The 72089-nt window shown below is 30.9% G+C and overlaps 2 protein-coding genes across 2 annotated transcripts; both read right to left on the bottom strand.

The window, feature by feature from the left end:
• Positions 1-43436: 43436 nt before the first annotated feature.
• On the bottom strand, positions 43437-46245 carry LOC134699537 (uncharacterized). The gene is made up of 4 exons (XM_063561132.1): positions 46074-46245; positions 45138-45329; positions 44837-44920; positions 43437-43898 (listed from the first exon to the last, which is right to left on the bottom strand). The coding sequence occupies exons 2-4, from the start codon at positions 45162-45164 to the stop codon at positions 43437-43439; spliced, it is 573 nt and encodes a 190-aa protein (XP_063417202.1). The 5' UTR covers positions 45165-45329; positions 46074-46245.
• On the bottom strand, positions 46068-63529 carry LOC134699536 (uncharacterized). Its single transcript, XM_063561131.1, has 17 exons — positions 63395-63529; positions 59469-59699; positions 58888-58962; positions 57851-57961; positions 57451-57567; positions 56361-56515; positions 55446-55491; positions 54143-54373; positions 53405-53479; positions 52560-52664; positions 51813-51980; positions 51116-51199; positions 50192-50346; positions 48710-48755; positions 47675-47911; positions 46886-46960; positions 46068-46202 (listed from the first exon to the last, which is right to left on the bottom strand). Exons 1-17 carry the CDS (start codon positions 63464-63466, stop codon positions 46068-46070), a joined length of 2118 nt encoding a protein of 705 aa, XP_063417201.1. The 5' UTR covers positions 63467-63529.
• Positions 63530-72089: the final 8560 nt, after the last annotated feature.

Below are 72089 nucleotides of genomic sequence, written 5' to 3'. Positions count from 1 at the left end.
TTGTAGGTCTTAACATTTTAAGCGGTGACATTGTCAGTTTATTTTCGACTTGAGAGTGCAATTTCCCTTTGATATCGTTCGACTCAGTTTAAACGCAAAGATACATTAAAAACTTAAAACTCGTTAAAAGACACCAATACGATTTTAATTCAAAACACAGAATAAACAATAAAGGAATAGTAAAATTAAGATAAAACATCTTTTAATGTTTGCGGAAATAACAAACATAAAAGAATGCGTAATACAAATGCATTTGGAAAATACGCCTTCATAATTTGCAACAAACAATTAATGCAATTAAAACATTGTAAAACCAAAACACATTTCAACCAGCAAAGATATACACGATGGCTTGAAACTTAAACGAAGCTAGAGCAATGTTGAACGGTGTATCTAGACGGGAAAACAGTACTATGTGTTGCCTTGATACGCGGGTCAGCATGATTTATCAATCATAATTGTTAAAAATGAATCTAACAAGTCAAGGATGATATTCGAATTAGAGAATAATGTTTTGACAGACACTAATATCCTAGATGAATTCGATAATAAACCTTTTCACGCAGCAACAAAAAGATATCCGATTGATCGGGTTGTATTTGCGTTTATTTCTTGATGAATACAAGACTTGTTCACCAACAAAGTTATCAACGTTAATTTTGGTCATTGTGACGTCGGTAACATGTCCTGGACAAAGTTATAAAGCCTGGTCAATATATGACGTCATTAATCCACGAGCAGATTGATACATTTGAACGACCAATAAGTAGCATCATTATCATTATTATCAATATTTTTCCAATTTTTATTTACTTATCATTCCTATCTTATTTCAGACTGTAACAGTTTTACTGGCAAATCAAGAATATTCTGTCATTTTGTCGATCGAGAAATCTAAAAAGACGAATCTGTTTCACAAGATACTTAAATGCATAAAGTCAATACTTCTATCCGCCTGGAGAAGGTACAATATTAAAGATTGTCGGTTGTTCACCACTGCATCACCTGTTATATGTATAGATTATCGGGTTTTCTACACATTGATATCGTAAAATATCAGCCGCGAACCAAAATTGGCGAGTGAGCGCAGTGAATGAGCTAAAAAGGTTTAAATTGTGTCGAGCGGCTGATACTTTACGATATCTATACGTAGAAAACCCGATTATCTTTTTATCGTTCTATAACTGGTTTTTCCTTTCTCACTAAGACAGTTTCACGCTGGACGAAATCAAGCTTGAAAACTTCTTCTTTTGCATTGTGACGTCGCTGATAACTTCTCCGCTCACTTTGTGACGTCACTTAAAATGCCTGGTCTCGTTTTGAAGTCTTGATACGAGAATTACGGAGCGACAAAGAAAGGTGATATAGGCGTTTGGAAGGACGATAAGTTAAAGTATATGTCATTATGTGCAAGAAAGTAAAATCGATCAAATTAGATAAATCATGTAAAGATTTGTTCTAACAATATTTGTTTTTACTTTTTTAATTTTAGACAATTTCTACTCAATATTTCACTCTTACACTGTATGTTACTTTAGAATCGTCATACAAAATGAAACAATAATGTTTGTCTGTTTATGATATGATTTGGGTAAACTGAAAAAAAAATGCATGTATTTGACAATTCATGTAAAGGTGAACAGAGAAACACCAGAGAGACATTCACAGCTAAAAACGAAAAAAGACCATTAGACAAATAAAAATACTAAAATAACAACACGGAAAAACTAAGGACCGATCATCACGAACCTTACAAAAAATTTGGTTAATCAGCCTCATTACATGTTAGAATATCACGTTCGTGAAAAGGGGACTGGATTGAAGGTTTCAATATTTTTATAAAATATTCAAAAATGCTTTTTTTATTTCATTTTTCTTAGATCAAAGGTTGCAAGTACATCCATTGGAAGTATACTGGTATGTAAAGTTATTCAAACTGGGCGTACAAGTTGGGTTTTTTTTGCGTACGATTGTGTCTTGAAATTATCTTCCACAATCACAAGCGTTTGATTATGGTAGTCTTGAATGGAAACTTTGACCTTAACGTCACATGCTAAAACAGACCAATATTAGATCGTTTTATATGAATTACTAAGTCATGTTGAGTTTCCTTTCTCTTTTTAGACTAATCAAATGCAGTTACTTTAGTATCATTCAGACAATTCGCATGCAGTAGCAAAAATTAACCAAACTATAGTAAACGTAACTAAACATTTTTTTTACAGATTCTTAGTGTCGGAGTGCTTGTATTGGCTATCAATATTCGTTACGATTTAGTCTTTGGAAACAGATACATACAGGATCTCTTATCTCAAATACACATTGAAAACATTTCCTTACAAGCATCAATCAACTTTTTTTCCATTGTCACTGTGACGTTCTCTGCGATTAACATACTAGCCAGCATATATTCTACTATGATTATAGTGATGGTGTGTGAAAAATGGAGATACCGTTTAACGATTTTAGTAAGTAATAAATTATTTGGTATTATAAAAAGGGAGATGAGGAAGCAAAAATCCATCGACTTTAAGTTTATTAAACGGTTCTTAAATAAGTGTCGTACTCATGGAAATAGTATGACTTGTTGATATTTTTGAAACCTCTTCATGTTCGGTTGTGTTGTTTCTTTGACCTTTTCCGAGACATATAACTGCGGTCATTTAATTGAACAAATATCAAAATATACAACTTGATGAAAAATAAAATATTAAGCAGTTGCTTTAGAATTTATAGCGTCAAGTTAATAAGCGAAACGTTTATGTTTATTAAAATCAGATCTCGTCTTGGTCAAGATTGGACATTTTGATTGTCACCAGAGCTCTAGGATTCTATTAAATTTTACAAAAAACATTATTTCATAGCACTTCAATCAATATACTATTTGTATACATCAAATGTTGTAGAGTTTATGTTTGTGGTGTGCTCTCGTTATTGCAAGCATTATCCAGTTAGGCTTAATGGCAAAAGTAACGGCAGATGTGAGTAACATATTTCTTTTTTAGTTCTATTTTACTCAAGTCATAAGAAATATATTCGCATTAGTCAATTTCGATGTCAATAATTGACCGTTTGTTTTTTCATCCTTCTTTTAAGTATATAAATCTGATCAATTAAATTAAAATAAACTCATCATAGATACCAGGGGGGAATGGGATAAACGCCAGACGTACGTGTCGTCTATGAAAGACTCATCAGTGACGCTAGAATTTAAAATAGTTGAAAAGGCCAAATAAAGGACGAAGTTGAAGAGCGTTGAGACTCCCGTAAAATTTTGCCTAATACAGCTGAGGTTATCTATAGTTCCTGAGGTAGAAAAGCCTTAGTATTTAAAAATTCCAAAGTTTTGTTAACAGTTAATTTATAATTATGACCATATCACTGATAATTCATGTCAGCACAGAAGTGCTGACTACTGGGCTAGTGATACTCTCGGGGAATTACAACTCCAACAGAAGTGGTATCGACCTAGAGGTTTTAAATAAACTCATCATAGATACCAGGTTAACATTTTGTATTTACGCCAATTGCGTGTTTCTGCTCAATGTTATCAATAGGACTATTGATATCCTTTTTGAATGATAGTTTACTATGCTAAAAATATCTGTTTACCGATTATGTCTTTATTATTGGTGCAATGTATCAGCTTACTATCTGCTAATACACATCATAAGAAAACTAAAGTTTGGCTCTGACGTATAAACCACTATTTAGAAAGGATGGTATGTCTTTTAAATCAAAACCCAAAGAGGCAACTACCAATAGATACAACGATGGTAGGAAAATAAAGAAAGTACAACAGGACTCAATCGACCAAAAACATGCAAGCTCACGAATAATTATATTGAAAACACATATGATAATTATAAAAAGTGTACAGTGATTGCATATATAGTTATAAGTGATTTTAGCTTCTTAAATATTTTCAATCTTATGTTACGTCATTGGTAGTCTCTGTTAAATATTTTAAGAAGAAGAGCATGACATTTGATTTAGACTTTGACGGCGATTCCAAAGTTCTGGAATTTAACGTGCTGGTCTTTATGGAATGAAAATATATAAGTAGATGTATAAATATATCTAAATTAGATTAATAAAAAAGAGTATATTCTTCCTTCAAAAAATGAGTCGAAAATTACCAAAGGTTTAAGTATGTTAACATAGAAGTGAAAAATGTAGTGACTATGAATAACAATGGAATTAAAAAAAAACAACAATAAAATGGAACACACAACCCATCCAAAACCTGAGATGATTACAGGTACTTGTGAAAGAAAGCACATCCTACTTCCCATGTAGTTCTGTGATAAGTCAAATTTGTTATATTACCCTAGAGAATAAGACGATCGGAATATGGATTTCGAACATATTAAAAAGGGTATTGATTTTCAGTGTTTGTTTATCTTTTTCTGCATTACAGATAAACCCAAAACTAGAAGAAAAGTTACAATATGAAATCAAACGCTATCAGTATTCAAATGCATCAGCACAATATGCTTCCTTTTATTCTAAAAACTGGAATACACTTTTTATAAAGGTATCTTTATTTATTACTTTTATATTTAATGCATTTACAATACATAGATATGTTATACTTAATTAGACTAGAATAACAAAATTGAACTGAAACGGTCTCCTCTATTTGAACAGCTCTTGAAAAAATCGAGCATAAATATATTTGGTCATGTTAAGTATTTGAGTCAATAATAGTTATCAAAGGTACCAGGATTATAATTTAGTACGCTAGAAGTGCGTTTCGTCTACAAAAGACTCATCAGTGACGCTCATATCAAAATAGTTATAAAACCAAACAAGTACAAAGTTCTAGAGTAAACCAGGACATTTGTTTCAGTGCTGTTCAATCAATACGCTTCAGTCAAACAAGTGTTTAATGCATACGCTTCAGTCAACTAACTGTTCATTCAATACGCTTCCGTCAAATAAGTGTTTAATGCATACGCTTCAGTCAACTAACTGTTCACTCAATATGCTTCAGTCAAATAAGATCTGTTCAGCCTGTGTCAGACATTTTGGAAGTTTGGTGTTGCCATGTACGAAGTAACTTAAAACTTAAAACTTATGTAAGCTTAACATATGTATGTGACCTAACTTTTTAAGGTTCAGACTTTTTAAATGATGTTTCAATCAAACTCTCTGTAGTACAGTAAGGATCAATTAGGCATTTCTCAAGCAAGTAAATAAACAGCTTCTAATCTGGAAACACAATGCGGTCCTTTTAAGCAATATTATGTTCCAGAGCGAATTTGTCTTTAAAAACCCTATCTACCGTTTTATGAATATTTCAAACATGCATCTTATTTTATATCAATGCATGGTAAATACGGATAACGTATTTGTATTTTCATTCAAACTGTATACCTTATTTATCATATTTTTACTTGATTTGACAGTTCATTTACCATTAAAAGCGATACATACTACATTTTTTAACCAAATTTATACTTTAACAATCATTCTATTGAACTGGATCATGCGTTAATCGCGTTCACCATTTCAGGTTAATTTGATTATATTATAATCATCACATAAGCTACACCTTTTATCGGACTTCATATTTTCTGAACTGACTATTCTTATCCATAAATCTGCTTAACTTGATACTATTTTTATACTTTAGGCAAAATGCTGTGGTGTAGGAGCCCCAAACGATGTTTCCTTTTATGGATCAATCTGGTATTCTAGTTCATCAAACCAGCATATACCAGTACAGTGTTGTAAATCACAAACTATACTGTATCCATACGCCAATCAAACTGACGAAAATTGTACCCACTTCCGGCTCCCCGATTCATACCATAACCAGGTATGTCAATTTTAAAAAGTTTAAAACCACATCTTGAAAGACTTGTCAAAGGCCGTATTCACACCAAAAGCCGTGTACATTAAACATGTTTACAATAAGTTAAATGTAATGGACACAGGTTTCCCTTTATATTTGTTCATATCTATACACCTTTTTTAATTACCTGAACATAAGATTTGTTCACACTTGTAAACTATATGTCATTTAAATGTTCATTTCGTAGAACTGAATTCAAAGTTTTCGGACAATTTTCTAGCAGTAAAGGAACGACCATTTGACTTCAAACAAGGGCATGGAAATATTTCGATCCCCAATTTGATAAAAAAAATCTGGTCATACAGATGATAAAAAAAATTATTCTGAATCCAGAGTTTCCCTATACATTATAGTGTTAAATATTGAAAAAAAAGTAGTTGATCACTAGCATAAAAAAACCGGATTAAAAACATACGCGCGAAAAAAAATCTAACTCAGATAAAAAAAATAACCCTCCCCCTTTTATTAAGGTAAGTGGTTGCTACTTTATGAAAGCCATTTTTATAACTTGTAGTAGTTTTAATTTACTACAGATGTCTCGATTACGCATTAGAAAACGTTAGCTGAAGCCGCGTTCTTACAGCCGAAAAAAAGGACTGAGATATTAGGGATCACTACATTTTTATCTTTTCTGTTTGCTTCAAATGGTATTTCTTTTCCAAGGAGTATTTGGTAAAATAATAGGGTAACGGTTTTTTTAAGTGTTATTTAACAGATCTGAGATACTAGACAAACATATTATTTACCTCACTTATTTTTAGTCATGCATTTATGCGTGAATCGTTGTTTGAGTAAAGACCAGTGGCGAATATTTTTGTGTAAGTCCAGTTGGGAAGACCTTTTCAAACAAATAAGGCAGAAACTATTTATTTTTTTATTTTTTTTTTGGAAAGGGCGGGGGGCATGGACTATAGATTTTTTTCGGGACAAATTTTAGTCACAAGTCGAAATCAATTTTAGCATTATATATGGCGGCAGCTAGCTAGCTGACACCCTCCTCTCCCCTCGAAAATCAATTGGTTGCTGCCTTATGGGTTCGGCAATGATGCTGCCTTGAGTCTTGATAAGGGCTTATTAAAGTAAGAAAGAAAACTCTGACAACAATTTATGTCAGGAACTATACTAATAATTATCAAAAATAGTTTCCTCCTTAAATATATACATGGTGAAACTAATGTCCCAAATGTCTTGTTTTGTGTACACTTAACCTTCACAAGGCCTACATTGACTATCGACTGTGTGTAGATAAAACATGATTTAACCTACATGTAAACATTGAGTTTTATCAATGGGAATGCAATTGTGTTTAGTTTACGTGTGAGTTACACTAACACAACACCGAATTTAGGTCAATATGAACACGGCCCAATTAATTACTTTTAACTATATTTACAACATTACAATATTAAGATGTATTTAACATAGACATAAATGTATATGATACTGATGTTGTTATTTATTATAAGTCCATTAATAAAAAGTGGTTTTGATAAAGGTGTTTTGCATTTTAAACCATGGTGTGAATATACAATGTTGCACAAACTAAAAACATTATTTTAAATCGAACTCATAGATAATAAATGGCATCTTACTCAGCTATTTTTATGATCTTAGTAACAAAAGTTCAAAGACTTGGTGTCACCTTTTACTATATTGTTTTGAATAGGAATTGCGGCTTTTTAGTTCAAATGTCAATAGTCTACTTGAATATCATTTTATCTGTTTAGGCTTGGTGCATGCATGTACATCCAAAAGTACGAACCAAGCATAAACAGATATGACACTACTTTTGTTAGGGTAGCGTCCCTTTAGGTATTGTGCACGATTTATAATCGTGACGTTACGTTACCATTAGTTACATTCATTATCATCGATGATTATTACAAAGATGTGATAAAAATTGAAAAAAATGTAAAAAATTAAAGGATCAATTTGAAATTTAATCTTATTCACTTTTTTGCTACAGGGATGTGATGTTGCCATCGAAAATCAATTACAAAAGTACAGCATACCTTTCATGGTGTTTACCTCAATCATCATAGTGGCAGAGGTATATTGTGTTTTGTTTTCATGATTCTTTTTCTCGACAATAAAATCGTTTGAAATAAGTAATAAGTAGAAACTAAAAACTGTTTAATAAATAATATGACACAATGATTAGAGTTGAATATGTTTTATCAGAGTACAATTTGCTAAACCAGCTATGTGACTTTTATATACTTGTAGTATGAGTATTTGATATACGAATTAAAGTCCAATTATTGGTTATCTGTACAAATTAAACTCCAAACCAAACGCATAATAATATTTCCAGTTCTTACTAAGAAAAAAAACTGTAACAAAAATCGATAAGCACCCTTACATATGACAAACCATATCCAACATTAATTACAGGAGCACGTTTTACATACACATTATGGGTTAATGTATTAATATTGTCAAATAAGAATCACCCGTTGTTTTCCTCTCAAACCATGAAAGTACGCCAAATGAAGACTTAACTCATTTTAAAAAATATCTAAAACCAATTATCAAAAACATCACAGAATGACAAAGGAAATACACAGTCAATATTAAATTTATATCTACCATTATTATCTTTAAATACCAAATCTTCTTTTTTATTCAGATTTGTTTCATCGTACAAAATGCGCAAAGTTTAATTTCGTCAAGGAAAATATCTAGTGTAGAACAACAATTCGTTGGTACTGATCGTACAGTAGAAAAAAGCTGTTCAACGACCTCAAAATTCGACAGAAAGCATTCGAACGAAAATGTAAGATACACAGAACAAACAACAAATATTAAAACAGAAACATCCGTTATCAGAATTGAGAGTTTGAACATGGCAAACATTAGCAGTGAGGAGAAAGTTTTAAATTCCATAGCTTTTAAACCAACGGTTACTTTGGGCAATGAAACAGATAAAAATCATGAAAATATGCCAGAACACGATAAGAAGATAATTGGTGATAACAGTGAGACAACAGATGTTGATTCGGGATATGAGAAAAATGATCAGGAAGGCATCAAAATGACATCTTTGGAAGAAAACTCAAATGTATTAAGTGAGGAACAAATTTCAGAAAAGAACAAGGTCACAGAAAGAAACGATGACACTTCAACAAGTCTAGATGTAGATAATTGATTAACATAACATTTTAGAATCTTTGTATAAATCAAAAAAAAGTTACATTTCATGTGTTGGCGCCATTTTCTGTAAGGTAATAATTGTCTCTGATACTGTTTTACTTCTCCAGGTATTCTCTTTTATTTGCTGTATGTCATGAATCTTTTTTTTTTGTTGCACAACTCTTTGGTTATTTCAGTCCTTCAGGCTCTTCAAAAACTTTGTACTTGTTTGATTTAATAACTATTTTGATCTGGGCGTCACTGGTGAGTCTTATGAAGACGAAACGCGCGGCACGTGTAATAAATTAAAGGTCTGGTCCCTTTGATAACTATTAATCGTTCCGTGTATGTTCACTTGATTGTATGGATATGCCTTTTGATTAAGTTTTGCCATTTTCATTGCTTTTTCATAGTGTGTCCTTCTATTTTTTTTATCTTAAAATATTGTTTCAGTTTGGATGAAGCTTAATGCCTGTTAACACTATCAAACCCATTGCGGTTTTTCTTTTAGATGTACTAAGTCAGGAATTTGATGTTCAGTGGTTGTCGTTTAGCTGTTTGGTTCATAAGTGATTCTCGTTTTTCGTTTTTGTATGTACATTTGACATTTGGTTTTCCTGTTTGAATGGATTTACACTAGTTGGACCTTTTATAGCTTGCAGTTTTGATGTGAGATAAGGCTTCATGTAGAAGACCGTAATTTGATCTATAATGGTTTACTTTTACAAATAGTGACTTGTAAGGGATAGTTTCCGCGTTGGCACCATACCACGTCTTTTTTTATATTTATGATCTATGATCTATGAGGTACAAATTTTGTAATGTTTTATATTAGATCGGAACTATTCTTTTAGTTTGTATAGTTGTATTTGAATATAAAGCTTGCATTATCTTTTAACTTTTCACTATCTGCTATATAGAGAATACACTCACTGTGATAAATCCGAAGCTTGGTGACTATATTGACTTTATTTAAACCGTCGAAGTTTAATGTGTCTCATATCAAGACTTAAAACTTAAAATTGACAACAGGAGCCGCAGGAGGAAAGACTTAACGACAAGACAGATGATGTCAGCCCCCCATTTGTAGACTATCTATTTTTATGTCAGAGATTTTGTCAGATATGTCTTATCTGTTGTAACCGCAATACTTTTCTCTGATTCCCGAAAGTAACATAAAGGATGAGACTTATGTCTTGGTTTGTACTTATATGAACATTATGGCAAGTGTATAACATGTTTATATTTAAATATTGTGTTTTGTAACAGTTGTCGTTTGTCTGTTTTCTTAATTTGTGTGTGGTTTATTATATGCTTATTTGTTTAATGTAGATTTGGTACATGTATCTATCGCCTCTCTTTTATCAACAATGCAAAAAAGAATACTTTCCGAGAAAGTCTCAAAGTAGATTTATACTGAATAGGAATTAAGAATGGTATTTTATTGTTTTTTTTCTCTCGATATTAGCCTAAAAGTAGGTAAAATACAAAAAAAATGGGAAGAATATCGAAATTGGGTACTTTTAAATGGCCCTAGCAAAAACATTGTGCACCACTATATTATTTTGTTCTTCACCTATCATTGTTTAAGTCATATTAACCAAATTATCAGGTTAAAAAAAGATTTATTTTTAAGAAATGTGTGTCTCCTCAGAGGTATACAACCTTGAAGCTTATTTATCAATATAATTATAAAGGAACATATTATCAAACATGACATATAACAACACATCTTCTTATGTCTATATAACAATATATCAATAAGCAACAAGCTCTTTTATATTTTTTTACAAGTCTGTTGTTTCAGTAGCATCTTTGGTATGTGTATCCGACTCTGTGCTATAATATTTAGCAAATGTGTCTACTTCCTCACCATCATTTGTACCATATATTTTGTCAACTTGTTTACTGTCACCGTTGACTTTCTCTTTGTCTTTAAATTCTATCGATTTGATAGGTTGTAACTCATTTGTATTTACAGATTGTTCCTGGATAATTGTAGTTTCTTTCTTTTGAATTTCATTTGATTCTCTTGTCTTCGACTTGTTCGTCTGTGATATTTTGCCTGATTTACTCTTTTTCTTTTTCTTTTTTCTAGATTTGAGAGCTTCATTCTCCATGGATGGTTCCAATATATGTTTCTCAATTTCGATTTTTATTTCCTTTGCGTTGTCAACATATTTAAAGTCCAAGTGTACTTTTTTGGAATCTTTCATTAATCTCAAACCATCGTATACAATGATAATCACGCAGCACATCTGAAATCAGGATACTAATATTTCAAAACTGAGACACTGAGGTGAACATTTATTTTAAATAACTTGTTTATGAATCAGAAAAAATAGTACACAATACATTCATAAAATATGTTTTAAATCAACTTGTTACTTCTAAAAAAAAAATCTTCATAATCAAAGTGTGACTTACTTACAAAAATGTAAGATAGAATACCTGAATATTCTGAAATGTTCATTATACGTAACAGCAACTGTAAAATACAAAATGTCAAAAGACGAATATGCATACCATAATGTACAACACACGGAAATTGTTCTCTTGGTACACAATAACAAGATTTTTCGTAGGATCATGCGGTCCATATTTTAAAGCATGTTTACCTCGCATAAGTTACTGAATTTACCTCAATTCAACAGTATTGTCATATGCACCTCTAAATTGATATCTATGTATACTAGTATATATGAGTTTAAGAAGTGCATTGCAATTTCATCATTTTATTCGGTTGTATTTTCTGACTTAATGCATATTATAGCATCAAACTGTCAACTTGATCTGAAAAATATATGATAAGTCGGAATACAAATAAATTATTCTTTTTGAGATAATTTTTATTTTTGAAGTATTTGCGTGTTTGAAACTCATATTTTACTGTTTTTCATACGTCAACTTTAACAGATAAGAGTCTTAATATAGAATGTTCAGGACTTCATTGTTAATTCCTGTGTCATTTTGGTCTCTTGTCTCATTGGCAATCATACCACACCTTTTTTCATATTAAATAATAATGCATTTGAAATGTCCGAATTTAGCAGACTTGATTATGTATATGTATAACCCTTTACGACTATGACTTTGTATACTAACATTTGAAAAGGAGAAGCTGGTAAAAAATGATAATGACTATAATACTTTTTAAGGAGTCAGTCGTTGAGTTAATTTATCACCTTTTAACTCCATTATTACATAAATATAAAACATTACTATTTTCGTTTTCTTTCAATGTATTTTTTTTCACATAATAATACATACCTCGCTTAAAATGTTTATAGCCATGAATACAAAGAAGATCATGCTATACGTCTCTAATCGTTTTTCAACTGCATCATCACACGACTAAAAACAAAATTCCCGTACACATTATCCATGTTATCGCAATATCATTAAAGTATGTGTATTACATGTACAATACTTCGTGTAAAAAACTAAACAAACATTTGGCTAAACATTACTAATACTCAGATTCAAACAGTTTTAACGTTAAATCAAATACAAGAACCTAAAAACCCACAACATACTGCAAAATCAATCTCAACTCCGGATATAAACCTTAATTGTTTCAAATGATTTCATAAACACTAAATAACAGAAAACCAAGGAAACACATCATGTTCATGTTGTGTCTTTGATGGGAATATTTCATTATTCTGTAAATTGATTATCATTGTAAATATAACCGATTTGATAACTTTGAAAATTTGAGACTGTCAACAAAGTAAGAGGATTAGCGCTATAAAACCAGGTTTAATCCACCATTGTCTACATTGAAAATGAATATACCAAGTCAGGGGTATGAAATTTCGTGTCCATTCGTTTTTTATGTGTTTTGTCAATTGATTTTGCCATGTGATTAACAACTTTCCGGTTATATTTTCCTCTGAGTTTTTTTTTTTCGCTTTTTTTGTATTTTTTGAAAGTACAATTAACAAATATGAAATAAAGACATTCCAATTGAATGTTTAAGGATGCATCCTAAGAAAAATATTAATAACTTATTAATTTAACTTTCATAAACGTAACGTTCTAACCTGTGAGTGAAAGTACCCGTCTAGTAAATAATCTGTGCAATTACTATCATATCTGTCCGCATAAGGGTAGACATCTGTCTGAGATTTACAACACTGTACTGGTATTACATTACTCGATCTTCTACCAGATAAGTACCAGTTGGTATAGCCAAATGACGAGGTTATCGTTGAGCCTACTCCACAACATTCTGCCTACAAGTCCAAAGTTCAAAAAGCAAATCATTGAAATTCCTTTATTAAATTTCATATTTCCGTACATTTCTAAACGCTTTTAGAGTCAAAATTGGTGTTTGCAATAAGTTTGAAGAAGTTCGTAGGCTTGCATATAAATGTAACTAGAAGCGTTTGAAAGCTTCTCACAAAATGCGGTAAATAAACATCCCTTATGTATGTCCCTTACAATGTAACCTTGAATTACTGCAGGTTTTTTTTATACATGGTTAGGCATGTATCTGACAATTTCTTTATGGTGTTTCATATCAAGGCTATGAAAAGTTGATTGAAAAGGAAAAATTTAGGAAGCGATCAATCAAATTGGAAAATTGAAAGAAAAAAAAATTATAATCTAATTGTTGGTTTTTTTTCCATTGTTTTTTATAAACAAAAATTCCACAAGTCGTACCTTCACAAACAGCGTGTTCCATGCGAGTGATAATGACCAATCATATGTTGCTGAGTGATGAGAGTAGTAATAACCACCATTATCACTATCAAGTATTGTTCTTAGTTTATTTTCCAACTCTGAAGAAATCTACAAGCAAATTAATGTATAACATTAATAAGAAATAGCTACAAGCAAATTAGCTTGGAATTGTCGTTTGAAGACTATTTTTTTGGAAATTCGTTGATTTTTTGCATTCTGGTTTTTTTCAGCTTTGTTAACACCATGAATGCTGGTGTCCGACTGCTTGTGTTCGATTTTTTGTTAACATTATTATAATTATAAATGTTGTTTAACACTTTTTTCCAGTCTGTTGCTCAGTATTGTATGGCCCCTGTTTCTATTGAAAAAGTAAAAGTTTTAGAAAAAAAAACATTGGTTTTGGGTGAATAGTTTAAGTATGCCCAAATATGTGATCAACAATTTTTTTATACAATGAAGATGTGCTCCATATATGTGTACATGTTTTGCATGATTTGAAATTCTTGATAACGTATATGTTATCATGAAATATTTTAAAAGTTTCTTGCTGTTTTGCATTTTTCGGCAATCAGTGTTTGAAAAGGGTGAAATGGCGCTTGTAATGTGGCAATTGACAAATCAGGGTAACATCCAATTTCAAATATTATACAATTGAAATGAAACTAAGATCATTATTTCCTCTGTGTTCGAAGATCATAACAGTTGTGTGTTTGGTTGTTCTGTGTAGGTCCTATTGATTTTCACAGTTAAAAGTTATCTCTGAGTTTGTTCCATTTATTTTCGGAATAAACAAGAAAAAAGTTTTAATTTTGTAACAGTTTAGTATAGAATATCATTGAAATACAATACTTTTTAAATTTGCCTTTCGTTTCATGTAGAACGGCGAAACACTTCATTTCATACTTAATGCACATGTTCAGTTAAATTAAATATTCCAAAATAGAGTACATATAATCAAGTTGGTAAATAGTCGTTTTGACATGATATTATTATATTTAAACATATTACTTGTCAAATTTAATTTGCTTTGTTAAAATAACATAATGAACATACAATAAAATAAATGTACATAAGCATCTTTTAATAAATGATTAATATAATTAGTGAACTTACTCCTCCAAAGAATTTGCCCCACAGTCCGGTTTGTACTATATTCGCAAGTAACACAAAACACAACAATCCAGCAGCCTTCAAAATATTTAGAGGTAATAGACTAAAAATGAAAGGGCGGAACTTAAAGGTTCAATGTAAAAAAATCCATACTTAATATTTTTGACTACGTCAGAAAAATGTTTTAGGATTGGATAAACTTAGCCGTATTTGGCTCAACGTTTTGGAATTTGGGTCCTCAATGTTCTTCGAATTTGTACTTGTTTAGCATTATAACTTTTTTATCAGAGCGTCACTGACGAGTCTTATGACGACAAAACGCGCGTCTGGCGTATTACATCATATCCCTGGTACCTTTGATAACTAATTTCAAAGTCAATAAAACCATCATTAAGGCGGAAGGGCCAAATAACCGCCATTGTAAATATATGTGCTAGATGTGCTAATACTTATACAGTTATACAGCTGCGTACAATATATCATTGACAAACAACTAGTCGTTTATAATCACACATTAAAACATTGTCGACGTCGTTGCTTACACCGGAAATATCATGGTTTCGTCAAGCCGAGATTGAAAGACTTGTTATTTTAAAACCGTATATGAAGGGATCGCTAAACCTAATAATATCACACAAAAGAACTGCATGAACACAAACATATTTTTTGTGTATATGTTTTATGGTTTGAGCAAATGTTCGGTTAAGTGCTATTAATTGCTAGTCTTTGTTTGATAATTTACCAGCCGATAACACAAATTTGTCAAAAAATTAAGGAACGCATACAGTTTCCTATAAAAGTTATAGTACATTTTTTCTGTTATGTTCCCATAAGACAGATAAACGACCGCTTATAAAGTCGAGGGATTAAGTATCGGAGACGATAACATTGTAACATATTATAGCTTTCTTGAATGAAAGTTCGTAAATAAATTCTTACCATAAAATGCAGGACGGATTTCCATTTTGGTGAAATCATAAAAATTATGGATATTATGCCGACTAATATAGATACAGATGAAAAGGTGACAGTCACAATAGAAAATATGTTGATGGCTCTTGAGAAGGTATGATTGGTAACGTTTATCCTGGCGAATATGTCTTGTATATCCGAGTTTCCAAATACTTTGTCGTATCTTATGTTGATCGCTAGACAAAGCAGCATTAGGTTGCATATCTGTGAAATTCAACAATGTGTTATTAACTGTCAAGTACACTTGAAAGCAACTAAAAATGATATTACCAGCCCATTAGCCAGTACTTTGGTACTGGCATAAAAATACGGATTTATTATGTGTTATTAAAATTTGCTGTTTCAAAATGTTTTATATTTTTTTATAAATTAAGGAATGTATCTCCCTCATGCAACAAGTAAAATCACAAAAATACTGAACTCAAAGGAAAATCAATTTGGAAAGTCCATAATCACATGGCAAAATCAAATAACAAAACGCATCAAAACGAATGGACAAGAACTGTCATATTCCTGACTTGGTACAGGTATTTTCAAATGTAGAAAATGGTGGACTAAATCTGGTTCTATATAATAGTGCTAACCCTCTCACTTTAATAACAGTCTCATCAAATTCCGTTATATTTACATGATTCGTTAAATAAAAAGTCACAATTAATAATATAGTCAAATTATGGGTACATCAGTCATCATCGTATACAATTTTATAAGGAACAATTTAACAGAACACAAAAACATCTACTATCTACGAACACATTGATTGATTTGAGTGTCTAACGTCAGAAAATTTTTATACGTCACATAAATTTGTCGTTCAATGTGCTTACAAACAATTTCAAAATTTACATAGGTAATATATAAGCACACAGGTTTAAGAAATCAAAAGTATGTAAGGAAAAATAAGAGAAATAGAACGAGATTCAAACTAGTCCAAAAGTTAAAAATAGATATTATGACATCCAAAAATAGTTAATTCCACTACGCTCTGATTCCTTTCACGGATTTGGCTATTCATTTTTGATCTTTTGGATTTGAGTGCATCACCTTTTATATAAGCTTTGGATTTTAAATATTTGAACGAGCATCACTGAAGAGACATATATTGCCGAAATGCACATCTAGTGCAGGACAATTGGTACCGTAAATGTTATTATCAATCATAGATGTCTTATATTGTGATCAAATTTTATAACTTGCACTGTAATATATTGTCTAAAATGTGCTATACTTTATATGTTGTATATGTAACTCTTTTCTCCTACATCTTAAACAGGTGTAAACAAATAATAAGTCATACAGCTCAATGAGACAAAAAAAAAGATAAGCATTAGAAAAAATATGTTCACACAACGTGATTAAATACAATATACTCACGAAAACAATTCCAAATGCTATAAAGCAAACAAAGGATATTTTAGACCTAAAATGTAAGAACAATACTCATTATACTAAACGTTTATATTTATAAACATTACTATACGTGTATAGATTTATGCTGTGATAAATTATGTGATCAAACACTCCGTACTTTGTCTTTTTTTTCCTTTTTTTTATAAAATGACTAAGCTGGAGAGTAGACTCATTCGCACTCATACCAAATCTTCTCATTTATACTTTTATCATTCTCTTTAAAATGTGTATATAGATCTATATACACTTTCCTTATCTTTTAAAGGTGATCTATAATCGGTCATCTGTGTGTCTATTTCAATCAAAAATCTGTTTCTTTTAAATGATTGTATTTTAGCACACATCAACACATAACACGTAGTTCAATTAATTTCTTCTAATATATATTTTAAGTCAGATCATATTATTCTCAAGAATAAAATATACATCATGTCATAACTTATTTCAGCGTGTTCATTCTTTCTATTATCAAGTTGAGAATTAAAAAAATTTTTTTTTTAGGAGTAATGGGGATATCATGCAAATGTAAATTTTATGAAATTAAAAATGCAATTTTCAATTAATGTCTTAGCTTGCAAGTAGTTATTGTTTCCAGAAGGTTATCTTTTGTCAAACTGCAACACTGATTCATAACTATTACACGACGAGTGCCACATGTGGAGCATGATTTACTTACCCTTCCGGAGCACCAGATATCACCCCTAGTTTTTGGTTGGGTTTGTAAAACTTATTCTGTAGTTGTCTGTGTTTGATCACGTGTAATATTGTTTTTCTGTTTGTCTTTTTTTATTTTTAGTCATGGCGTTGTCAGTTTATTTTCGATTTATGAGTTTGACTGTCCCTCTGGTATCTTTCGTATCTCTTTTACATAAATTACGACAATACCATACAAGTGATCGTGTACTTCAGACACTATTAACTTAACGAAGCATTACAATATTAAACCAATAAAAAATAATAGTTGTGATCTATTAAAAAGACGCTACAACACACCTAATTACATATATAATCAGAAATGGTAATGTTGATATTTCGTTATATCACCTTGCGATAGGTTTTTTTCAACATGTCAGAAACAAATCTAAAAAAAAAGAACCAAGTTTTATCTTGTCCTCTTTTTAAAGAGACAATAAACAATGATAGATGATGTAGACTATTAGATGTAGATATTGTATCTCGAATATAAATATAATGTATTTATAGACATTGTTCAATACCTTCTCCAGATACTTAAAAAGATAGATTTTATTCCTTTGAAAACTGTTCTGAATATTACAGACTTTGTATACATTTCTTCTCCCGTTGAGTTGTCGGTTGTTTTCGTTGTAATTATGTCTGAATATTCCTTGTTTGCAAACAGGATTCCAATAACCTAAGACAAATAAAAAGATTTCGTCAAACTATTCATAAAATGTACACAATTAAAGCACAGGACACATTTTTTTCTGGGTCAATTTTTAAATGTTAACATGTGAAAATAATTGATGGTCAATCGTGTGAGTAAAGATTTGTGACAATCATAATTAGTTGTTTCTCATTATTATCTAAAACGTATTATTACATGTATAACTAGTATGAAAATATAAAGGCATTATGTATTAAAAGAAATCTATCTAAATGCATTGAATGATAAACATAAGAGCAAAAGAATAATAAATTACCTGATGGATATATATAAATTAACAAAAGCAATATCCTTGTTCGATTTGAAGATGTTTTTGAAAATCATTTCTATTTATGTTTTTTTTTCATACGTTAAAATGTACTTAGAATCTATCATTTTATATCATATGAGAGGACAACAAAATAATCTATACAAGTTATTACACTTTTATCTCGTTTACCTCTAAAACAATTTGAAGTAATACAATCGCAAGAAACCACCCAACAAACATCTTAGTCTTGAACATGATCACGTCTGCACATGTCTGAAAGAGAAGTAGTAAGTATGTTTAAAACGTAGTTTTATTATCGCTAAGTGTTAGATGTAATTGTTGTTATTTTATAAGCTCGTATACATGAATGGGCTTTTTTAATTGATACCTCTATGTCCATATCCTCAGTTCCTTTTGAACTGTACATTCTACAGGCTTTGCAATTGATCAAGCATTTGTCTCCAAATGTTATACTGTGGATTCATTAATATTCGTTGGATACCAATTTTCGTGGATTTCGTGGGTATATGACAACCACGAATTTAAATGTTCAACGAAACGTAAATTTTCTATATGCTTTGTATGCAAATATTGGCATAACCACAAAATCAAATATCCACGAAAATGCAATTTTTCGTCCATCCACGAAAATTGATACCAACGAAAATAAATGAATCCACAGTATCTAATTGATAAGGTACTGTCCATTTTTAGCCTGAACATTAACCTATAAGCTCGCCGCAAGTGTCGAGCATTAGCTTTATCTAATAAGTTGAGCACTCATAATCAGTTATCATTTTCATGAGTAAATCTGGTGTCAGCTTTACATTTGGTCAAAGTTTAGGTTACAAAATTGCGTGACGCACTCACTGGATTTCAGCAGCAAGATTTCTGGTTGTTTTTTTTTTATCTTATTTATTTGTGCAAAAAAGTTCAATCTTCAGCCACAACACACATTATTTATATTTATTTTCGTTGTAATTAAAAGATGAAACACGTTAATTGATATTTAATATATTGATAGTATAGAACTATTATAGGTGTTCACCTATGATAAATATTTAATTGTCGAAACAGTTTCGTATGTTATGCATGTTTGCTTACGGTTATCATGATGATACAATATATTCATAATTATTTATGTAACATTTCTAATACATGTCCGTAAGTGTTTGTAAATGTCTTCAGCAAATTAACTTATAATAATGTATTGGTCCTAGCCATAGAGCTGATAAGTATGCATTTTCCCGGTTTATTTGTTTCTCATCCTTTTTCAAAATAAACTCATCATAGATACCAGGACTAAATTATGTTTAAGCGCCAGACGCGCTTTTCGCCTACAAAAGACTCATTAGTGACGCTCGAATCCAAAAAAGTTTTAAAAGGCCAAATAAAGTACGAAGTTGAAGAGCATTGAGGACCAAAATTCTTAAAAGTTTTGCCCAAAACAGCTAAGGTTATATATGTCTGAGGGTAAAAAACTTAGTATTTCAAAATTCTAGATTTTGTAAACAGTTAATTTATGAATATAACCATATCAATGATAGTTCAACCGACATACTTTTTGCATTGATGTTAGCTGTTTCATAAGTATGGTTTTGATAGAAGTCTTATATTTATGCTCATATAGACAATTATATAACTGTTTTCATTTTAGTTTGACAGGCTTACTAGTATTGAATATAATCACTTATTTGCACTTTACTATTAAAGTTGAAGCTAAAAAATTTAAAAGTAGATTCAGTACTAATTGCTGAAAAGGGTTCGTTAATTGTGTTCAAGTTGAAAACCTTGTAACAAACCAGTTGAAAAAAACATACAAGCTCTTTGAAATGAGCGTAAATGTTAAAAATAGTTTGGAAAAAATAAAAGATTTTTTAGTTGAGCGTTATTGTTTAAAACATAGACAAACGTCTCGGTAAAACATGTGAAATCCACTACTTAATGTTTAATGAAATGAATATAGCAGTTTCAGCTCCACACGTGTCACCCGTCATGTTGCCTATGTTATAACAAATCAGGTACATTCTCTCATTCGGTAAGTCACATTTATTTGAAACTTACGTCTGTTTTGTATCCGCCACATCCACCAAAATAATCAAATAACCCATAGTAGGAATTTGTATTTGGATCTTCGTTGTCCAGTATTCTGGGATGAGCGTTCTTACAACAAAACTTTATTCCCTGAGTCGTATGTGTTTCAGAATAATAATTGACACCACAGCACTGCAGCTGAAATTATCAAAAACAATTATAATTAATAATAACAACAATTTAATGCTCTTATGATTACTTTAACATTCTTGATACTTAACAACATATATCATTTCATTTTATTTTCTCGCCAAATGTGTTCAAATAGGTATTTGATTGAGTTTTTATTGATTTTTAGAATCTTTAAATGTATTTGCAATTTTTTTATGATGTTATCTTTAAAATGACATAGAAATCGTTCTTATGCAAATGACTATCACTACAGCTTATTTCGGGTTAAAAAAATTAAATATACAAGTCTGAAATTGTTTGAAAATTAAGCAGATACAACATGTACAAGAATCCTTCACCTCAGACGAAATTTCAACTTTTATTTCGTAGTTGAATGTTCAAAAATCAACCAACTATTTTACTTGTACATTTATTCATGCACTTGCTGAAGTTCCATTTCTATTTGACGCAGCTCATGTTTTGTCCCCGGGTTTCTTTTCCCTTTCTTTATCTTATTTGTTCAAACCATAATGTTATTAAACATGTTGACCTTTCTTTATTTTGCAATTTTCAGCTTAATATTCATGTACCATCAGAAGTTAACATTTCTTTCACATGGTATGTATGATACTTTATAAAAAAAGTTTGTAATCTTAGCCATGCTTATGTGCAAGTATGTCTTACAGTCATTATCATGTTGTTCCAATGTCCAGTAATTCTGTTTCCATTGCCTCCATAAAAATAACCTAATTGTTGTAACCATAGCTGAAATTTCATACCATTGTTGATCTAAAATAAAAGTTAAGTTTGATTTGAACGACATATGAATCACATTACTGTTTTCCGTTTGGGTTACCGCTAGTCAATATAGAAAGAATGTTAATCATATTAATTTGACCAATCATCAATCCCATAGATAATATATTTTTTGTTAATGAATAAATAACTCAATGAATGCAATATCTATTAAGACATTTATAAAAATCATTTTGCTGTTATTTATATCGTAAAATAAATTGATTTATCTGATAATAATGCAATGTTGACACTTCTGGGTTTTAGCTACAACCGAAATGTAGAGATACGATGGTCGTGTTGATAATCAACACACAATTCATACATGCTTATGATCAACTAAAATGCCAAGCAAAATACTTTTACTGCTTCGATAAAAAAAGACCTACTTAAATCTTAAATAATCAGTAAACATACACGAACAAAGTTTGAATTAACTCGGCAAATATTGTAAATCTCAGGTAAACTATTATTTAATTAATATTTTGAGCAATAACAAACAGAAAGTGTCGTACAGCCGCCAACTTTGACCCAACATGTTGAGTCCACCGTTCATGATAAAAAGTGTTTCAAGCTAAAGAAGAGACATTTCAAAAAGTTAAATTAAAATTAAATTGTCGGGTTTTTTTCATTTGGAGATTGAAATAAACACCAAAGATAAGCCAACAGAATTCGGATTTGTGAAAAATGATCAAAGATGACCTTAAACAGATATATCTATTCATTTAAGTAGATATAGGAAGATGTGGTGTGAGTGCCAATGAGACAACTCTCCATCCAAATAACAATTTAAAAAGTAAATCATTATATGTTAAAGTACGGCCTTCAACACGGAGCCTTGGCTCACACCGAACAACAAGCTATAAAGGGCCCCAAAATTACTAGTGTAAAACCATTCAAACGGGAAAACCAACGGTCTAATCTATATAAACAAAACGAGAAACGAGAAACACGTATATATTACATAAACAAACGACAGCTACTGTACATCAGATTCGTGACTCAGGACAGGTGCAAACATTTGCAGCGGGATTAAACGTTTTAATGGATCCAAACCTTCTCCCTTTTTCTGAAACAATAGCATAACATCACAATATAGAAAAACATACGATAAAATATCAATTGGCAGACTTAACTCAATCAAAAAACGTAGGTTTATTTTGGTCGTGTTTTGATAGCTGAAAGTGCTTGTCGTTTGAATATCTAACTTAGATGCAATCAGATATAGAGTTAGTGCGTTGGTCTTTATATTATTTATAATAATCCTTTTTCAAAGTGTGCATTAAATTGTTTACAAGTTATTGAGAAACTCAGTTTTCAACTCTTTGGATATATATCGGTTTGACATACTTTTTTCCATTGATTCGTTACTACATCTTCTGGCGTCCAAATATTTTGCTATGAGCATTACTGATTTGGACGTATACAATTAATAAAGAATGATTTTCTATTTTTTACAAATTTTATGAATGTCAAAAACATCTTGTTCTAAGAAAGCAGGGTTTGACTATCCAAATTTTCAATATTTTTTTGTTTAGAGTGTGGGGGGATTGGTTTTCAATTGATAGTAAAAACTTTGTTTTACTGAACAATGAATGAAAATTGTTTAAATTTGACATAATATGCTCACCTCTGCAATGAAAACTATCCATAAAACAACAGTAATAAGTCTTGGTATATGCAAAGCAAAGGACAGAACAGAGCTCTGAAAGTGAATTATTGTGATTATTTCAAATAAGTAAATATCCTAATATTAATGTATAATAAAGAAAAGATAGATTTTTACGTAAATGCAGAGGATTTACATTATTATGGTTGTATAAGGAGATAAATCCTTGCGAGTGGATCTCCAGCATTAAACTTTTATCAGAATAGAACATACACCATTATAAAACTTGCACGACAATATCAAGTTCGATTAAAGACAGATGTTGATAAAAACATTAAACTAAGTCTAAGAAACACATTGAACGAATTACTTCGTGTTTATGTGCAAAAGACGAAATTCTGTTTAGTTTATCTATTCTTTTATTTTTTTTCTCGCTGAAACGCAAACAAAAAGTACAGATTGTTGTGTATGCCTTATTTTATTCCGACCATGTTACCATTTACAAACGAGGTTTTGAACTGTTTAAACTTTTTTTCGTCGATTCTATTTAAATCAAAATTCAAGTTATAATATACAAAGCATGTAATGTTTGTATACTTGACATTTTTTATCACCTTTTTTGGATTTTTAGCATTTCATTAATTTTTTTAATATTTGTAAATGGTAGATGAAAATGTATTCCCTTTAATTAAAACAATCTTTACCGGTCTTTTGTAGGTATATTCATGTGTTTATCAAAGTTATATACCGTAATAAGAAAGCGCTTCGATTTTCTCCAAGATCCAACTAAACCAAGAACTGCCACCAATAAAGTACATATTCCAATAACAACTGATGCTGCAGCTAGACCCACCAGTATATCATAGAAATAGTAATGGTAAAACTGAATCTTGTAAAATATATGTCTGAGTGAGCCATCAGTAATGAATACGTCTCCTATTAAAGTTAACCCGAGGACAAGAAGTCCTAGACCTGATACCTAAAACAAATTTACTATGTTGTGATATAATTGACTGAGTTTATTAATTAACTTGAATTTTTCATTTCATTTATCTCCGTAATCATGCATTGCAGTTTAAATTGTGTATACTTATGTGTTATCTATGAATAATTAATTCTAATCTGAATGTGTTCCTGTCTTAATAATTATCTCAATAAACAATTTTAATTTTGTAATGAACATATTTGCCAAGTAAAATATACAGTTTGTACTACAAATGTTTTAATTCTAAACACATAGAAACATGAATTCAAAATACACATTTGTAACATGATAAATATTCTATGAGTCTTGAAGATTGTGGTTACGTAGTTTGTTGCTTATTAACATAATTATATATAATGTCAATCACTACAACTACTTACCAATGAGCTTATTTTTAGCATGACCGACGCAAATATAATTTTCGACCTATAAAGAGAGATAGTTAACATAATAATAAACGTTAAACTGAAATTAATTGTCATCTTATTTTTATATACAAAACACAAATATTCAAAGTCGTATTTCGTACAATGATTGTCAGCTTAAAAAATAAAAATATTTTTCCAACATTTCAGCATGTTTATTGTTTTCATGAATAAGAAATAAAACTAGAATTACCATTGCAAGCAATAGCGGATGTCAACCTTCCTCCATTGCCACTAAGTGGCAGCCATTTCAAAGGAATTTTACAGTCAATGCAGATCTACGAATTGCGATATAGCTTTCTGTAAATTTTCAGTACATTTAGAGCTTCGTTAAAAGTTTCATATTTCTGCTGTTTCTATGGCAACGGCAGCCATTTTGAAAATTCCAAAGTCAAAAGTCTCATCTTTACATGCCAGTTAACAATAAGAGTAAGTTTCATTAAGTTTGGAGCATTTTGAAAATATTTGACATTTTTGCAGTTTCAATGGCAACGGTGGCCATTTTGAAACTTCCAACTTCAAAAGTCTCATGCAGACTTGACAGTCAACAATCGTATTTAGTTTCATCAATTTTGGAGCATTTTGAAATTTTTGACATTTTGGCTGGTTCGTATGGTAACAGAGACCATTCCAAAATTTTAATGACAGATGCGGCTTTGGTACATGGAAGGGAACATAATATCAAAGTTTCAATGGATTTGACCTACCATTTTAAGAAAGTAAATGCCACTTTCAGGTTTTTGAAGCATTTTGACCATTTTTGCATTGTTTCCATGGTAACAGCAGACATTTTTGAAATTCCAACGCCAAATTGCTCATCTATCAATGTTGCTCATCGTTACTGAGAAGTTTTATAAAATTTGGAGTATTTTGATATTTTGGAAATTTTGGTGTAGTTTCCATGGCAACATAGTAGTTCCAATGATTGCAAAAATCAGCCAAAACCAGGATATGCCTGGCACCTACATTGTATTAAAATATAATGATTCTAAGTTTAAACATGTCCAAATAATTCACCAAAACCAAAAACTGGAATTTTTCACATTTGTTCCGTTTCCATGGAAACGGCAGCCATTTTTAATGGTCTTAAGACCAACAATTACTTAAAATTTTGTGTTCCCTATTATACTTAACTATCATTAAGATGGGTTCCATTGGCTCCGAGAAAACTGCCGGACAAAAATAGGTGGAAGTATAATAATAATAACTCGATTTGTTATTGCTAGCAATAACGGATGGCACCCTCGTTCCCCCATTACCAGGCCAGCGGCAGCCATTTTGAAAATTCCAAAGTCAAAGAGTGCATCAACACATGCAAGTCATTATTTGTGTAAAATTTCATTAAGTTTGGAGCATTTAGAAATTTTGGGCAATTTTGCTGTTTCCATGGTTACGGCGGCCATTTTGGAAATTCCAACTTCAAAATACAACTTCGCACATGTCAGTCACTATTCCTGTAAAGTTTCATCCAGTTTGCAGCACTTTATTTATTTTTTTGGAAATTTTGAACATTAGTGCTGCAACCATGGTTACAGTAGATAATTCCAAAATTCTAAAAGCAGACATCTCATTGCCACATGTCATGTTATATATCAATGCAGTTAAATTTACGTTGGTGCAATACTCTCTGAGAAAATGCTGATTTTATGCTTTTTTCCATAGGGTCAATGCAAAACTTGGCCCCAGTTTCCATGACAACGGCGGCCATTTTGGATTATCCAAATATTGTTTTGACATCTTAGCGTACCGGGTAACATTTTTATAAAGTTTCATCCAGCTGAGTGTTATAACGAAAGAGTTAGAATTGTTTATATTTAAGCTGTTTCCATGGTAACGGCAGCCATTTTGAAAATTCCAAAGTCAAACTGGAAATCAGCACATGCCAGTTACCATTCCTGTGGAGTTTCTTCCAGTTTGGAACACTTTGATTTTTTTCGAATTTTTGATGTTTCCATGGAAATGGCGGCGATTTTTTACCATTCCATACCAAGGTGCACAACTTTACATGGGGTCCTCATTATAGTAAAGTTCCATCAACATTGGTCCGTAGGATTCCGAGAAACACGACGGACAAAATGTGTGGAAGAAGAATAAGAATAAAAAGAAAAAAAAGAAACGTAGAATAACAATATTTCACCCCAACTCCGTTGAGGGTGCCATAAAAAGAAAAAAAAAGAAACGTAGAATAACAATATGTCACCCCAACTCCGTTGAGGGTGCCATAATAATAATACAGAAAAAGAAACAGAGAAAAAGCAATATGTCGACCGACATTGTCGATCGGGTGACATAACTACTTTTTTGTGTGTAAATATTTTCCAGAAAATAAAACAATATCATGATTGAGAAAACAAAAATTACTGAGGTATTTCACTCTTATTTGCGAAATAAAGAGTAAGAACTCTTGATAACATCATGTATATCTTTACAAACAAAACAATTATAAGAAACTGAAAGTAAACGGGCTATTGCTTAATTTCACCTGTTCCACTTTTGCTTGATGGAGATAATCCAACTTCGAAATATTCCATGGTTCAAACTCAGCAATAAGAAATACTTATTCTCTGAAATGCTGGTTTTCTTTTCTTTAAATTCAAGTTTACGAAATATGTACTCGGCTGCAACTATTGAACATATCTGAAAAAGTGATATAACATTAGTTTATTTATGTCTAATACAATAAGTTCATTTCTTACATCGTTAATATCCTGTCTTTCAATTTCATAGGTAGCATATTATTTAAACTTCATAAAAAAGTCTAAATAGGTGAGTAAAAACCAATATAATGATGAAAAGGATATCATAAAAGTTAAGAACGATATTTTGACTTTGCCTAAGTATTCCTTAAAAAGTCTTACAAATAGATCTATAATTGAAAGAAAATTTGGACTAAAATAGGATTTCTTCAAATCTAATCGGTTCAATAATAAACATTACAGTAAATATAATGCGACATTCTGTCTGTTGATCGCAAAACAAATCTTTGTATCTACGTAGGAACTTTCTAAAGGTTTTAAGTTATTCGTTTGAATGAGATATCTGACGTTATGATTTATCAATAGGCTCAAAATGGTAATACAATTCAAATTTACATGTTTATGGAGACTGTTGTCCAATACTTAAGCTATGGAAAGAGAGATGTTTTGAGAATGTTTCATTGAGAAGAAACTCGACATTACAACTATTCCAAACAATGTTTAACAATAAAATATGAAGCGGTTAACATGAAAATGTAAGAAGGAAGACATACAACGAAAAGAGGGACGAAAGATACCAGAGTCAAACTCATCAATCAAAAATAAACAGACAACGCCATGGCTTACAATGAAAAGGACAGACATACAAACAATAGTACACATGACACAACAGTGTATGTGATACTGAGGGTGATTTCACAATTTAAAACTAACTGTGAATGTTAAAAAAAACAAAAAAACGACAAATTTTTTTTTCAAAAAATCCACAAAGGAAATGTGCAAATACCTGACATATAATACAAGTCACAATTATTCCAAGATATATTTCCAAGTAGCTGCCTAATTCCTGTACATATAAACTCCAGCAGTGATATCTTTCAGGGTTGGTATTTTGACATCCAAGCTACAAAATCAAGGATTTTGATGTAACATTTGATTTGATTTAAAAGTATTGATGATTTTCAGCACATACTGTTAAAATGAATTCAAATGAGACAACTATTCACAAATAGTTGGTAGTAAGTAATTAAAAAACAACTGGACTGCTTTCCATAATGAGAAAAAAACATAACCAATAGTCGGAAACGACTGGCACCGACATTAAAAAGATAGAAAAAAATATTCAATTTAACAAATAAAGGCCTAATTTTGAACAAATCAATTTACGAAATACATAAAAGACCGACATGGGCTAGTGAAAAGCAGTGAACATAATCTCATGACTTGGTAAATAAAGGCAACAAAAGTATACCGATGTTCAAAACTCATAAATCAATAGAAATAAACAAATCCGAGTAACAAAACAAAACCGAGAAAAACGCATTAAATATAAGAGAAAAATGACGACACAACATTAAAATGTAATACACACAGAAACAAACTAAGCATTAGACAAAATCCGACGAGAGTAACAAATATAAAATCAAAACTAAATACATGAATTTGGGATGACAAAATTGCCGTGGCACGTCTTATAATAATGTGAATTCAAACTCAGATATAAGAGGAATCAAACGACACAAAAGAAACAACGTTAAAATGTGACACACAGAGAAACGAACTATAATATAACAATGACCATATTCCTGTCTTGGTACAGGACATTTTTTTAGGAAAAAAAAAGAAAAAATAGTGGGTTGAACCTGGTTTTGTGGCATGCCAAACCTCCCGCTTTAATGGCCATGTTAAATATAACATTAAAATGACAACACAACATTACTGGACTACAATCCAAATAAATAGGAGAACATATTTGTAAGGCATATATAATGAATGGGGTGGGATTAAACATGTTTTGAGCACTCAAACCTTCCCCGAACACTTTTCAGTTTAAAAGGCTTTACTCAACAGATGGATACAACGCAAATCACATCAAAAAATAGAACTACAAAAATACTAAATTCCGAGGAAAATTTAAACGGAAAGTCCCTAATCAAATGATGAAACACATCAAACGAATGGACATCCACTGTCATATTCCTGACTTGGAACAGGCATTTCTAAGTGTAGAAAATGGTGGATTGAACCTGGTTATAAAGCGCTAAACCTCTCACTTGTATGATAGTCGCATCAAATTCCGATATATTTACAACAATGCGTGAACAAACCAGACAAAATAGGAAAAATAGTACAAATATGGGCACAGCAGTCATCAATGTGTAACAATCTCAAAACAAACAAATATTTAACAAAAAAGCACAAAAAGTATCTATCAAATTTAAAAAAGATGTTTCGCGTCTTTGGCGTCAGAAAATGTAAACGCGACGTAGGATGACATTTTGTCGTTCACAGTATGACAAATAAAAAAAATGACAATTTCAGATGAAGAAATTTTTTTCAGAAACAGACAAAGAATTGAAATTATCCAGAAATGTTTTAGAATTCATAAGAATCCGTATCATTAATATATCTGAAAGTGAAAACAAATAATCTGTTTTTTTTTTATCCTGTTGTTTTTGACAAGTGTCTCAAGGAACTCACATTCGTATGGTAAAAGAGAAGAGGTCAGCAAGGAGAGGCACACAGTTCGTTCCCATAGGAATGACAACAATTTGATGAAAAAGTCTACCTCCAAATTCTACAAATACATTGTCGATAAGAAACTTAAGCAACCTGATCACTTCAAATGACAGACAGACCGTATTTTCCTAACCTATATACATACAGATGGGTGCACTCCTAACCTGTACAGCAAGTTAACTTGATAACCAGTCATTTGGACTGGTCAAAGTTAACCTGTGACCGAATATAGGACTGCTCTGACCAGTCCTAGGACCAAAATCTAGTTAGCTTGAAAAGCGGACTTGGTCCTAGGACTGTTTTTATGTCTGCCAAAAAGTTAACTTGAAACAGGTCCGCTATTGATATAAGTTAACTTCGAATCAGTCCTGTCATAAGTTAACATAAGTTAACTTCGGAACCAGTCCTGTCATAAAGTTAACATAAGTTAACTTGGAAACCGGTCCTGCCACAAAGTTAACTTCTGCTTGGACAAATCCGATCCAAACCAGACCTGTTCCCAAGTTAACTTTTGACTGGTCTGCTCAACACTAAGTTAACTTGTAACCAGGACTGCTCTTCGTTGATTTAAAAAAAAAAATTAATATCTTTGTTTCGTAGTATAAACATCGAAAATAAAGTAATTTGAAAATTAATACTTTCGTTTTATGAACAGGATTAAATACAAATATTTGAAAATAAGTACGCACAGAACGTAACACAAATTTATCTGTGATCTGACAATCTATCTATTAAAAAAACGATCTCGGTAACAATGATAACAGGCACTGAATATACATATATTCCGAGATCAAATTCAATCATATTATGCATATTTTTGAAAAGAAGTATATTTGATGTTAGGTGTATACGTCCTTGTTAGTTATACATCCTTGAACTATGCAGCCACAATCAGCAATAGTTTAATTCATTTTAAAAATGACTTCAAATTTTTGTTTGCCTAAATTAAGGGTGCCAGCATGTCCTCTTTTTACTCAAAATACTGATACGTGACAAAATATATAGGAGTTCATTATGGTGTACGTGTAAAACAAAACTAGTATGGCACATCATCAAAGTACCAACACTGACATGTCTGAATTCCTTTGTACTATTTACAATGATTTAATAAACAAAGTATACGAGGTTCTCTTCTTGGAATCTATTATGTCGGTTGATTGATTTTGTTTATAGTTAAACGTCAAGTGGCAACTATTTCATTAAAGTGCGCATTGAGTATAATTTTAGGACGTCCCATATAAATATCGGCAATGACAAATCTCTCGATAAATCTGAAGAATTTGACGAGATTGTTGATAGTTTTACCACACCGTATGCTTACGGACACTGTACAATTTCTGTTAGAGTATTCTGCGGGAAATAGAATAGTAAATCCAATGCAAACAAATTGAATATCAATGAAATATCCATGCAAGTATAAATTTATGCATAAAGTAAAATTTAGGAACGGACAGGTAAAACAACGGGGAACGAAATAACGTAGACAATGTTGCCGATATCCCGTGATATAAGAATATTGTTCCGATGCGTTGAATAACCTTTCTATCCGCCTTCTAATAAAAAAAAAACTCTGTGTGATCGTATAGCCATTTTTTATTTATATAAGAATACATGTATATCAAATAAAAGAGAGCATTTGTATAATATATAGTGGAGTCTAGCGAGTAAATAATAAATGATATCTGTGGAAAAACAATGCGAATGTTGTTTACATATTACATATTTTAATGAAAGCTCAAGTCTGATATGAAAAATCTTATAACGATAATCTGTCATAAGCAGACCTATCCTCAGGTCTGGTCGTAATACAAAAATCAACTAATTTTTTTTGTGGGTGCAAATGTTGTTTAATTTTCCTTTCAGTGTATGATAATTTAATGAAGGTATTTTTTATCAACCACAATGGCGGTGTTTAATTATCCCAATTGCTTACCTTTTGCATGAACTCAGGAAATGTTTTCACACGGTTCCAGTATGATATGTGTTGATAACCATATAAAGTATACTGATATGCTGTTGTGTAATTGAGTAATGTGTAATAGAGGTCCGTTTTCTGTTGATTAAAATGATTAAAACATCAATTTTATTTAAATCGAAATTAGTTGCAAATGTCTTTTTTGTAAATGAACTAGATATATGCAAGGAAACAATACAAATGTAAATACATATCAAATTGATGATAACCTTATTGAAATATTCTAGGATAATCAAAAAAATCCTTGAGCCTTTGGGTTACCTTAAAATCAGTGACAAAAAAACTAAAGGAACATGTCTGTGCATGTCATCAAAAGTAATTTATCATTATTTAATTATGTGATTTAGATTGACTTATATATGTTTCTGCTTATTTTTTTACTATTGGTTGTGTCAAAAAGCACTCATATTCCTGTGTGCAAAAGCAAATATTATTTTTTTTTCAATATTCTAACTGTTGCCTTTCGGACCTCATTTCTTTTTAAAATACTTTTCAAATTGAATAGCTTACCTTGTGATAAATTACAGACAGGAGTACTATATATATAATGTATACACAAATCAGGAAGGAACTCAAGACGACGGCCTAAAAATACAAACACACTTTTGCATATACAAATCGAAATATCTATTTCATGCACTATATTTAAAGCACCAATACCTTATAACTGAATTAAAAGGAATGGGGGTCGTCTAAATTCGATAAGCAGCTTTCTTTTGTTTCAAATTTGCATGTAAGCCTGTTGTAATAAAATTGAGAATTGAAATGGGGAATGTGTCAAAGAGACAACAACCTGACCATAGAACAGACAACAGCAGAAGGTCACCAATAGATAAGGGCAACAGTAGTATACCACTGTTCGAAACTCATAAATCGATTGAGAAAAGAAAAATCCGGGTTACAAACTAAAACTGAGGGAAACGCATCAAAAATAAGAGAACAACAACACAGCAGAAAAACAACATTGAAATGTAACACACACAGAAACGAACTATAAAGTAACAATGGCCAATTTCCTGACTTGGTACAGGACATTTTTAGAAAACAAATGGTGAGTTGAACCTGGTTTTGTGGCATGCCAATTCTCCCGCTTTAATGATGAATCTGAGAAAGGAAATGGGGAATGTGTCAAAGCGACGACAATGTTTAATATGACATTAAGATGACTACATAACATGACAGGACTACAATACAAAAAAATGGGAGAACATAAAAAAAACGTGAATAATAGCTAACAAAAGGTACCAGGTTTACAATTCAATACGCCAGACGTGCGTTTTGTCCACAAAGACAAACCAGTGACTCTCAGATGAAAAAAGTTCGAAAGCTAAAACAAGTACAAAGTTGTAGAGCACTGAGGACCAAAAGTTCCAAAAAGCTGTAAATCCATAAATCGAAATTAATAAAGTCAATATACATGATAAAATTGAAGTGTTGACTTACTACAGAATAAACATGTGTACGGATACATTACATAAACAACCTAATTCATCACAAAACAATAAACACCCGAGTAAGCCTAAGCCTCAACGCACAAAGTGTCGTCACATTTGAAATTCTAAAAAAGCACACAAGGTGTAAAATATCAGTAGGATTGATTTAAGAATAGATTTGTAATACTGATATTACATTTAATAACAATGAAAAATAAAATACTTAGGTCTTCAATGCAGTGAAAAGTGCCCGCACCCGGAGCCGTCCTTCAGCTGGCCCCTAAACAAACATATGTACTAGTTAAGTGATAACAGATGTCATATTTAACTCCAAAGTTTACACAAGAAACTAAAATTAAACAGAGGCTCCTGCATGACTTGGGCCAGGCGCAAAAATGTAATGTTTGACCTTAGCATTATATCAACACATGCATTTTTTGCAGGCCACATGTTTTTCGCTTTTTGCAACGGCTTTGAAACTTTGGATTAGATTGATTGATTGTTAGTTGCTTTACGCCGCATTACTTTGGATTATAATAAGTCCCGTTATTCGTATCTTCTAATGGTGATACATTTACTTGCATCTTTAAAGATCTTTAACTCTAGTCAAATATATGCAGTTCGTTCTTATTAGAAAAAGAGTTTAGAAATTAGTGTTATGATAGTTTTAAGGTAACCATAGTAGAAATAATAAAAAAAAAAAAGTTGAAAAGATATGGTATGTTTGCCGATGACACAATTCTGTACTAAAGAACACATGTCGTAGAGTATATTTGTTTTTTTTACTCACCACAGCTAACAATCCCTTTTCCCTTCCCAAAACTCCACACATTCCAAAAATGCCTGTTATTAGTTCTAAAACAAATACTCCTATGAGAGAAAATATAATTGATCTAACGGTTGATCCTAGTGGCATGCCGGCTATAACCTCCATGTCAACAAATTTAATAACTTCTTCATCTAAGATGTCGTCTTTAACTTTGATATATATTGACATGAATATGAAACCAAAGGTCAGTGTCTGAAATGAATAAGTTATATAGACTTAAGTTTAGTTTGAAGAATCATAAAAAAATTATAAGTATACTGTAGACTGATTGTCTTTGAACAAAACTTGTACGTGAAATTAATTTGACACAATTTACGCAAAATGTGTGATTTGTGGAACAGGACATTCTGAACCCAATCATAGAAGCTGATATTATCACAACATCTTTGAAGTTCGAGGTCATCGGTTGTAAACATTGTACATAATATTTTTACACTGTTGTCTTTTCTGTTGTTTGTAATTTTCTTCTTTGCTCTTTTCCATTTCAAACAAAATAATACCTTTATTCCAGATGAAATAGATACAAAGGCAAACTCTGATGGTCCAAGATTGACTTGTAGTGTCTTTCATTTTATTCAAGGCATTATTTTTGAAATAGAATACTGTTAACAACATATGTATATAAGATTCATTTTTAACAAGACAAACGATACAAAATTAGACAAACTAGATTGCATCATTTTAAAGAAAAATAAGATTACAGGAGACAATCATGTCAACGATAAACCGAAATTAAATAAGATGTCCAAATGAAATGTGTTAATCCATCATAACCTAATATCAAATACACCATAAATCTCAAGCACGAGAAACTACAAAAATGTATACCATAATTGTAAAGATCAGACGATGACGTTTAATTGCAAGATAGACATCCAACCAAAAGACAGCAATGATGTCGACGAACTAAAGGGTCCCCTAATCGGCTTTTACAGCTACCTTCAACGAATACATTAAACGTCTTTTAAACATGTTAAAGTAATATATATTGTACAAGTTTCTTAAAAAAAAAACATTCTGTTAGTAAACACAACATTATTAAATTTCCTGGGTTTTTTTTTTTTTCTCCCTTACTTGGTTTGGTTTATGGCAATAAAAAAAAATAGTACAGTCTACAAATAGTAAGTAGAATTTACAAAAAAAATGTATAACTTACCCTTGTGATTAAGGAAACGGTCAGAATAATATTAGCAGAAATAGTCAGACGACTTCTATCTATTTTCGCCATTTTATAAGGTATCTGTTGATGGTAACAGTTGAATGGTTGTCAATTTATATATTTGAATACGTTTCGTAATAAATGTTCTTAACAATAAATTTTTTGTCAACGGTAGATTTAAATAGATCATTTGTATAATATGGTATTGTGGAATAGCCTTTTTAATTCTATGTGCCTTTAAACCAAGCCAACAATGATTAAGACGTCCCATATCTGTCATCAATTTGTATACATAATTTGATTTAAATATAACATAATCTTTATTGTTAATTAGAGAAAAACATTTATATTTTATTTAAAGGTTTGTACATGACGATGTAACATTTTGCACGTAATTTTCTCCCTCACATATCCTTGGTTTCTATTGCAACACGTTATAGCTAAACGATATGAATTTTCACTTCCTGAGAAGGATATAACTTTTCTACTAGGCATCATTTAGCCATTTAGCTCTACACGTAATCGAGTTATCATTATCCGTTGTCTTTACAAATTAGGTTTTGAACATGAGTATTCCTGTTAAACATGTAAAAGGTTGATAAAAAAGACCACCATATTTGTATAGTTTTGTTTTCATGTTTAACAGTAGTAAAACAGTTATGCTGTACATTAAAAGAATAGATATTCTTGAAGCAGTAACTAATGTATCTTCTTTTGATATATATAAAAAAAAATCTCGTTGGGACGGAAGAAATTTACTTTTTCAACACACCTTATTATAAAGTGATTGCAAAAGTTTACGCTTTAATCAGTTTCCTTTACTATTTTTTCGTATTTTTAGCAAGAATTAAAGGAAATAGACGTACATAGAAACCACATAAACATTAGAATGCATTTAGTATTACTTCGTACAGACTTCATTAGTCCTGACATGTAATTTATTGAATAAATTTGAAGGAAAACCCGGGTCATGATTCATTGAAGTGTTATTTGAAAGAGGTGTGATGTTCTATACATATCATATGTATTTCAAATATAAAAATCCTCTTGTAATTCTTAAGGAATTCAACACTGAAATTATATCTATCTTCATGAAAATCAGAGTACTTGTTAAGATCAGCTAGTATTTAATCAAATTGACTTCAATGATTGTTAGTCTAGTTTAAATAGTGTTTATCTTTCAAAAGTGCAGGATCAACAATTATAATCCCAAAAAATAGGATTCGGAAACAAGAAGAACTTATTATATAAATACGTCTCCTTTAAAAGAAATGGCAACATCTGGAATATGTTCATAGAAACCCGTTATTACATGGTTTGCAATAAACTAATTAACCAATGATATTTCAACTGATCGGGGGATGTTTGTTTTAATTTGCACAAGGACAGTCTTTTTGAAGGTATGCGTGATAAGGATGATGAACGTTATAATTTTAATTAATTTCTAACCATCGATCAGTGTCCACAAACGGATATACAAATGAACTGAGTGAATAATATGGGACGAAAATCGAGTTTATCCCGACACACCTGTCTATAGTTGGACTGGTCTTAAATATTCGAACCGGTTGAACCCCGCCCAGTCAAGTGAAATAAATCATGTAAATCATATTAATTCTGAGGTTTGCCCGTTTAGAAGTCATTTTGAATCAAAATTAGTGATACATTTATTACAATTAGGTCTCATAAGTAGCTGATGAAATATATAAATGTTTCAAATCATAAATTACATTTCAAAGTTTCCACATTTAAATCGAAATAAACATAAAGGTTATTAACAAAATCTCCATGTTTTTATGATTCAACTTTGTATAAGTTTTTTTAAGTTCATGTACATTCATTATTGAACAAGTTTGTCCTTATTAACAGTTGCATACTTAATACGAGATTAACCTCTTTGATTTTCCACATGTGGACATCATTCTGCATCAACATGTTATCTTAACTTTGTTCCACGTTAACTGTTAAATAATAATTCGGAGAGTACCCGTATGTATTAACTGTATGACACGTTTAAGCGTGCGTTATAGGAAACCTTTGTGCAGATTTCGAACATATAATCGCTATAAAAGGTTAACCTTCCACTATCAAAAAATCCTCAACGTTTTCGTAAAATGTTTAAATTCTTAAATAATTATCATACACAGTGTAGATACTATTCTGTACACTATCCTGAAGTCGTGGTTTTCGAAGCGAGAACTTTTTGGATCACATTTTAAATTTGATGGATATACTGAATTAAACGGTAAGTTGATCATCTGTATATTGCTTAATGATTAATTCAGCTGACATCAATATTCTCAAATGGTTTATAATTAAATTCAGCACATTCATTATTCGTATCTTTGAGTTAATCAATAGATTTTTAAGTGCATCACTCAGGCAAATCAGTCGGTGAACCTAAAAACAATCTTTTTACCCTGTTAGTGTACAAATTAACGTATGAATCAGGTTTAATTAACTAAATGAAGTATATTTCAAGTGGGGGTAAAAGTTTCAACCAGATCTTTGAAGCCATAAATAAGAAAATTCTCACTGTACGATCATTCTCGCTTGTATATTTTGAAACTGTATGATCAGTCTTTATTTCACTGTATTCTAGTAGTGATTTCAAAGATATATATACGATACATTAGAATGTGGCATTTTCTAAATAACACAAACATATTTCAATAAATTCACATCTTGATAACTTATGATACATGTGTTAGCTTGATAGGGTGTACTCGACTTACTACATTAGGTCTAAGGATGTTAAAATGTTGCTAAAATAAAAGAAAGGTTTGTTGTATATATAATGTTCAGAAATGTCCTCCTTTATACTTAAATTTAAACAAACACACAAATTTAGTTGTTATATAAAAATGCATGTATTTACGCACATTGGAGGTCGTACTGTAGCCTATAATTGATCACAGTTCCTTCACTTTGTTTTGGATGTAGAGCTATCTCTTTGACACTCAATTGTACTTCTGTTCCACATTTTTTTCTTAACATGTGACAACAGTTCCAAAGAAGTATTACATACATTCAGTGTGCATGATTCACAATGTGGAATAATGATATTATTGTCCTTCTTTATTTCAGTAGGTATCAGTTTGAAGTTTTTGGTTCGAACATTTGTAATAGATGGAGAAACATGAGTTGCAACTTTCAACTGTAATTCCTCCGCATCATGACGAATTATGTAATGATCTTCAAGTTCTGCAAAATCCTTTGACTGTAAATTTGTGCAATAAAACAACGAACTCTGTCATTGGGTTATCTTGAAAAAGAAATGTATCTTTCGTTTACTTGAATGCATTACAGTATTTATATTGATTTGAATTTAACATGTACATTTGAGTTCATAAACAGTTTTCACATCACAAAGTTAGTGGACTAGATATTAATGATGCGCCTTCCTTTACTCCATCTCAAAGTTTTCCTCAGTACCAACTTTTAGTCTGAATGTTTCTATAATGGGAAGATGTATTATTTTCATTTTTACAAGTTGCCACGCAATTAACAAATGCAATCAGTACAATGAAATATATGGATTAACCCAGAAATCGATTAAATTAAACTGATAACATCCTTTTCATTTTAAATTCATTCGTTATTGATACAGGTAATGATTTCTGTACCCAATTTATATCACATGAATTATCCCCCTCATCAGCGGACGGTGTAAATAGTCTTTAAAAGTGTAATAGTTAAACGGATAACTGCAACGATACACTAGTACAAAGTCCACATACGAATCATGTATTGCTGTTAATGCATTTGATTTTAAATAAGACTAACGGAACAAAAATACAATTATTTTGCCGTCTACAAAAATCATAAGAAATATATTTGTATTGTCTGATGAAAGAAATTACACGTTATAGTTTCCTGGAGAGTTATAAATATCACATAGACACGTATATACCTACAAGTTGTCGGTTTGTTTTTCTTTTAAAATCACGACTGGTCATACAGTCAAAAAATCTGAAATCGTAAAGTAATTTAGTAGTTCCTCAAGAAAAACATATTTTATTATGGGAATTACGAACATTCTACTGAAATACGAAAAGAATATTGAAACAGTATATATTTAACTGTAAACTGATGCAAACATTTGCAATGAACGACTATTTGCTTTGTACTACGAGAGCACAATTGTCCATCGATTTTACATTTTTTTTTATCAAGTTGGTGTGATGCACACGTATTGTTTTATATTCTAATGCATGTATTTGTTACAGTTAATAATATTTATGATGCTATACATATCATGAAGATGTTCAAAGCACTTTATAGATATAGGAGTAAACAATTGATGAGACAAGTCACCTTAGGCAAACCCGTCCCGTTAGCCAGTTGGAAATCATCGCTTCGAAAATCGTGATTTCCGGATAGCGTACAGAATAGTATCTACAATGTGTCATAGGAACCTGGATTATAATTCAATACGCCAAAAGCGCGTTTCGTCTACATAAAACTCATCAGTGACGCTCAGATCAAAATAGTTATAAAGCCAAACAAGAGCAAAGTTGGAGAGCATTGAGGATCAAAAATTCTAAAAGGTTGTGCCAAATACGGCTAAGGTAATCTATTCCTGGGATAAGAAAATCCTTAGTTTTTTTTCGAAAATACAAAGTTTTCGAACAGGACATTTATTAAAAATTACCCTTAAATTGATAGTCATGTCAACACCGAAGTGCTGACTACTTGACTGGTGATACCTTAGGGACGAAACGTCCACAAGCAGTACCATCAAACCAGTGGTGAAAAGGTTTATAATTTAATGCGCAAGACGCCTCCCTTACAACTAGCTAGCTATTAACAATATATCACAACGCCATCATTGAACATCACGGTGATCATATTTAAAGATGCACAGCAGCGTCAAATCATTGCACCACAGTGTGATCAAAAACGCGCTTCAGTGTCAGTCCATTACATTGTCTGGATCATGTTTGTGTCGTATCGAAACTACATATTAATCGTAAATTAAATAATGAATGTTTTAACTATGTGTTTAAGGTGGCTCGGGCCTTATCGAAGTTTCTATCAAAATTGCAGCACTTTTTGTTATTTTAACCTTTACAAAAAGTGAATCACATCAGTCGAAACAAAATAGGGGGTCACGGACCAGTTAAGCTCAAAAATTTAATTTTTTAACAGGTATGTCAAACGGACCATTTTTTCAATGAAATGATAGAACAAATAGAAATGATGACACATTTCAATTCGAATTCTAAAAAAACGTTCTATGACACTTGGTTCAAAATTGTAATATTAAAAGCTGAAATATAGCTTCAAAGAATGAGCAAATAAAAGACATAGGTTACCGATAAAGAAACAAATTTATTTTGCTTAAAACCCAAATTTTGGCGGAAAAAATGATTGGCAATGAAAGAACTATCCATAAAAGACCAAAATGACACAAAACATCATATTGGTCTTAAGTAAAACAACCAAAACTATTTCATGTTAAAATTTAATCTTATGTGTAGCGCTTCTTCTTTCGAGGCATTAACCATCACTTAGAACGCTTAAGAAACATCAGGATTTAATAAATGTTGCATTGTATTTGAGTATATATGATTTACAATAAAACAATTAGAAAATGCAGAAACACTAAAAAGATATAAGATCAACTTGGCCTGCGAGTACTTGAAGAAAGGAGTACGTCCAGTAAGACTGCTTTCTGGCCCCAAAATATAGCAGTTTTAAAAAAATTGTTAAAATGTATACTTTTACTTATTTATTGGTTAGTAGAATGGTTCTGCTATATAAATATGGGCTGTTTTTGACAATACAATGCACATATATTGGGTACATGTACTAGCACCACTAAGTCATGCTAAATTACCGAAATCTTCACAATTCCAGTATTTTAGTTAAATTTTAGACGGTTTCCGTCCAAAATATTGAAATGGAAGTTGTATTTGATGATAATACATACCATTTATAAAGATTGAGGATGAATACGGATGCGGCCACTTTCGTTTTTGACAAAAACCATCTGAGAAGTGACATTTTTTCGCGTATTTGGTAGATTTTTCATATTTGAGCTTGGATCGGGCCGTTTTTAATGACTAAATAAGTTAAAGTCTTGCACATAAATTAATTGAATCATATGTAATAAACACGTAAGTGTTTAAAAAGTGGTCAAAATCATTCGTCAGATGAAACTGAAATTTAAGGCCAAAATCGGTCCTTACCGGATCTACTCCTTTATTTAGATTCTAAAAGTAATTAACAGAAAAAAATTCAATAATTAAAATTTACCCATTTATAACGTAACTTAAGTAAATGATATAAGATCAGTGAACCTATCGACAATAAACATCTTTTTGAAAAAATGAAAAAGTCACATGAAGACCGTACGGTGAACTATAGGTGTTATTTTCTGTCTCATTTGGTCTCTTGTCTATAGTTGTCAATTGTACTATATCTTTTCTAAACACATCTATTTTTTATGTTTTGTTGTAAAATCAGAAAAATGATTTAAAAGCAATAAATTCATATATTCTTATGCTATATGATTGTAATACTTTCGTAATATTTCGGAACTAATGACTATTGAATTTGTTTAACCAGGAATATATTACATTACCTGTATTTGGCAAAGCGTTGTGGAATTGCAGCTCCTCAATGCCCTTCAACTCCTTTTTATAATATGACTTTTTATTTTTTATGGTTCGAGTGTAACTGGCATAGTGAATTGTAATCCAGGTATGTATGACGAGTTTATTGGGCTAATTTTATCACAGTTTATTTTGTTTCTGTTTGTCTCGATTTGTCATGTAGCTATGTGTTTTTCAAAGTTTTTATCATATATTGGTAAATCTAGAAAACTCTTTAGATGCACGATATATATCGTTGTGAATTCGTTTGTTTTCGTGATAACACATTTTCGTGGATTGAGGAAAAATGTATAACTGTGCATATTTGATTGCATTGTTATGCAATGTGGTCTGTTCATGTACAAGCAAAAGAAAAATTTCACTTCGTTGATCATGTAAATTCATGGTTGGTCAATACATGCTTTAATAACTGATACCCTTCGAATCATTCGAGTCCACAAGTGTATTGTTCATATATTCTAGTAATATAAGGCAAACAGGTTTGTTAAAAATAACCAATTACTGCGCATCTGATGTTTCCCTACACAAAAGTGTGAATATTTAAAACAACATTAACAGGAAGGGATACGTCAATTAACTAGAATTCAAGAGATTCAAATTATTAACAAAACTTTTGATGCCGGTAAACTGTTCACCAATAACATATCAAGATCGTAGTCGTTCCCAGCCAAATAAAATTTAAAATTATTTTAACACTAAGAGGCAACTAGTCCGCAGACTTCTGGAAAAACTATAAGAACAATCGGTAGATATATATGCAGCAACAAATAATTTTAAAGTGATTATAAGTTAGCGGACCGTGTTGTGTTAACATTTTGTAATCCGAATACTTAAAAATAATTGCGAATGCATGTACAAGTACAGTTATTTTCGCATAATCATATACTTTTACTCTGGTTTTTGCAAATTGGTGTAGGGTACGAGATTTTTGTTCAGTGTTTTCCCGTTTCTTTTTTATGCAGTAAAACAAATTAACAGTTCATAACAATAAAACATGAAAAAAAGACAATCAAAGCAAATATAATAGTTTTTCAGAAACTGATTGAAAAATTTATTACTAATGTTTAAATTAATATTTGGTTCACAACATTAACAGAAATTAGTAATGTTATTGTCTTAATCATGCAAAACAGTTACCTTTTTAAAGTTTTTTTTTAGTTTTATACACACACTTATGAGCGTTCTGCTAACAACTACATAAAACAAGCGTCGATTGGTGAGTTTTGAAGCGACAAGAAAAGTTACACCGAAGTTGTTTTTACTTCTATACAGATATAAATTCTACTGATTTATGTTCTATTATGAAAGAACATGTACATAATCAAAAGGAAACCTGATAGTATATGTCTAGTTTCTACTATTTCGATGTGTCAGTCGCATCTTCAATCGCGGTGTCCCTCGCTGTGGTATCTTTTTCAGCCACTGTTTCGACTTCTGCATCACCATTCAATGTTGTGCCAGTGACTGCTTCCATTTTCATATTTTGCCCTGCAGCTTTATTTTTGTCTGCAATTTCCATCGATTTTACAGGTTGTAATTCAATTTTGTCTTCGTGTTTATCCTGAATAATTGTACTTTCTTTCTTTTGTAAATCAAATGCTCCTCTCGACATCGACTTCTTGATTTGTGATATTTTTTCTGGTTTATCCTTCTGTATTTTCTTATTTTCTGATTTATTTGCTTCATCCCCAATTGATTGTTTCAGAATGATTTTTTCGTTTTCTCTAATGATTTCTTTTGTGTCGTCACCAGCTTTTATACCCAGCGTTAATTTCTTTAGCCTTATAACGTCGAATACAGTCATTATAATGCAACTCATCTGAAAATCATAATTAGAAAGTAAATTTTCTGAGTTTCATTTCAACACATTTCGAAATAACCCCGTAAAGCCGTGTTATAGACATAGTCACTATAATGAGTAGAAAATGGCATTTTCCACTAAATTTATGGAAACTGTAATGATTTTTTTCATTCCTATATTGAACAATTCTATTCTCCCAAACTTAAAATTTATATTGCTTACTGCAAATGCGACACATTGATAAAATTCGATGTGGATTTAACCTGACAGTTACCAAACATCACAAAAACTCAAATGATGTGATATGTGTTTTTTACATAATTTGTTATGTACGCTTTATTGTGTGTGCTTTTTGTTTCGGCACAGGGCTAAAATGTGGTCAGTAGTTGCATTGTGAAAAATAGTTAACATTGTCATGTAAATCTGATTTTAGATATATATATATATATGACGTTGTATGGTTAAATGCCAAATGAACAACTAATGAAGCCAATTTGTTTCATTGAACAAATTAAATTAATTCGAAGCACCTTTCGTTGTCTACCCGAAGTGTAACTTGTTCATAATGATAAGATTGAGAATGGAAACGGGTGATATGTCAAAGATATAACACCCCGATTAAAGAGCAAATAACAACAAAAAACTGAGACAATCTTAACGTATGGATGGTTGAATAGCGGGTACATGAAAGTAGTTTTTTAATTAACATGCGATTCAAACTGTCTGAGTTGATCCTTTGTGGAAACTTTTACCTACTGTAGCTTTTAGCTAAATATCAGTTTCTTGCAGAATAATTCAGTATATTGACTACCAGTATTGTGCGAGCATCAAAACGCTTTTGTTCATTGGAATAACTTCCTGATTATCATATCAAGACCAAATCAAACAATGAAATACTTTATAGAACTTTTAATCACGTCACCTGACTAAAATACATCTGTTGATTCAATACACACCTCAGCTAAAATGGTGATCGCCATGAACACAAAGAAGATTATGCTGTATGTCTTCAATCTTTTTTCAACTGCATCATCACATGACTGAAAGATATATTATTTCTTTTAATTTGATCATATACATTGATGTTGCAGACACTGATTCTCTGGAACAACATGTTCAATTAATTTTGATAAAATTTGCATGAAATTGTGTTGTCACTAATATTGAATTCTATTTTTCTCAAAATAATATGTATCCTTTTATTTTTATTTCAATCCACCAAAAATATTCCCTCACAAATGAGTTCTCAGTACTAACCTGTGAGTAAAAGTATCCGTCTAGCATAGATGATGTACAATGGCTATCTGTTCTTGTAGCGTACGGGAAGACATCAGACTGAGATATACAACATTGTACTGGAATCCGATTACTAGATCTGTCTCCAGACGAGTACCACTTGGTTGACGTAAACGAGGATTCTATCAATGATCCTACTCCACAACATTCTGCCTATAAGTGCAATGTAAGGTACCAAGATTATAATTTAATACGCCAGACCCACTTTTCGTCTACATCATACTCATTAGTTACGCTCACATCAAAATAGTTATAAGGCCAAACAAGTAAAAAGTTGAAGTGAGAACCCAAAATCACAAAAAGTTATGTCAAATTAATACGAATATGCACTCACACCACATCTTCCTATATCTATGATAATATATTTGTTGGATAAGAAAATCCTTAGTTTTTTCCAAAAAAAATATAGTTTTATAATCAGAATAATTTATAAAATTGACCACATTATTAATATTCATGTCAACAATGAAGTTCTGACTACTGGTCTGGTGATACCCTCGGGAATAATATCTTCGAATTTACTGTATCTTGCAATTGCTCACAATAATCTATATTGCGTACTTTTCCAAATAGTTTGCATTTCTTTCAATGCTTTGAACCAATTGTATTTCGCGCACAGTTATTTTAACGATAAGGCGAATATAAATCGTCATGAAAATTTAAATTTTGAATTTTCCTTACATAACTAATATAAATGAATTTAAGATGTGGTATAATTGACAATGAGACAACTCTCCACAAGAGACCAAAATGACTCAGAAATTAACAACTATAGGTCATCGTACTGACTTCGTCAATGAGCAAGCCCATACCGCATATTTAACTATTAGAGTATTGAATACAAACAAATATTTTCTATGTGTCTTAAGTTGTTCAGGCCTCTTCCATAAGTCATACCTGTATAAAAAGCGTATTCCAAGAGAGTGATAATGACGTGTCGTATGTTGCTGAATTCTGAGAGTACTGATAGCCACCATCTTGACTAACAAATTGTGCTCTCAGTTCATTTTCTAGCTCTGATGAAACCTTTGATTAAATTCAAACAATACAATGATGAATACAATTTCTCTATAATATATTATATATATCATTACAGTACACATCTCAGGAATTTTTTGTGGAGTTTTTGTTTCACATTATTTTGTTTGTTTTGCTGTCTTTAATGTGTATTGTTTTTGGTTGTTTGTACGTTTAATTTATTTTTTTTGTACTTCAAAACTCTAAATAAGAATTGTATACACTTATACTGCTAGAAAAGTATTTAATTCGTTACATTTTAAAATATTTTTGTGATTTACTGTTCAATTTTCTTTGTTTATATGTCAACTTCATATTGTCTGATTCGAGTGAAACTGGTGACTATACAGCAGACAAAGCGGGTGTCTGTTGTACAAAGTTATAAGCCTAGTATCTTAATTTAGTTTATAACCACTGGGTTAATACCATTGTTGGTTTCTGTTTCGTACCCGAGATTATCACCTGCTATCACTATTGTGTTGATATGAAAATTCAATTGATGTCATTTTCCGTAATTGTAATACCATAAAATCATGTGTTTTTTTTCTAAAGAAAACAACTTGTACTATAATAATTTGAGTAGACATATGAGCAAGTTCGTTAATTTTGTTTCAATAACGTTATGGACACATAGTAAAATGTCTCTTTAAAAGACATTATTAATACATCCATCATCTTATTTGTCAACTTACTCCAGCCAAGAACTTTCCCCATAATCCTATTTGTACAATGTTAGATACTACAACAGCACTCAATAACCCAACAGTCTATAAATTCAAAATGGTATGTTTAACATAATTCGAATGACAAACAAATGTAGCTTTCATCATCATAATGTTGTTGTTTTGGGCTTCATAAACATGATAAAGTTATCATTAATTCTATATATTTTTTTGCTTGTTCCAAAATGAATTAAGCTTTATATTACCATTTGTTAACGAACATTCAGTTTTTGGGTTTTCCTTGGAATCCGTTTTTTTTTTTTTTTTTGGTTATATAACTGTTTTGTCCCATTTAATAATACCATGAATACCAAGTATTATTTAACATTTTTTTCAAGTTCATATGGCGTGAAAGCAAACCAACAACTGTAGAAAACGCATACAAGTTCAAGCAAGCAATTAAAGGTTCCTTTTTTATACCGTGAACAAAATCTTCGATATAATAGGTATAAAGTAAATACGAGAACAATCCATTAGATCATGATCGAAACCCGTAATCTGACTTGAAATTTGTTTTCGTTGAATCATTAGGAAAACAATCAATACTTGGTGTTTTGTGACTTACGTTGGTTTTTTTTTCAAATAAGAGTTTTTCATGAGCAGGACATGCATATGCGTAATATATACAATCTTAAACATAAGGTACATGTTAATTAAAGTTAACATATCCAAGGTACACCCATGCTTATAATCTTGATGGATTGGTACAAAAGTTTCAAAAAACATAATTTCATATCATTCAAAAATTAAAAAGCTTACCAAAATATTTAGGACTGATTTCCATTTCTGTAAGTCCATTACAACTGTGGAAAAGATAACAATTGCTATAGATACTAACGAAAAGGTGACAGCCACAATGGAAAATATGTTGATGGCCCTTGAGAAGGTATGATCGGTAACGTTTATTCTTGCAAATATGTCTTCTATATCCGAGTTACCAAATACTTTGTCGTATCTTATATTGATGGCTAGACAAAGCACCACAATGCTACATATCTGCAATATTAAACAGAAGTATTTTGGCGAACAATAACAAAGACTTGTAAAAAACATGAGTATTACTTTTTTTCTAAATAATAACTTGATACATGGATAAATTCACACACAAACACACACACACACAAATGTGTACCGTCCTTGATAAATGTTTGCATTTGTATAAATTCAGTTCAGATGACAGTTGTTATCCATTCGTTTGATGTATTTGGACTTTTGATTTTGCCTTTTGATTTTTGATTTTCCTTTTTGAATTTTCCTCGGAGTTCGGTATTTTTGTGTTTTTACTTTTTCCATTATTTTACTTTTATGAATATTTAAGGCTAATTAAAGTGCTTATGAATGGCCATGAAACACATACACTGGTATACATATCCAACATCATTTAAAAATAATCGAACTACATGTTAACTCAATGCAAAACAATATTAAAATAATGTATAGTGTTTTTGTTATTGTAAAATTTGTTTATCGAGTTTTGATGTCGTTGCATTCATGAGAACTTAGTCAAGTTAAATCTTAAAGTTTTCTGCTCTTTGGAAGGAGAAGAGGTCACATGTAAAGAAATTATGAAATAGACATAATCAGCTGGTAATGTGAATCATAAATCTTAAAGAACCGTCTAAAATGAGGTAAAACTTTTGTAATTTTTACAAAAATCTTCTTTCCTATGAAATCTAGGAATATAGATGAATGACAAAATTGGAACCATCAATGATTCAATAATCAAGATATTTGCTATTATTAATCTTATCTTATCTAAATATTACACAGCGTAATCAAATAAAGTGTACTCACAAATATAGTTCCTAGAGATATAAATCGAACCAATGTCAATTTAGACCTGTAAGTAAAGTAGATTATTTAAGTAAGATGCTGCAGCCTAAAATTGCGGTTTTACAATGTACAATGTAATGTGCAAAATCCACTTATATCTTTAATAAGGTTGTTAAACATTATAACAAAAAAAAATCTGCTAAAAAAATTAAAAAAGGCAACAGTGGTATACCGCTGTTCAAAACTCATCAATCCATGGACAAAAAACAAAATCGGGGTAACAAACTAAAACCGAGGGAAACGCATTAAATAGACGAAGAGAACAACGATACAACACCAAAAGGCAACACACACAGAAACGGACAAAGCATCAGACAAAATACCACGATAATAACAAATATAACATCAAAACCAAATACATGAATTTTGGATAGACAAGTACCGTGCCACGTCTTATCTTAATATCTCAAAAATAAGAGAAAACAAACGACACAACGTTAACATGCAAACCAAAAGAAACGAACAATTATAATAAAACAATGGCCATCTTCCTGACTTGGCACAGGACATTTTTAAAGGGGAAAAAATGGTGGGTTGAACCTGGTTTTGTGGCATGCTTAACCTCGCACTTTAATGGCAAAGTTAAATATAACATTGAAAAGACAACATTAAATTACAGGACTACAATACAAATAAATAGAATAACATATTAGACAAAGAAACACATGATAAATAGATAACAAAAAAGCATCAGGTTTAAAATTCAATATGCCAAAAACGCGCCTCGTCCACAACAGATTCATCAGTGACGCCCATATATAAAAGATCGAAAGTGAAAAAAAGTACAAAGTTGTATAGCACTGAAGATCAAAAGTTGAAAAAGATAGTGCCAAATACGGCGTTGTTTGTATGTATGGGATAAGAACATCCTTATTATTTAGAACAATGCATGCTATTGCAAACAGTAAATTTTATCAAATGAATATGAAAGAGATATACATAATGAAACTGAAGTATTAATTAATTACAGAAAACTAAACCCGAATTCATGCTAAGACCAACACAGAATAGACACAACCTAATTTGTATGACTAATTTGTAGGCCTAATAACATCCCTAATTTGTCGTATACAACTATAATACAATTCTTTTATTCACGAATTTGACCTACAGAATAAGACTAAATGTATTTACCGGATTTGTTATAACAAAGGCAACACGACGGGTGCCACATGAGGATCAAAATATGCGTGCCCTTCTGGGGCACCTAAGATCACCCAAAGTTTTGATAGGATTTGTCCTGCTTACTCTTTAATTTTCTATGTTGTGTCTTCTGTACTATTATTTGTCTTTTTGTGTTTTTTTTTAATTTTTAGCCTTGGTGTTGTCAGTTTATTTTCAATCTATGAGTTCGACTGTCCCTCTGGTATCTTTCGACCCTCTATTTTAATGCACCATAAACCCAAATATACTAAAATAACATTTACTGATTTGTTCAATTACCTTTTCCAGTTACTTAAAAAGAACGATTTGATTCCGCTGCAGATTTTTCTAAATATAACAGACTTTGTATGCCTTAGTTTTCCTGTTGAGATGTCGGGGTTTTCCGTCGACCTTATATCTGAATACTCCTTGTTAACAAAGAAACACCCAACGATCTAAGGAAAATAAATGTATGTTTTTGTGTAACTTTGTAAAATAAATCATCAAATGAAAACTTCAAGTACAAATGTATTTGCTTGATAAATAAATTATTTTAACATTTGATACTTGTTTCATACTTGAAGCTTAAGGTAGTTCCCAACACTTTCACTAAAATAAATTTGGCTCGTTTAATTTTCATAAAATTTTGACAATATATTTATATTGATCCTTTAACAAAAATATAAAAATTTCTAAAATTTTGAACTAACTGTTTTATCAGAAAATTTACACTGGTTATATAGCAGTTTAACAAACACCAATTTTGATCATTGAGAAGCTTCATGATCCCTTTAGAACACAACGGGATTAAAACGTTTTGCTGACTTTGCAGAGTTATCTCCCTGTAGTGCTAGGTACCACTTTAAGTGCAAACTTATGATAAAAATGATGTATTGTCCCCAATCATTACGTTTTTAACTTAATGTTTCAATACAATGACAATTGTTTTTTTTTAAATTTAGATGAAAATTCTATAAAAACATAATATAAAAGATGCATTTCAGAATTTTTCATTGTTCGCTGTTTTGCTCCTTGTTGAATGTCGTATGCCAAATTTTACGTCACTTCGTCTTTGATGCATATATCAAACAATTTATTTTACAGTTTTGTTTTACCTCTGTTTCTCTTTTTTTTTTTTACTTTTACATGTGCTAAAAATCTATTAATGTACATCGTTTAAGACCAACAAAAATCAATGTATATACTACTACAAATAAATCAAACCTCTAAAACAATTTGCAGGAGCACAATGGCAAGAAACCATCCAATAAACATGTCAGTCTTGTCCAAGATTACTTCTGCACATGTCTGAAAGATGTAGATTAAATATGTTCATGTTTTACCTTTATCATAACAGTTTTAGTATATTATCTAATTTTCCGTTTCCTTTCATTTTCAATTTTAAAAGAGCAGCTACGCTACCTGTATAAGCAAGCACGTGTATAATTTTGACTTATTCATAGTATGGTTTCATTCCTTGATTGTCATCTTTATATGTGAAAGGTCACTTTGACGATATACGAATATATACTTCAAACCAACTAATTTTAGGGAGCTATTTAATTTCACAACGAGAAATTTGAAACGAATATTAATCACGCCGAATATTTGAAACTTGGATCTTCCCATATTTTTTTTAATAAAATAGGTTTTTTTATCATGTGTATAGAAATATGTATATTTTTTTTTTCAATAACCGGTTCTTAGCGTAGGTACTGAACTTTTGTATTATTTTCTAACATAACGACACACAATGTTAGTGATCACATATATACGTTTATTCATGCTGCTGTACTAGAAAAATCTGACTGCAATTTAATCTTGTTAAGCCGATTAACGTTTCTGTAAAATGTGCAGCAGTAAGGTTATAAAAAATAGTTTTTATGCATTCAATTTAGTATCACGTGTTTATGAAGCTTACATCTGTTTTGTAGCCACCACAGCCACCAAAATAATTGAAAATGCCACTGTAGGAGTTTGTATTTGGATCTTCTTTGTCTAGTATTCTGAGATTAGCATTTTTACAACAGAACTGTATTCCCTGAGTCGTATGTGTTTCGGAGTAATAATTGACACCACAACACTGCAGCTGAAAACATATTCATTAAAAATAATATCATGTAGTAATGACCTTTCTGTAACATCCTTTGTTATTGATTTCAAATGTGTTTGTATTTAAACAAGATTTATCCACAACCCTTCTAGTACTGAATGTACCATATATGTCAATAGATTTTCGCTTAGCTATTGTATTTTGATATGTGTTCAATTTCGATTTCTATTGATAATTAGTACGTGTATTGTCTTTAATTTTAATCTTCATGTATTTAATCACCGTATAACAAATGCTGTTATATTATGTTATCAGTTTTTTCCTTCAAATTACAATAAAAACATATTCCTGTTTTTCAAATGTTCCTACGTATAACCCACAATCGTAGAGATGATCTTTGATTCAATAAACACAACATGTTCTTATAATCTCTGCTTAATATTTATGTTTCATCTGAAATGCAAAATAAATATGCAGGATTCTTGGGAGATAAAACAAAATACAAGTGTCTTGTCATACGTACATTATCATTGACATCACTAACTTGAAATATAAATACACAAGAAAATAAAAAAAGAATTCATTATAACAAGTTAAATGTGTATTATTTCATACTGTCGTGATCATGTCATTCCACTTTCCCGTGATTTCATTTCCGTTCCCTCCATAAAAATATCCTAATTGTTGTAACCATAACTGAAATTTCATACCATCGTTGATCTGCAAAGAAAGTTATGTAACGTTTGAAGGCCAGATTTAAGAAGACTATAACTATGTTTTTTGAATCTATTTAACGCTTGTAGTTTAATTATACTAATGCTAACATATTTGCTCATACACGCGTATCAGAATTAGAAAACACGACGTCGTACAAAATCAAGCTTAAAAGTGACGGATTTTTGTGTTGCGTAAATCACCTAAATTCGGGCTCTCCGGATAAAATTCGAATATCACGGTCCAGACTATGAGTAAATTTCCAACAAATCTATGGTTCGATGGATTATTATTGGGCAATGTTTGTAAATTTATAGCCATCTGGAAATTTTATATACAAAGTTCTTCAAACTTAAATGTATGTATTTTATAGCTACAATACTATCTAAAACACTTCCGTGGAAACCAGTGTGTTACAGGCTTCTGTGATTTGTAAACATACGACGATTAATTGTATAGCTATTAAAAAAACAAGGCTGGTTCAACATATGCCTTATGTGCCGATGTGAAAATTCAAATCCTTGACACAAACAAATGAGGGCCTTAATATAAATCATGGTCAAAATGTTTAAACATTTATGAAACATAATACAATCATGTAATAAGCAGGATGAAAAGACGACTTTGCTTTAAAGTGTTAAATTGATCTTAGTTTATAAAATATAATGGTTTTCTAGATGTTATATTCTTAATCGTTGGGCAACGTTTGAATTCCGTTAATGTACTTTGTATCTACTTTTTCTCACCTCTTCAATAAACACTATCCATATAACAACAGCAACTACTCTTGGTATATGCAAAGCAAAAGACAGAACAGAGCTCTGGAAAGAAAATATGGCATAAGCAATATAATAAGGATGAAAGATGTATTATTTCACTCAGTGAAAAAGCTTCAGACATCAAACTCACAAATGAGTTTGTTTACATCTTCAGATAGATCTACAATTTAACCTATACTTCTTTAACTTATGAACGCCGTCAAAAACTCACCAAAGATACATGTACCAGGATTAAAATTTTGTATTTTCGACAGACGCGCGTTTTTGTCTACATTAGAGTTTTCAGTGACACTCGAATTCACAAAAGTGTTTAAAAGCTAAGTAAGAGAAATTTGGAGGGCATCGAAACCATTGTTGCCAAATACAGTGGGCATTTTATTTTAGTTAAGCAAATTTGAATTTAAAGTTGTTTGCACCAAGTGCTGAATATTATGCTAATAAATAATATATATATCTAGTTTTTATTAGCACATTGTATGTTTATTTCAAGAAAATCGTATTTTTCTTTTTTTGGAATGTCAATATATGGTGTCAGCATTTTTGGGCGGTTTATAACTGGAGTGGTCTATTTTCTATAATTATATCAAGACGTACAAGCTATAAGACAACGTTTGGAGTTATGTGACATTTATAGTTACATATAGTATTTATGGTGACATAATTCGTCAATCAGTCTCAAGTTTCTCTTCTTTATTATTTACAAACCGTAATAAGAAAGCGTTTCGATTTTCTCCAGGATCCAAGCAAGCCAAGTACAGCCACCAACGAGGTACATATTCCAATTACAACCGATGCTGCAGCTAAACCCACCAGTATATCATAGAAATAGTAATGATAAAACTGAATCTTGTAAAATATATGTCTGAGTGAGCCATCACTAATAAAAACGTCTCCTATGAGAGTTAATCCAAGTCCAAGAAGCCCAAGACCTGCTACCTAAAATGTATTAACTTAGTTAAGGTTTTGGGGACACAAACTAATGTATCCTCGCCAAATTATGTATGCGCCTGTCCCAAGTCATGATCCTTTGATTCAGTGGTTGACATTTGTTGCTGTATATCATAATTATTTTTCGTTCATTGTTTTGTACATAAATCTGGCTGTTCTTTTTGTCTATTGAACTGTTTTACATTTGTCATTTCGGGGCATTATTGGTAAATATACGATATGGGATTTGTTCATTGGTAATGGCTGTAGGGTGACCATTTGTTGTTAACTTCTATATAATGGTGTTTCTAGTGTAAAGTAATTTACTGGCAATAAAAGATTATTTTTTTTTTATATTTGTATTATATAATTGAGCGTACAACTAAAGTAGAATTTTTTGTTTTCTTTTTGTCTATTTTTTCTTCTTTTTGTATCTATTTTAGCGTTAAAATGGCAAATTAATTCAAGTTTCTGATTCGTTACACGATCTAATTAAAGACAGAGGTGAGATTTGTAATTTTAATTCTAGTAAGATATACACGTGTTAAAAACATCTCTAATCAAGTAAAAAAAACTGTTATGTCATCAACATTTCTACTACACATGTGGACCTTTATGAGAAAGTTAAAAAGTTATGGCAGCATTTGTGTTAATGGTTAGCACAGAGAAACACTCCAAGCGTTTTATCGCGTTGTTTTCATTTTTACAAGTTTGACCTTTTACCACTGTCAGTGGACTGTAAGTAATTTTGAGTATCTTCAGCTTAAACATCAGTACTTCGATTGTGACATCATATAATTTAAAACATCTGTTAAAAATTTCGATTTCAAGAAAGTAGGGCTTCAACTCCCTCAAGCAAAGTTGTGCGTTAATCGATTTAGCTATTTTGTTTGTGACCTTTTTGGCTAAAGCGCTCTTAAACTGTCTCGGTTCTTATTCATCATTGGCTTTCAATATTTTGCTTTAAGCATTCCTGGTGAAGTTCAATCTAAAAACCTGCTACGGCCGCAGACAATTGCGTGTACATTTCATCACTAAATAGAATCTAGACCGTACGAGGCCCATGACTACTATTACTTACAAGCGAGCTTATTTTAAGTATGACCGATGCAAAACCAACTTTTGACCTGCAACGAAAATAATGTTAATCGATAAATGGTTTTAGATTTGCTGCACCAAATGCGCATTTTGGACTATTCATATCTCTTGAATGGTGTTATTAACATGGTTAAATACTAGTGTGGGTTAATTTATTTATTCTGGGTACCAACTTACATTTTAGAAGAATTTTTGTTTGGTTATGGCGAAGTAAGTCACTCGTTGAACATTAATTTTGCGGTTCAACTGAAACCACACAATCCACGACAAATTTTGTCAAACGAATAATAATAAATCTTCAGTAAGTTTAAATATCATTAACGCTAACAGTCTTTATTCTTAATTAATCTAAAGTGTGTTTAATTGTCAAACAACACTTTACAGTTTGAAGTGTTTTTTTAATATATCTACGTTGTGTTGTCTTTTTTCAAAAATAATTATGGAAATGTATACCATTTTATATATCAAGATTTCATATTTACAGTCTTTTTACAAAAGTGAAAACAATAGGATGATCAAAATGAAACCTGTGTATGTGCTACAGTCTTAGGATGGTGTTAACTTCCCACTTACATTATACATCATTACACCATCCATTCTGCTCCATTACCCCATACAGGTTACACCTTTACACATTACATTATAATGCAATTTAATTTCAAAGAAAGCGTTTGACTGTTTTAAAAAAGAATTTTGATTACAATATTTTAAATTAATGTATAAAATTAAAAAAAAGTTCTTATCAATATTTTCAATAATTTTAAATGTCATACCCCATTATTTAATTTTTTTAGGGGGTGGTTTACACCATCCAAATAATTTCCTGTTGCTCTCAACTACTTTAATTACAATAAAACCAGAAAAATATGTTGCCAATTGAAATAATACTATATTTTACCTGCTCCAATTATCCTTTATGAAGATGATCAAACTCCGTAACATACCATGCTTTAAACTTAACAATAAGTAATACTTGTTCTCCGAAATGCTTGGTTTCTTTTCTTTGAATTCAAGTTTACGGAAGATATATTCAGCTGCAACTATTGAACAAATCTGTAAAAGTAATATTCCGCTAACTAAAAACATCGTATTCGATTAATTTATTTTCCCACATCGTTGATTTCACAATATTTCTTCTAAAAAAATACGTGTCATTTAACCTAGAAATATAGTAATGTACGATTAATCTCCACACAACGATAACTCGAATACAGCTGCTCGAATATAAATTATCTAAGACTCTTAAACATATTAAATAATGTAAATAGGATCAAAAGATTGGATTAAAAGAAAGGTTAATTTGAAGGTCAACTCAGAAAAACGCTTTAAACGCATACAAGCCATAGCGTGTTGTGATATTTTTTCTATCAAATGTTCTTCATTATTTGACATTACTCCCTGCTATTTACATTGTTCTTTTCGATATTGGTCCGTATCGTTTCTATACTCTTATAATTATATGTTTTGTCTTTTGTTTTTTATTGATTGTTAATTGAGATGCAAAGGATACCAAAGAGTTAACAACTAATAAGTCGAAAGCAAAATGATAATAAACTCTTCATAGATATTAGGATGTTCGAATTTAAGGAGTTAAAAGGGCAAACGAAAGTATAGAGTTGAAGGATGTTAAGAAGCCGCAATTTCGAAAGGTTTTCCTATGCTAAGACAATCCAATTATTGCCATGACACAATTAAATTATCAAAGACGTATAGCAGTCTATAAAACACAACTCTGGAAACAAAATACTCAACAATTCGAACCTAATCAATACTATAAAAAAAGGCAAGGGGATAATGAAAATTAAAAACTTAAAACGTCATGTCAAAAAGTTTAACCCAACAAACATTTGAAGAAGAACACTTAATTGAAAACATAACAAATTGAAACACAAAATCCTTCCATCACTGATCGTGCTTTTGTTCGGGCTTGAAGAGTTAACCTGCTCCTCTAGATATTCCACACAGCTTTACATTATATTGATACATACCTGACAAACCATGCACGTCACAATTATCCCGATGTATATTTCTAGATAGCTGCCTAATTCTTGGACATATAAACTCCAGCAATAGTGCCTTTCCGGGCTTGAATTTTGACATCCAAGCTACAAAATCGAAGAAAATCCTCATTCATGTTAGATGTGTGCTTATTATTTATAGTTTCCATACTAATGTAATCAAATTCAAAAAGTGACCGACTCTTTTTGCGTAATTAAAGTCTAAGCATTAACCATCTTCTTTTTCAGATTTCAAAAGTTATATTTTTTCCTTGAATGAAAATTAAAACACGTTATTGTCACAATATAAAATAAATAAATTGTAGCATTTATTTTAACTTCATAATCTACCTGCTGACGTGTCCCTAACACAGTTAAGTTGATGTCTCACCTTAGTTAAGAACTCAGGGAATGTTTCCACACGGTTCCAGTATGATAAGTAATTAGTACCAGATTCATAAGCTTTTGTGTAATTAAGTAATGTATTGTAGAGTTCAGTTTTCTGTTATGCCAAAAAAAGAGAAAATTAAGTTATATTCGACTCAATGTTCTTAGTTATCTGTATGTCTACATTAAATTAAAAGCAAATTGTAAAAATGAAGATAATGTTATTGTTATTCATATGGATGAATTACAGCATTTTCTATTTCAGTGGTTTTTCTTTTTTAATTTTTCTTTCTTTCTTCTCACTCTTTTTTTTTTTTTAAATTTGCTCAACATCAGAGACAATGAAAACAACTTCAATTTAACCCTGCCACATTCTGTATGTATGTGCTTGTCCTAAGTCAGGAGCCTGCATATCAGTGGTTGTCGTTTGTTTATGTGTTACATATGGTTTTTCGTTCATTTTCTTTTATATAAATAAGGCCGTTAGTTTGAATTGTTTTACATTTGTCATTGCAGGGCCTTTTATAACTTACTATGCGGTATAGGCTTTGCTCATTGTTGAAGGCCGTACGATGAACTGTTTGTTTATTTCTGTGTCGTTTTGGTCTCTTGTGGAGAGTTGTCTCATTGGCAATTATACCACATCTTCTTTTTTATATTCATCATGTTTGTTTCCTCAACTGGTTTTTTTTTCTGATGTATTTTAATATATATGACATTTGTATGGCATAAATATCTTCTCTCGCTTTGTTAAGTATATTTATAATGTGCGAAAGAACCTCATTTTTTTCAAATATTCAATTTGTATACTGTTTATTTAGAAAAAAATAACCAGGTTTTCATTATTGCAACTTGGTGAGCATCGCATAAATAAGAGTTAACATTCTGATAACTGATTCAAATATGTATTCTCAAATTCTCAAAATAATCTACATTTTTTGTCAATTCTTCAAAACCTGCAATGATAAATACAGGAAATAATTTCATGTTTTTTTATGTCTGTTGTATTTTTTATTATAATTAACAATATGGACGAATTACCTTGTGATATATAATCGACAGAAGTACTATATATATAATGTATACACAAATCAGGAAGGAACTCAGGACGACGGCCTAAAACAAATAAGTTAATTGCTATTCATTAAAAAAAGCAAAGCTAAAATGTGTGCATGTTATTAAGGGCATGATCTGTTTTTATGTGATATAGAGCAGGATCTGTTTGCCCTTCCGGACCAACTGAGATAACCCCTAGTTACATCGATTGTATCACTAATCGTTTGAAAAACACAGTACACAGAACTTGTATTGCTTTTATTTGTTAGCCAAATATCAGTAGAGCCAAGACCTGAAATAACTGTATTTTTTTTAATGGGATAAAAAGTATACTTTTTTTCTAATATCACTTTTGTTTCATATCTATATATTTCCAATTAAGAGTCAAAATTCAGCTTGCGCTGATTGAATATAGATGTGATAAAAACAATCCTAAACTTCTTTAAACATGAAAAGCTTAAATCTAAAAAAAATAAAAATATTATATATTAAAAGCCGGGCTTAAAATTAGCGCTATGAATGGGATGGAAATATTTATTGATTTTTTTCTGTAGTTTTTTACTTACCACTGCTAACATTAGCTTCTCCCTTCTAAAAGCTCCATACAATCCAACAATGCCGGTTAAAAGTTCTACCACAAATACTCCAATGAGGGAAAAAATAATTGATCTAACAGTTGATCCTAGTGGCATCCCGGCTACAACTTCCAAGTCGATGATTTTAATAACTTCTTCATCTAAAATGTCGTCCTTGACTTTGATATATATTGACATGAATATGAAACCAAAGGTCAGGGTCTGCAATGAATATTTATTTTCATCAATCAAACGGATATATCTTACATTTATTTTCAACTGCTAGCGCTTTAGAAACTTGTTCACCTTTTATGTGACATGCGCTAAAGTAATGGTGTTTCTAATGAAGTAGGGCATGTTTTGATACTTTATGGAAAATGATATCCACAGACCGTACGGTATGTTTTGGTATCATATGGGTTTAATAGGAAAAAAATAAAAAAAACAATTACCAAACATGTGTAGCTTTAGTTCTCCAAGATGCTATTTTAACATTAGATGGATAAGTGAATAAGCGTACAATTGAAATTAAATGTTTGATTTATTCTATATCTGAATCCCATTTTTGTACTCTCGCTCAAGTTGACACTATCTACCACAAGAATTTTTTTTTATTATTTAACATGTTCATGTTTGCGGTCCATGCATGTTCCTTTGCATATGCATTTTTTTTTTTTTTTTCAAAAGTTCACCAATATTATATAACAATTGTCCTTCTATGTTTTGTTTCAACAGTTGACTTCAATTTCAATGAGCATACTGGCCTTTAATTAATGTACTACTAACATGCTTATTACAGGAGATTAAGAGATTAAACTAGCGTGACCTTTTTAAAAGTTAGACCATCTTTTTTTTTAATAGTCGGACCGTACGCGTACGGTCCGACCGTATGTATATTTTGAAAAAGTACGCATACGGTCCAAATCCTCATACGGTCTGGAACATATCCACCAATAAAGATGAGACTGGATATTTGCAACAATATATACACATGGAAAACAGTATTGCAACACCTTGATTTTTTAAAACTTGAAGAATCAGCCTCTTTTTTTGGATAAATATAATAAAATATGTGTATACTATTATTGAAGCATAGTTTATACTATAAATCATAGTTTATACTATAAATCATAGTTTATACTATAAATCATAGTTTATACTATAAATCATTTTTTTCAAACAATTTTTTGTTCGTACATTGGCATTGAAACGAACAAAAAATTGTTTGAAAAAAAATGATTTATATAACCAAAATTTTAATACCAAAATGGAGTGTTTTTTGTACAAGAAAAAGCGTTTTACAACTTTTACTGTAGTCGAACTTTACAATGTCAGACATTTCAAAATTAATCCTTAGATGACTGTTCATATCATAGTTGATCGTTACACGCCAAAGAAATTAGTACTTTGTGCACAGCCTCCATTCAAACGGATAACCGCATCTAAACGTCTTCTGAATCCTGCAATAAATCGACTGATTTGTAGCAAAGGTAGCAGCAACCTTTGCTGATAAAGGGCATTGTTTATTTCATGATGTGTTTGAACTGGGGTGTCCTTCGCGCACTTACCGCCCAATAGTGTCCCACATATGCTCGATATGGTTGAAATCCGGGCTACGACCGTGCCATGGAAGTAAACCGAATTCCATTTGAACATTGGATCTTCCTCCTCGATGCTAATTTACAACTTTGGCGACCTCTGCACTACATTGGATACGGAAAACTGTGTGTCTGTTCGTTAGCAACGGTCTCCGAAATGGTCTTATCGCACGATAACCAGTAGCGATGAGTCGATCTCGAACAGTTCTTGTTAAAAGGCTCCTGTATGGCCACCACTCTCTTTTTAGGATTGTCTTTTATGCAATGGGTTTCCTTCTGACCAACCTTCATTATGCTTGATTTTCCTTAGCAAATAGAATAGGGGGTCTTCAATATCTCGGAATGAGTTTAACAGCGTTTATTGCCTGATTTATTCTCAAAACGACTTATAGTGAAATGGTGATGACCAACAATACGTGCAGTTTTTACAGCGACATCCCTGCTTCCCTTATGCTAATAATCTGCCATCTTGCTGCAGTTAAGAGTTGTCAAGGACCCATTTTAACGTGTCAATCACATAACTTTAAAAATTTTATTATTTAAAGGGTTGAAAACAATGAGGATAAAAACAACTGTTTTGCTGTTTACGGGTACAGTAGCTGCATGTGCAGAAACAAAAATATCAAGTCGATATTTATTGATTAAACTCAGGTGATACTTAAATAATGTTTAACTAGTTCTATTTTACCAAATTATATCCCAAAAAAAGGAAAAGAGTTTTTTAAAATTCAATTTCGATTTGGTGTTGCAATACTTTTTTCCATGTGTATATATAATAAGGATTTATATCTATCAATAAAAGGCTAACTGGGTATATGTCACGATGTGTGCAAGTGTTATAAAAACATGCTTTATCCATCAATTAAGGGGTGGCTGAATATTTGTAACGATATCGAAAAGTTTTACAACGAAATGATGTAGTATCACATAAATAGTCGTCACACAAATCATGTTGGCACCGAAAACATTTCCTGGAAGAGTTCAAACTGTTAGGTGTTGTTCAGATTCATAAATGTATGACACAAATTTGACTGCGAATGACATTTAGATTTCATCATATTCAATATTTTGGAAAATCGTAGTGTAAAGAATTATCTTGTCATAAAGGTTTACCTATTTTCACAGCGCAGGTGTTATAAAACTCATTTAACAAATGCACTAATTGTTGTCAATCTAAAGAATACATTAACATAACAATTGGAAGATTTTATCAATATCATGTACTTCATATCTCAAATAAATATTACCAAATGGGTTCATTAAATAGTCCGATGGCGTCATGTATGATAAGTTAGTCGAAATTGCGTATGAAAAAAGGGAATAAGGGGATGAATTGCACAAAGAAATCACTTAACAATCAAGCCTTAACAATATACCAGCAATAATAAAGGAAATATTCTTAAAACATTTATTATAAAAGAAATGAAAATTTTCTTCAAACATTTATTATAAAAAAAAAAGAAATTTTCTTAAAACATTTAATATAAAATTAATGATATAAGAGCATGAACATCAAGCACAACTGTATAAAAATGACATTTAAACACATATTAAAATACAGCTTGGTGCTTCAACAATTGTTTAAAAAAATTAACGGTACCAATTTTCTTGCACCAGATGCGCATTTCGACAAAACATGTCTCTTCAGTGATGCTCATGGCCAAAATATTTGAAATCCAAAGCTTATATAAAAGATGAAGAGCTATAATTCAAAAGGTCCAAAAAGTATAGCCAAATCCGTGAAAGGAATCAGAGCTTTGCGTGAAATATATACATTCCTTGATTTATAATAATTTCTAATATTTTGAAACAGCAAATTTTGATAACACAAAAAATCCGTATGTTCATACCGAAGTACTGGCTACTGGGCTGGTGATACCCTCGGGGACTAATAGTCCACCAGCAGAGGCATCGACTTAGTGGTAGTAATAAAATTAACGGTACCAATTTTCTTGCACCAGATGCGCATTTCGACAATAAACGTTTCATTAAAATATAAAGATTTTGCACATATATTTTTTTTCTTTAACTTATATAAGTCATTATTCATGATTTCAACCTGAATTTATTTTGATTTTTATTTGTGTTTTACTATCTAAAACTCAGTTATTTGCAAATAAAACATTTAAACATTTTGTACAATTAATAATGTAAAACGTTTAAAAATTGCAATGTTTATATTTCGGATGACGCGTGTTTTGTCTAAGTATCATCAGTGTCAATGACACTTAAACATTGTTAAATGAAAATACATTGAAAGGCCAAATAAGTACAAATTTAAAGTGCATTTAGGACCCAACACCATACAAAATAACTTACCCTTGTAATTAAAGAGGCGGTCAGAATAATATTCGCTGATACAGTAATATGACTTCCATTTATTTTCGCCATTTTAAAAATTATTTGTTGATAGTAACAGTTGTACGGTTGTCAATTTAAAGATCTTGGGACATTTTCGTGGTATTTGCTCTAAACAAAAAATCTATTTTTAAACAGTACATTTAAAGAGATGATATGTTAGGATAGTATGGTGTGCACTTATCTTCATAGTTCATGGTAATTCATTGTATATGTTAACAAAAGAAACAATGTACTCTGATAATAATTGATTTCCGCGAATCTTTACTTTAATAACGTTGTAATTCAAGTACACAACTTATATAAATATGATAGTAAACATTATGTACAGTTTTAACTAGATTTATAAGAACGTTTTGTATATAGATATATTTATATATATATATCTGCAGTGTCTTTTTAAATGTATAGTTCATAAGTTTTATAAATGATTTGCCTCTAAAAGAAGAGCTTGTCGTACATATAATATATACATCATATAAAATACATTATTGTTGGGGTTGTTTTTCCGACGTAGTCGGTATAGATTCGATTTGTGCCCTTTGAACTTAAGGACGCTTAACTATGGCAACAGAATACGCATGCTCGAAAATCCTTTGATTGGACAAAACGCTGTCATAGTGGGTGATTTGGTTGTGTTTAAAACAACGTCTCGTTAATTACAACAGACAACAGTATCGTAATTATATCCCTTCTTAATAAGTCTATTCAAAGGTTTTGTAAGTTTATGAGGTGAATACTGACACCTTTGTGCTTTATAAAGAATATTTCCATAAAAAATTGGATGTGAAATACCTGAACGTATAAAAAGTCTGCATGTTGAGCTATATTTACGAATGATGTCTTTATACCGATGATAAAATTTAGTAAATGTTTTGACTAGTTTGTGATATCGAAAACCCTGGTGTAATAATTTTTCAGTAATACATAAATTTCTCTCGTTAAAATCTAAAACATTGTTACATACACGAGCGAATCGTACAAGTTGAGATATATAAACACCATAAGATGGTGACAAGGGAACGTCACCATCTAAAAACGGATAATTAACGATAGGAAATGAAAAATCATCCCTTTTATCATAAATTTTAGTATTCAGCTTTCCGTTAGTGATATAGATATCAAGATCGAGGAAAGGGCAGTGGTCATTGTTAGTATTAGCTTTATTTAAAGTAAGTTCACCAGGATAAATTTCATTAATATACATACTGAAGTCGTCAATATTGAGAGCCAAAATATCATCCAAATATCTAAAAGTATTATTAAATTTGTTTATCAGATGTTGTTTTGATGGGTCTTTGCTTATTTTTGTCATAAATTGTAACTCGTAACAATACAAAAAGAGGTCCGCAATAAGTGGTGCACAGTTAGTCTCCATTGGAATTCCGATAATCTGACGATATACGGAATCCCCAAAGCGAACAAAAATGTTATCTAGTAAAAATTCCAGGGCATATATAGTATCAAAGCATGTCCAATTAACATAGTTTTTTTGTTTATTGCTACTAAAAAATGACCTAAAAGAGTTTGAACATATATATTCACATTCTGATTTTTTGAATGCCCATTTAATTAGGTGTGTGAATTTTTTCTTAATGAGAATGTGAGGCAATGTGGTATACAGGGTAGAAAAATCAAAACTTTGAACAGATTCAAAATCACCAATATATGCATGCAATTTATCAAGTACTTCCAACGAGTTCTTGACACTCCAAAAGTAATTTATTCCACTATTTTCGAAGGCCTTATTTGAACAATTTATTATAAGGTTTTTAATTGTACCAAGTGTGCTGGTGAGCATAATAGACAATTTAGTAGTTGAACAATGGCTTGAAGACGAAATAAATCTATATTTGTAAGGGGTTTTGTGTAGCTTCGGAAGCCAATACATAGTTGGGACTTTCATTGTATTTGGCTCTGCTTGTAAAGCGGTGGCTAAAAGTTTATGTTTGTTACAGATTTCGTTTTCTGAAAATGGAGTCAGTTGGAATGTTGGTGAATTGGTGATTTCCTTTTTCAGAACCTCAATGTAAAATTTACGTCAAACAATAATAATATTATTAGCAGCTTTATCGGCCGGGACAAAAACAAATTCCTTGGTTAGTTCTTTTAGTTTATGTTTGATACGAGAAATAGGTTTATTGTGGTTATTGTTAATAGTAAAATGTTCTTTAAAATGTTGAATACGTATATCAACTATCTTCATTACTGAATTAAAAAAAGAGTCCAAAGATTTTTTGTCAGCTTTTTCCCGTTTTATCCATTTCATACAGTAAGTATGGAGTGAGTCGTGGATGATACTACGACACTCATTCCAATTAATAATTGACGGGGGACGATATTTATGTCCTTTACTGAGAAATGATTTTAACTCTCGGTCTTGAACGATGTTAAGATCTCCTGTTATAACATGGGAAATGGGTCCATAAATATATTCGGAATTACTGCAATTACATGAAGTAGGTGTATTTTCACTGATATTAACATCTTTACACAATTGACTATAATTAAACACAAATTTCCGGGTAGATTTCTTGTAAATATAACAAATAAGAGGTAGTTCAGTATTGTCAAAATATCCAGGAATGTGTTCTTTAACAGAATGGTCGTTAAATATACCGGCAATATTTACAAAATCAAAGCCTTTATTGACATACTTAATTTTAATAAAATGTTTTTTATGATCTTCAGGGCGATCAATTTTGGGAAATAATTTAGAATAACAATATGCCATAATAATTTGAACAATTTCATACTTAGGACTGCTATATGAAATTGTGTTGCAATCCTCCAAAATTTTATTTAACTTATTAACCGGTAACGAACAGAGTTTTGTTAACAGATAATGTCTGCCGTTGTTTTTTGAAATAGAAATTAGGTCCGAAATATTGGTATGATTGGCCCGAAATTTTCTTTGATTGCGATTTGTTCTACAACCGTGAGAACGGTTTTTACGAACAGTTTTAGAAACAATATCCAAAATGTTAACGGAATTGGTTCTAGATATATTACCAATTCCCATGATATTATCATTTAGACCGAGAGGGTAAACTGTCTGTAATTTTTTAATCCAATTTAATTCCATTATTTTCCGTGATCGTACAAACTTTGAATGCGATTCACCAGGCTGCTTATTTACTACTTCTAAAGGTTGAACTGCTAAATATTTAAAAGGATGGTTGTGCTTCTCAAGGTGTTGGTAAATGATACTTTTGAATTTATTAGGTCTTTTAAAACGATACAGATGTTCTTGAGTGCGTTTTGATAAATATCTTCCAGTTTCTCCTACGTACTGAATACCACATCCCGGTTTGTTTCATGTGAGTAAATAAATAATACTGTTTGTTTTTCAAGTAATATCAGTTTCAAAATGTAAAGAAAATGTGCGACCATTAAACGTAGACCTTACCGTATTGTTGGTGGAAAGACGGGGACATGTAAGTCATTTTTTGGCATGACACTTATCGATAGAAGGGTAACCACGATTTTTATTGTTAAAAATGTTAGCGATGGTAGTATTTTTAGATAACCGATTTTGAAGATTGAGACGTGTAGATACCCTTTGAACAAGTTTAGTTAATGCCTTAATATAACCAGAATTAGTAAAGAATTTCTTGTAGTTACATTCATATGGAGATTTAATTAAAGAGGTCCTGCATCATTAAGTCATTGTGCTTCTGAAGGTTATAGAAATGATAGTTTTAAACATTATACTCAAATTTAAATACGTCGGTTATTTTTGTTAAAGATAGTTCTTGTTTAGTTTATGTTATGTTTTTCTTTCAATGTTTGTACATATAGATATAAAATGAAATCGTACAATGTTATCTCACATTCATTGTGTATCAAGTTCAACAGTTATAGCAAAACACACTTAGATGGGGTGAGACATTCAATTGATGTGAAGAAAGCAAAAATCGTTCATTTTTTGTACCTCAATTAGGCCGTTAGTTTTCTAGTTTTAGTCGCTTTACCTTTGTCATTTCGGGTCTTTTCAAAGCTGAATATGCGACATGGACATTGCTCATTTTTGGAAGCCGTACGGAGACCTATATTTGTTACTTTCTGTGTTGTTTGGCCCCTTCATGTAAGTAATCTTGATTTAAACATGATCAGATCGAAAAATTAAATTGTAAAGATGAAGATAACGTTATTGGTATTCAATTTAACTCCGCAAAATTATGTTTTTTATGTGCTTGTCCTTAGTCAGGAGCCTGCAATTGTCTTTTGTTCATGTGTTACATATAGTTTTTCGTTCATTTTCTTTTATATAAAAAAGGCCGTTAGTTTTCTCGTTTGAATTGTTTTACATTGTCATTTCGGGGCTTTTCATTACTGACTATTCGGTATTGGCTTTGATCATTGCTGAATGCCGAACGGATGATGAATGACCAAACTCAAGAGTAGAAAATCAACTGACAATGCCGTGGTAATGGAAAAAAATCAGAAAACAAATATCAGTATACACCATAAAGAATTGTTGAATGAGCAACACGAACCCTAAGGGCTTTCTGATGTGCAACAAAAAGGTTACTACATTAGGCTGCATATTTAGCACCCGTCGTGATGTTTATGCAAGTATTATTCGACGGTCAATGAGCCTTTAGTTACATATCAAATGCTGTCTTTGAAGATTGTGGACTTCTAAGGGCGACTATTATAGGTAGTCCAACTACTCTTACACTTCCCTGTAAACGTTGTACTTGCATGGTTTTATGAGAATAAACTATCTATCTATCTACACTGGTGTTCTGTCATCACTGAGGTTACTAGTTTGAATCCTGCATGTGGAAAGAGCGCTCGTCTCTAATTTTAATTGAATAAGGTTGCTGTTTTCCCTGTGAAAGGTCAGTGATTCTTTTTGTACACTAAATATTACTCCATTCCTAACAAATGACCGTTACGAATGATCATGATAGTGCTGAAAGTGGCGGTTAAGTTACCAAACTTCCGTGCATTACGCTGACTAAGTGTTGAGTTAAAATAATATTAAAGTGTTCTGCAATATCAGTACTTGTTTGTTAAAGCAGAACAAATGATACCAAAGGGATTATTCAAAACCATAGTTGTAAACAATCGGACAATAACATGGCAAAACACGAAAATCGTTCATACAAACCTGGCGATACTTTGGTAGGTCATATCAAAGAACATAAAAATTACCGATATTTATCCATGGTATCAGCTGTCGTGGCTATTTCTTGTCATTTAATTATAGACAATATCTGTATTATCTACACTAGACTATTGGGTAAGGCTCGAATCAAAAATGTTGACGCCCAAAACAAAACATATATCGATATTTTTAGAGATGTAGTGACGTCAGGTTTAGGATTTTTTGTCAGATGTTCGACAGGGTAAATCATTTTGCCACACATCGCCTACTTTTCTTTTTTAATACAAGACTTCAATGGCTCATAAAAGGTCATTACCAAATTTTCATCAAATCTAGATGTCTTTTCTTACTATTAGAGGCCCAAATAATGCCAATGCCAACTATAAGGTAAAAGTCCAAGTCAACCTTTTCCTGCTATTTTTTATATATCGAAAAGGAGTTCTGACACTGATAAAATTTTAAAGCTTATTTTGTTCATAAACGTAAAATTTGGTAATGAAGTTCGGTTGTACAGGTATGTAGAAAAAAAAATCAAAAGGGATAGCACATCTTCATGTTGTTTATCGTGTCTTGAAATTAAGAAAATAAACCAGTAAACTGATAAATCCTTTAAATAAAATTATTCTACAAAGGTACCAATATACATAATAAAACACTTCCATTCGATCTTTAAATTTGTTTTGATTGGTATTAACATTGATTTTGTTTTCAGTAAATTTAAAGCAAATTAAATGTTATTGCTATATATATATACACATTCACGGATCTACAATCTGTCGACTCCCTTATCTACGCTAAATCCATTTGATGTTGGATGTATACTGATTGATGATTTAGTCTGTGATGCAGGATGTTGTATGTGGACAGTTGACTCATTGGGAATCATACCATGTCTTCTCTTTTACATATCTGCTTATTTCAATGTTGATAGTATCAGTTTAAGATACCAGAACAATTTTGTATATCACAAGACTGCATCCTTGCATCTTTTTTATTACTAATAAATATATAGTGTCACATATGTCATATATATTTATAAATATAAAGTTGAAACATAGTGTCATTTTTACAATTTAACTAAAATAAAGAAGCATTATTATACAGTTACACGAAAAAAATAGTCTTTCAGCATAGTCCACATTTGCAAAATAAAATGAAAACCATACGAACGAGGAGAATATGATAAGCGCTAAGGCCATAAAAGTATGATTGAATATAATATATTAATGTAAAGTACGAAAAGAGTTTAGTCCTTTTAACTCAAAACAACAACATTTCAGGGATGGGGTAATTGAAAATGTAATGGTAATTAAGTGTAATGCATTACAATTTTCCATGTAATTGAATGTAATGTGCAATTGAGCATTTTTTTAATTACATGTAATGGTTATTTACTCAATTACATTGAAAAAAGCATGTGATGCTCAATTACTTTTGAATTACATTTTAATTACACAACTTTTATGGTGTTAAAGATAAGGATTTGTGTTTAATAATATAAATTGTTAAATAATACTTTTTCTAATGTATGAAGCATATAATTTATACTGAAGTTACAATGTATATTAACATTTATTTGAACTACAGACATGACAGATGTTGTTTTTTTAATACTTATTATTTAATTTTAAATTAAAAAAAATGTGAGAATTATATATTAATGTTCAGTTTTTAAGAAAGACCTTTTAACTAAATAGATTGATAAGTAATTAATCACCTTGTTTAACAAAAAAAACAAAAAAGTGTCACTTTGAAAAATCTTTCTTGGACAGTTCATTTAGAATTAAAAATCACTGCACACATTGTTTTGTTAAATTAGTATACACAAAAGGATTATAGAAATAAAAATTAACAGCTGTAAAAACAAACAGCAATTAATCAGATTACAATGTCCAGGGGCAATGTCACTATTCGTGTCTTTTTATCTAATTAGCAAAATATTGCTAATATATAGACATTATACAGATTCAAAGGTGTATTATGCATACATTATTTGTACTAAAAATTATTTTCAATATTGTGACAAGCACACTTTTTGATATTTTTAATGTAAAAAAATATTTATGATTTATGTATAATATCTTTATTTATATTATGTTTAATTTAAATGACTTCATTTCTGAGATGACAAAATACCCCTTGATGTATAAGTAAGTTAATAGGAACCAATTCCCCCTCTTTTCAATATGATGATCTTCTGATCATAGAACTTCCATGTTCTGATCAAGCAATATCTGCCGCATTAGCTCCTGTCGAAAAACTATTTAGAATTGATGTCAAAGTGTTCAGACCAGAAAGATTCAAACTAAATGAAAAAACATTAAAATAGCTAACGATTATCAAATGCAACACTTAAACTATGCTTACATGAATATTTTACACATGCATTATTTATGGTTAAAAAATACCATGATGAAATGTACTGTGTAATTTAATTAATTGCTTTAGTAAAATAATTGTAATTTAATTAATTACATTTCAAAAACAGTGTAATGTGCAATTGATGTAATTGATAATTTTTGCAATGTAATGTGTAATTTTATTAATTACATTCCGATGTAATTGACCCCAAGTCTTGAACATTTGTTGTATATATTTTGTAAATAATTATATATATGAAAATAGAATGATACTTTGTTTTTTTAACTCTTTCAAATATGATGAATTCCAAAATAATAAAAACCAATAGCTTATTAAAACATTCAAAACCTTACAATATTTCATAAATTAAATTTACAAATGATTATTATCGTCCGCTCTCTCATCTATATTCAAATAGCATTCATAAACACATACGGATTTGACATCAGTGTTTTGTTGTTTATGAATAATGCTGTTATAAAATAGAGTCTTTCCGAAATGAGGATAAACAAGCTAATATTTCATATACACTATCGCCATCAGATAACATCCAAATAATTTCTGACAATCTTGAAGAATTTACAGTCGATTATAATTATTCTCAACAATAAAAAACAGAAATCTAGAAAACGATGTTGGTTATTAATTGTGAAAGTGTTGACAACTAAATCACAAAAAAAAATATAAAAATTGCATCAAGTCAATATGCATTTACCAAATTTATATAAACAAACACTAATTTTTAAAGATACTCTGAAAATATATGCAATAATAATGTGTTCTATGTATATTTGCTCTAACGTTTCAACTACATATATGAAACAAGATAACTATCTTATTCTTTTTCTTCTTGTACAGTGTTTTTATATGTTATCACTTTAGTGATATCTTAGATTCAGTTGTCCGGCATTGTTAAATCTTTTTCGGCCAATTCGTCTTCTTCTAGTCTTCTTTTGTCTGTATGTTTATCAGGTTTGTCATCAATCGTCTCTTCAGTTTCCATCGACTTCATCATATGTAATTCAATGTTTTCTTCTGCGTTTTCCTGAACAATTATGTTGGCATTTTGTTGTATATCTACTGTTCCTACTGATCTTTTCCTTTTGTTTCGTGATGATCCTTTTCCTTTTTTATCTCCATGTTTTCTTTTTTTCTTTACATTATCCTTTACTTTTGGTG

This window comes from Mytilus trossulus, unplaced genomic scaffold, assembly GCF_036588685.1.
Source record: "Mytilus trossulus isolate FHL-02 unplaced genomic scaffold, PNRI_Mtr1.1.1.hap1 h1tg000070l__unscaffolded, whole genome shotgun sequence".
Lineage (NCBI taxonomy): Eukaryota > Metazoa > Mollusca > Bivalvia > Mytilida > Mytilidae > Mytilus > Mytilus trossulus.
This window is presented reverse-complemented; position numbering and strand designations above follow the sequence as displayed.

What these genes read in the sequence shown, in the direction of transcription:
- LOC134699537 (XM_063561132.1), bottom strand. Translation starts at nt 45,164, where the DNA reads ATGCTAGACGGATACTTTTACTCACAG. An exon ending in ACGGATACTTTTACTCACAG is followed by an intron (nt 44,921 to 45,137) that starts GTTAGTACTGAG and finishes TATATCTTTCAG; the next exon opens with TCATGTGATGATGCAGTTGA. An exon ending in CGATCACCATTTTAGCTGAG is followed by an intron (nt 43,899 to 44,836) that starts GTGTGTATTGAA and finishes TATGATTTTCAG; the next exon opens with ATGAGTTGCATTATAATGAC.
- LOC134699536 (XM_063561131.1), bottom strand. Translation starts at nt 63,466, where the DNA reads ATGGCGAAAATAAATGGAAGTCATATTACTGTATCAGCGAATATTATT. An exon ending in TGACGTGCATGGTTTGTCAG is followed by an intron (nt 56,516 to 57,450) that starts GTATGTATCAAT and finishes TTACTTTTACAG; the next exon opens with ATTTGTTCAATAGTTGCAGC. An exon ending in TTTTTAAGTAACTGGAAAAG is followed by an intron (nt 48,756 to 50,191) that starts GTAATTGAACAA and finishes CTTTACTTACAG; the next exon opens with GTCTAAATTGACATTGGTTC.